This window comes from Morus notabilis, unplaced genomic scaffold, assembly GCF_000414095.1.
Source record: "Morus notabilis unplaced genomic scaffold, ASM41409v2 Scaffold886, whole genome shotgun sequence".
Taxonomy (NCBI): domain Eukaryota; kingdom Viridiplantae; phylum Streptophyta; class Magnoliopsida; order Rosales; family Moraceae; genus Morus; species Morus notabilis.
The window spans coordinates 20068-91759 of NW_010364655.1; the positions used below are offsets into that span (position 1 = coordinate 20068).

The window sequence follows — 71692 nt, forward strand, 5'->3', positions numbered from 1 at the left end:
TAAAAACGTTTTCATTTTTATTTTCATATAAAAAATAAAATCATTTTAGAATGGGGTGCAAACGCGCCAATTGTTCCTAACTGTGGTGATCATAAGACTGTATTGTTCTTTATGTTCTCTCTACAATAAGAATGTCTCGACAACCATCCAACACCTATCGCTTTTTTCAAAATTAAGTGCTAAGATTAAGAGATACCTTGCATTCAGATTGTTGCTTCACAAATTTTTTCTAGTTTAAAACTCGTTAGAGTAAACGAGTTTCCAACTTAGAAAGAATGATGTGGAACAACAAGATTCGATTTTCAATTCAAAATTGAATAGTTATCTTTTAATATATATTCTAGCTTTAATATTTAATATTTAATTTATAATTTGTATTTTTCTCTTAAGATTATTTTTAATTTAGTTAAGTCTATTTTAGTAGTTTTAGATTTCTATAAATTCTCTAGTGAATGTAATATTTTATACGAGGTTTTGAAAATAAATGAATATTAGGCTTATTTATTTTTCCTCACTTTGAGTTTTTGTTCTCTTTGGGTTTCAGTATCTTTTGGATCTATTTCTCCTCTTAAATTTCCATTTCTGTTCTCCTTTCTTTTTTCAGTCGAGTTGATTAAACAGCGAAAAAGGATAACCACCAACTTGCTTCTATTATCATCGTTATAAGATCATCTTCTCTAACCTATTGAAACATCTCATAGGCATTTTATCTTTTTAATAATATTAAATAAGTACTTTCGATCTTACAAAACGTCTTGTGGTATTCTAAGACTTTTTTTCTATATAAAATATCTTTTCTACCCTTCTATTTAATTAATTAGAGAATATTTTGATAAAACTAAAGAAAACATTTAAAAATTAAAAAAAAATTAAAATGTTTTAAAATATGAATTTCAAGAAAAAAAAATTTGTAAACTTTGCAATTAATTAATGGGAAATAGTAGAAAATAAGCCAATATGAAAAGCTTAAGAAAGTATATAAGCCAATTTTTAGTTATAGAAATTAATAGGTCATAATTTGTCAAATTATGGTTCATAACTAGATAAGTTATGGACAAACTTGTCAAGTTATGGTTCATAGCCAGACAAGTTATGGACAATTATAGACAATAACTTGTCAAGTTATGGTTCATAACCAGATAAGTTATGGACGCAAACAGTAATTTAGCTTATTTATTAACTTATGTAAACTATTGACCTATTAATTTTAATTCATCTCAAATCTTGACATATTTTCCTCTTCCTACCTTAATTAATTAGATGGACAAAATGATTTTTATGTGTCAAAAAATAGTCTCGGGTGTTTTCGAATGGGTAAGATGTAACGATCCGGCTACCCGAGCCATTATTGTCCATGACTTACAGTGGAATACAAATTTAACTTCTTAAATTTTAACACTAAGTTACTAAAAATTTGGGATTTTTTTTAACATATCTTAAGATAAACTATTTTTCATTCACTAAAGTTGCGGAATTACTTAAGCAATTCGGAATTGCATAAGCTCGTACTAAAATATTGGCAAAGCTTAATATTCTAATTACGATCTGTTTCCAAACATACTTAGACTCAACATAAATAGGCATGTTTTAGTAAAATCTTCATGCACATGGCATAGAAACTTAATTACTTAACGCTTAATTTAAAACCATGTTAATCATAAGAGGAATCAGCAGCATGGTAGTATCCATTGCCCAATTCCTTCACCATGCACGTCCACCTCTGCAGAGTCCATCAATGAGTTGCATGCATTTTACTTACAACATGAATAAACTAGTGAGTTAAAACTCAACGAGCGCAAATATTTCTCACAAATTTTTTTTTCAAACATAGTATCATAAAGGAGAATGTATGACCATTTATGCTTTATTATGATAGTCAAATTATTCTTCTTTGGGCTTTGTGCTCGTATCCATATGCGCGCGACTAATGAAGATTGGAAAAGCGACCCAAATATTTAGTCCAATAATTACACCCAAAGTCATAAATAATTCTTGTTAAACCTCTCATCCTCATGAGCTAGAGGAAATTCCTCTTATCCTCATAGGAAGGGAGTGGTACGGCACTTAACTTATCTTTATTATCTCAGTCTCTTATTTTGGTGAACATGTGATTATGATCATATTACATAAATATTATAAAATAACTTAACTGAAGAGGCATACTTAAAAACATCATCATCATCATTCATAATATACACATGTTCATCATCATGCTCATCAATCATAGAGAATTGATGCACACAAAGCAAGCAATACAACAAGCACATCTTTTTAAAACAATTCATGTTGTAGAAGAGGTTTGTATTCGCCTAGGTACTAGCACTTAGTGCTTATAGCAACCCATTCTCGTAAAGTCATACGTTCTGTGCTCAAGCAGTACCGATAACGAGCTGTTAGTTCATTACCAAAATGATCAACTTAATTTACTTAAGTCTTAGAGGTCATGCCTTATGAAAAATTATTAAGATTAATTTATTCAATTAATTACCCTTCTCATAATTTAAATCACATTCCTGATTAGATAACGCACTTTAACTAATTAATTAGTTAATCCTCCTTAAATTTTATTAACCAACTTATATTAATTATCCTTTTTATCAGTTATCATTAATCAATTAGTTAATTAAGATAATTAATTAATTAATTATCCTATTAAGTCCTTCTAATTATTCAAGGGTCTCGAAAATTAGTTAACTTCCCGCAAGTATACCCCCAGTCTGCCACTAGATTACCCTCTAAGTCTACTTGGGTTCACCCCTTACCTTAATCACATCTCTAAGAGAAAATTACTGAACTTACCCTTAAAAGTACATGAGTCTGGATTTTTCCCTCTTATTCTTGATTAATACCCTTTTGTTAATATAGTTATTTGACTAAAAAGAGTATTAAAGGGTATTCGTCAAAATTTATCCACATCTAAGGATAGGATTGGGCCTTATGGACTTGGGTCGTGATGTGTCACCTAATCGGTTTCTCTTGGTCCACCTAAAGGTTACTTTATTTTTCTCCTTAGGCCTTTAGGGCCCATTTGAAAAATGAGAGTTACCTTTGGTCTTATGAAGGGATCTAGGTTAGACTCGGGTTTCTGACTCCGGTTGACGGTTTTAACCACGGGTACCCCTAGCGTGTTTTGACAATTCTAATATCATGAGCCTAAAAGATTTATTATTCTGCAGTTAAGGACTTTGAGCTAAAACTTGGAGTTTGGTGTCCGTTGGACAGTTTTACCCTTTTGCGATGAAAATGACTGTGTTGGCCCTAAGGGCTTTTCAAGTGACTGAAGGGTTCTAAGCTCAAATTTCTAAGTCTTTTGATGCACTAGTGGGGCTTTGAACTCTTCTATAAAGAATTACCCAAATTATCTAGAAATTACAATTTTGACCTTATTGACGGAAATTTTGACATTTTTGGCTTTCGGGGTTGGTTTAGATTTTTCCTTACTCTATAGGTTCATTTTCCTACAACTAACAAAATACCAAACGGGGCCAAAAGCTAATTCTAATTGGTTGAATCATTTTGACATCAGTCAAAGTTGGGTTAACAGATCTCTCAGATGCGACAAGTCTCTATCAGAACAAAATCTGAAAAAACTCAAAAAACCATATATTAATAGCTTAAAGCTCAAATTTTCATGCCATAACAACTACTACTCATTGCCAAATCTTAGGTCTCACATTAAACTAGTTAAAATTTGCATTTTTCATAAGGCAATTGCTAGTCTACCATAAATTAAATTATTTACCTTATTTAAAACCCTAAAAGACAGCCTTCACATGAGCATGGTATCAACTCACAAAAATCACAACGCTAGAGGCAAAAATAACTTAGAAAATGTATTGTGAATGACAACTTAACAAAACAAATCTTCCAACTTGATCTCCTACTCTTTGCTTAAGGAGTGAGTGCTTTCTTCTTGAGATTGGTAAGGAAAAATTTTGAGAGAAATAGGAGAAGGCCGATTTTGTTGGGAGAAAGGGAGGATTTTTGAGCTTTTTGTAGCGTCGGGTGAAGAGTAGAAAATGACTACCCGCTCAGTTCGCTGATTCGAGTTTTTAATTTGAGTTGAGATGTGATTTTATGTGAGCTTTTTACTGTAGCAAAAAAGTTAGATATAATTGTTTCTGAGAACTTTTTACTGTAGCAAAACTCGAATTCTAAATTCGAATTGGTGAAATAAACGGAGATTTCCACTCCCATTTATTTATAGACCAAGCTTATAGAGGATTAAATAAAACAAAAAAATAATAATAAATTGCTATCCAGACCCTAGAGAAACCGGCCATGTGAGGGAGGGGGAGAAAACAATTTGAAACTTGCTTTACCTCCTATTAACCATTGGTTTTGAGGTGAAATGATGACTATTTACTTTACGTTGTTTTAGCCACCATACATAATCCTATTCTCCTATTTACGCCTATTCCTTAAGTGCTCACCCTTAATCCAAGATTCTTCCACATCTCCTTTGCTAATATTAGTATTATTCTTAGTGCATGGTCCGTTTACTTCGCTGATTTGAGTTTGTAATTCGAGTTGAGATGTGATTTTATGTGAAAGCTTTTACTGTAGCAAAAAAGTTAGATGTGACTGTTTCTGAGAACTTTTTACTGTAGCAAAACTCGAATTGATGAAGTAAACGGGACCACGTCCCATTTATTTTACCGATTCGAGTTTAGAATTCAACTTTTATTATAGTAAAAAGCTCTAAAAAATAACCACATTTAATTTTTTTACTATAGTAAAAAGTTCTCACATAAAGTCACATCTCAACTCGAATTAAAAACTCAAATCAACGAACTAAACAGACCCCTAAATATGACTAATTGCTTCATGGAGAGAACAAACTTCTCTCTCTTCCTCCTTGGTGGCGCCAATTAAGACTCCTTTTTTTATTTTTGAATCCTAGCCTTCAAACTCTCATCAAATCTCCACCATTGAATTAACATCATTGCTCATGTCACCTATTGATTTGATGAAATTAAATCAGTACAATTTCATTTGTGCTTACTAATCTCAATATATATTTATACTTATAGTATAATTTATGACAAGTTTATTTTGTAACTTCGAATCACAATTCAATTTTTTACTATAGTATTTTCTCTTATAAAAATTCAAATTCAATCTTTTTTACTACAGTGTTTTCTCTCACATGAACTCAAATTTTTAACTCAATTTTTTGACTCGAATAAACGAAATGAACGAGGATAAATGACATGAGTTGATATGACTAGATCTATAGTCAGTGATATTGTTGCAACAGAGAATCATCGGTCTTTGTTACAACACAGAATTAATTTTCTACTATTGTTTCTAATTTGCACCGTAGTTAATCACAATTTTTTTAGATTAATTTAGCTAATCTCTAAACTAATTATTGATTTTAACAGTTCACTTTTTAACTCAAATTTTTAACTCGAATAAACGAAATGAACGAGGATAAATGACATGAGTTGATATGACTCGATCTATAGTCAGTGATATTGTTGCAACAGAGAATCATTGGTCTTTGTTACAACACAGAATTAATTTTCTACTATTGTTTCTAATTTGCACCGTAGTTAATCACAAATTTTTTAGATTAATTTAGCTAATCTCTAAACTAATTATTGATTTTAACAGGAATTGTAACTCCGGTTATTAGCGTGTAATCTTCTCTTTATGTCTATCATTCATCCGTGAAATTTACCGAGATTGTCTTATTCCAAAAATTTCGTCACATAAAATCATAGACTCGTATACCATAAAAATTTGGCAACAAAATAAATTCTTTAACTTCCATCACAAAGTCACGTTGACATAGTTCAACAATTTAACCGGATAATTCGTTGTTTAAATCCAGATAATTTTTTAAATTTATACTAATGAAATTTTCAGACATTAAATAAGAATAATTTTTTAAATTTACGCTAACATACCAGTAAGTCAGGTTTTTTGTTCGTCGGATCTGTATAAAATCACGTAAAAGTTAAAAAGTACACATATCTAACTGTTAGAAAAATTTAACTTATTTGTACACCAGACATATCAAATTTTTTTTTCAGCCCAAACTGTGGCCTCGTTCATTTCACCGATTCGAGTTTGTTACAGTAAAGAACTCACAAAAATAATAATATCTAACTTTTTTACTATAATAAAAAACTTATAGAAATAGTCATATCTAATTTTTTTTATTACAGTAAAAAACTCACATAAAATTATAGGCAAGGTCTCTGGTCAGGCACTTGAAAAGTGCCTGACCAGAACGGCACTTGGAAAGTGCCTGACCAGAACGGCACTTGTACATTTTTGTACGAAGTGTGTATATTTACAGTAAGTTGTGTATATTTACAGGCAAGTTGTATATATTTACATGACACTTGTATAATTGTGCAATCGTGTATATTTACATGTAAATTGTGTATATTTACATATAAATCGTGTATGTTAAGTTATAAGAAACGACAATGTATATTAATTCTCAAAACATATTTTTTTTATAACAATTAGTGAACACATAGCATGAAAATATGTATATTGACTGATTTGTTGTATTTCATGTTAAATATACACGACTTTACATGTAAATATACATTATTTACATATAAATATATACAATTTATACACAATTATACATTGATTAAATATTTTTTAAATGACTGACCAAAGACAATTTTAAAATTATATTTTAATTTAAATTAAAAACTCAGAATTATAACTAAACGAGACTTCGTACATATTTTGCCCAAGCAAAACAAAAGGGGTCAACAAAACCCCACTTATCGTCACTACACAACCCTCTCTCGACTGTCCCTCCCACTCTCACTTGACTCTGAACACCAAACCCCAAACGGAGGGAGGCAGCAGAAGAGCCGTAAACCCCTAACCAGAACACAAAGTCCAAATGGCTCTCCTCCAACTCCAAACCCACACAGTTTCTCCAACAATGACTCTCTTCTCGCCCCTTATCCCTTCTTCTCTTACTTCTCCCCAAAAGACTTGCTTCTCTGTTATTCCTCAATCCTCCCTAAAAAAAACCCATCAACTCTTTTCTACCAACAACAACAACAACAACAACTCAGCCGTTTCACTTTCACCACTCCGACGAAAGTCGCTTTGTGAACCCCCTCGCGGAAAATATGTCAAAGATGATTACCTCGTGGTTTGCTCATTTGCCCATTACCATCATCTTATCACAGTCTCCGAATTGATTTATTATGTTTTTGTTTTGTGTTAAAATGATTGTTACTACTTTGTAGTGTTCTGGGTTTCGCATTGAATCTTGAAGTTCAGATAAAATCTTTTTATTTTTTATTTTTTTTATTTTTTTATTTTTTTGGGGTTTGCAGAAGAAGTTGTCCGCTCAGGAGATACAGGAACTTGTAAAGGGGAAAAGAACTGTTCCCCTTATTATTGATTTTTATGCTACTTGGTGTGGACCCTGTATTCTAATGGCTCAAGAACTTGAAATGGTATTCATCACTCTTATCTATTTAGCTTTTTCTCTGCTGCTATGCTAAATCCGTCACTGGTTGTAGAACACGAGATTATCCTATAGTCTTATTCGGAAAAACTAAGGCATAGTTCGCTTCGCGGATTTGATTTTTCAATTTGAGCTTAGATGTGACATTTTTTATAATCTTTTAACTATAAAAATTTAGAACTGAAAACTCAAATCATTAAAATGAACTAGGTGTAAGGTACTAAGTATGTTTATAGATTTTTTTTACAGCAACTCATATTAGCTTTAGCTCACATGAGGCTTCCAGTTTAATGAAATTAGAGAAGTTGTTTTTGTTACCAAAAGTGGTTTTTTTTCCTCTTTAAAATTTGATTGCTTGCTTTGTTAGATTTCTTGTTTGAAGCATATAGTGGTATGAAATCTTAATTTGGGTTCTCATGACAGCTTGCTGTGGAGTATGAAGACAATGCAATGATTGTTAAAGTTGATACCGATGATGCGTATGAATTTGCTCGTGACATGCAGGTAACTCGTGAACCAATCAGACTTTTGTGATATCGTACTCAATCATGAGGTACCTCTTTATTACACAATAAACTTTGATAGCTCAGCCCTATATGCATACATGTGTCACAAATCGAAGATTGTCTGTTTGTCATTCTCAGAATGAATCTGTGAAAAGGTTTTAATTTTCCATTGACACTATGTTAGGTGCGGGGGTTGCCAACACTGTTCTTTGTCAGTCCTGACCCGAATAAAGATGCCATTCGAACTGAAGGTCTCATTCCGATACAGATGATGCGGGATATCATCAATAACGAGATGTAGATTGAGTTTAGCAGCAAGAGAGTGGTGTGGCTTGTCAATTTTTTGGGAGCCTCTGATATGCTGTTCAATGATCACAAGTCATTATCTCAGCCAAGAGAAAAAGGAAAAAGAGGGATCACGAGCCTTTCAATTTCTAATTTGAGGTCTTTTCTGTCCTATTTATTTGCTGGAACAAGTGTTTTGAGGTTGAAATCATGATAACTCCGTGGTATCAAATAGGAAGGATGTTAGGCATATTCTTTATTTGATACAAGGAACACAAATTGTACGCCAATATGAACATATCATTTGGAGATTGAAATCAGCGGTCAATTGTGCGTGAAACCTGATTTTGTAGAAGAATTCATCTATGGCTAATGCTTATTTATTTCTTCAATTGGTCTAATTTATTCTCCTTAATATTTCAACTGTACAATAGTTGTTGTTTTTCTTTTCCTTAGGTAAAATTAATCTTGTAATCGTATTTAGCCTACTATAGTACTAATATTCAATAAATTAATTGTATATGTTGTAATCAGAATAAAGTGAAATACTATAATTTCATACCATTTTTCGCAGTTTTTCAATTTTCCCCTAGTAGCAAACGAGTTAACCCCCTTATGAGTAAAATGGGGAGGGGGCGACCCCAACCGCCCCGTTGCAATCCCTTAATTCGGGGAGAGGTGAGCATCTTCTTCCTTCCTAGTTCAAAATCTATAGAAATATAAGATGTTTATTAATTATTCAGATGTAAGAAATGTATTGTCTAACTATCCGCTTTTGTCACAACACAATATTAAGAAAAATGAAGTCAAAAGAAAATTCTCAACAATTACACTTTGGTTTGGAAACCAAGCTCAATACTTTGGCATAACAGACACATTCTGACTAAGAAAAACCCATTTACATGATATAATCTACAACCATGGAGAATTTTAACTTTTAGTAAAGATGAAATAAATGGCACAAAACAAGTCGGGATTTGTATCAAACACATTGTAGGCACTAACACAACAAGGTCCCAATTCCCAACAAGAACACAGAACAAACAAAACCCAGATGAAAAAAAGAGAAACCTCCTCAAGCAAGTCTGTTGGCGATTCTGATGGAGATCAAGATGGTGATGACAATGAGAGAGAAGGCAAAGCAAAGGCGAGGAAGTAGCCATTGGTACTGAGAAGGACACATTTGCAGGTGCACACTTTCCAATTTTATTCGTTATTTGCTTTTTCTTAGGTTTATCTCTATCTTGCTTTTTTCTTTTTTATTTTTTATTTTTGGAAAAACTAGTGGCAACTTTAGTTCATATTATGGGATTTTCCCATTTTTACTAAGGAATTGAACTCTTGTTTCTTTTAGGCTATGGGTTTTCATTAAAGTGGTTTGAGTTGGACCAGGAATATAAGCCTTTTTTATGTTTTTGAACATATATCTTTATGTATGTATACACTATCCATCATATAGACAAAAATATTTAAATTCTTAAGTGTGCAAAGGGTTATGATTTTTGCCCATAATATACGTGATTCAATTTGTCTCATAATTTGGTCCTTACTCGGGATTTTATTCATTAATTGTTTATTTGATTGATAAAGGCTTTTAAGTAACAATCTTTCCATTTGAATGCTTGGAGGACATCAAGGCTGTAGGAAGCTCACAATATAAGAAGAAGTAATCAGATTTATTATTTTGGACACTTTTCTTAAAAATAAAAAAATAAATTAAAGAACATTTTTAATATGTTTTTTTTTAATGAAAAGTAACCATATTTATTTATTTCTTTCCATTTAGACTGAATTTGTAATAAATTGTCTTAAGTTGCTAAATACTTTTCAATTCAGGATGACCAAATATATATACTGTATTCAGTAATCAGATTTATTTATTTTTGACACTTTTCTAATGATTATTTTATTTTTCCTACTTGATTCTCCTTTTATTTACTTTTCTTGGAATTTTATTTCGTCACGCACAACTGTGATTACTATGTCTTCGAAACCAGATCTTTACCATTTCTTCTTCAGAGAAGATTCCTGAAGTCCAAAGGGAATGGCCAACGATAAAACCAAACTCTTAGGATTTTACTTCAGGGTATATATTTGTTGTTTAGATGAGTAATATGTTGGAAGACATCTCTCAAAAATGGGAATTTCAGTCATACTTTTCTTCCTTGTTTGGTTAAAGGAGCTTTTAGAACATGACTACAATGGTACTAAGTGACCACAACTATGCTTAATTGTTAATTGACAAAGTTTCCATTGTAAGCTCGTTCATAATTGACATGAAAAACTGACTCTTAAGCATGAAGAATGAAACTTTTCCATGCCAAACAATTACAAGCCTGATGTTCGGTTAGGTTCTTACTGCTAAATTAACTGCTATCTTTTCTAGACCATCTATGTGAGAAGTGCATAACATTTCTGTGCAGCATTTGGCTTTGCCTTTGAAGTACTTATATTAAATTTGAGAAGATGTACATGGGCACTACACGTAGTTTGTATCCGAATTTATTGTGCTTTTCTTTGCATTTGGTTAATTTCTATAAAACACAAGAAACATATACCTCCTGAACATTTTCCTCCTGTTTTAAGCGGGGAATGTTGACAGCCAAACTCAAAAAGGAACTTCGAGCGTATCGCTTCGCATAGGTTGTAATCATCTATAATAGGTAAGAAATTAATGGCACAGGATCTCGACCTTATCGTCCAAAGAGGGAGGAAAATTGAAACGCACGGTGCGACAAGTACCAGGCATTTGCTTCTATTTTCTTTCTCGTAAATGTCGCTCTTCTAATCACCAATCACCGACCACTTGTTTCAATGCATGAAGGCTGAAATTGCCAGGTTGACAAAAGCATGATGGTTGTTAGCTTTATAAGTTTCCAAGTCCTCTTTTTCACCCATTCAAGGAATTATTTCCAAGCTCTCTCTCAAGGCCGGCAAGGTTCATTGCTCAGTGACTGTGAGTGAGTCCTTCTGTTCTCTCTCTCTCTCTCTCTCTCTCTCTCTTTTAATATTGATTTTTTTTTTTGGTTGGAAAATTATTCTGAGATTGTAAATTACTAGATTTTATAATTCATCCGTTGTAATAAGACTTATTTCTCATATCTTTTTGTGATAATTCTTCTTGCTTTATGAGGGTGTTGGTTGTGCTAGCTTACTGAAAAAATTGAAATTTTAATGATCCTAAATTTCTAAAGATTTTATCGTTGATCTAATAGAAGATTTGTTTTTGTTTTTTTGTCCCCTTATAATATGCTAAACTGTTGTTTCTCATATTAAGATGAATACCACAAACCAACCAGTACAAGCTGTGAGATTGTTGATTTTATTATTAGTACATCTGTAGGAAATCTTAGCAAGTATCGTCTTTCGTTCTTTCACCTTGAATTTCCTCTGCCAGCCTTTTTCTTGGAATTTAACACCCCTGGTACAGTGATATTCTGCATTTTGTTAGCCCCTCTTCATTGGAAGGTTATATAACTTGGGGAAAATCGTTCACCTTTAAGGAGGATCTCAAGATCACCTCCTGTTTTTTGATTGGCTGCACCGTGGTTCTTGTTTCAAGTGATTTGTTTAACAGAAAACCAGTCATCCTCATTGACCGCCATAGTCCCAATATCAATTATACCTTCCAGATCCGTGCTTTCATAGGCCTAATCACCCTCCTTATGAATTATTCCCTTGACAACACCCTCCTCAGCTTGTTACCCAGATGCACGTGCGGAGCATTCTCTTCTAGTTTAAAAATGTCCAGATCAGGCATCTTTGCCTCTTCTTGTAGTAATTTGTAAAGAAAAGTTATGTTGTTTGCTTCTATTGCTGTTTCTTTGATACGATTTGTTTTCTACCTTTTTGTTCCCTTTAGCCATCTCGTTTACTTCCTCTGTGCCTTTAAGCCTTAGTCTCCTCAGCAATTTCAACATTTTTTAGATGAACGTTTATGATTTAGTTCACACCAAGTGCCAAGGCGAGACAGATTAGTGCTTTCAATACTTCACAAAGATTGTTTTCTTGGTGCAAAGGCTTCTTGGTCTATGTTCCCATATCATAAATTCATACATACACATGCACTCTTCGAATCCCTTGCCAATTATGGTGTTTACCCATATAGGGCTATTTTTTTTTTTTATTTTGTTTTCTTTTCCTTTTTCTGTTCTCTTTCCATCTATAGAATAAAAATCCCGGAGGGGACAAGCAATAGTTGTTAGTGTCATTTAAGAAGATGAATTAAGAAGTGAATTAGGGGATGATTTTTTCTGGTGTTCATGCATTGTCATTGTACATATGAATGATGTTTTCCATCTACAGCTCACAATTATTAACCATTGTTTAAACTCCACGTATGCATATCAGAATAATTAGATTAAGGATTTGTTTGGTTGTTACATTAGGGCATTCTTAAAGCTTTTTTGGTGTAAGTAAAAGTTTTACACTTTAACACACTCATGTTCTCGCTCTTGCTTCTATGTTCTTCGGACTTTGAGTATGATTGTTCTTTTGTACGTGTACAGAATTTTTGGACCCCTTATATTAAATGACTAACTGTTAACGTTACTTAATGTCTCAAGTAGTTTGTGATCACATTCTAGTTCTTTTCAGATGGAGATTGATGTTATCCTACTAATTAATACAACAACAAGCCTTAATTCCAACTTAATTGGGGTTGGCTATATGGATTTTACATTTTCACGCAGTTCTGTTTGAAATTAGACAATTATTAATTAGTTATCCTACTAATTAATAATTGGCATAAATAATCAATCCAACCTTTGTCGTATTGTTACTAGATCATCAAATTATTTTTTGAGAATTTCTAATAGGAGCTTGTTCCTCGCGGTCACACTTTGATTTACAATATTGTTAATGCATGTCTTCTTGTTTTCCCTTTTCTATTATTTGTGGTCAAGACATTTGGTAAGATAAGTGCTTTCAGAAAGTTTTGTTGGAAATGTCATTTCGGTGATCTATTGTGTTATATCGTTACTTAAACTAACATTTCTTGAAGTTTCAAGTCCTTGTTTGTAATTGTTGGTTTAGTTTTTCTCGTGATATTAGGAAATGAGGGCTAATAGGTAAATGAAACAGATATAATAATTGGTGACTTTTAGCTTAGTTAATGCAATATGTTCGCAAATTACCGTATTAGCAAACTAGAAAGAAGAATATGGGATTAATATAGTTTGTTACACTTGTTTTGCTTTCTCATCAAGATATATAAAGAACCGAACAATACATGATTCATGAACTATAAAGCTCCACATTCAGAAATAAAGAGAAAATCATCTTCTCCGTCCATTGTAGAAATCCATGCTATCCAAAACTGCGGCCGAGTAACCATAGCTAATCTAAGCAACCAGAGTGCTAGCTAACAGTGGTTTTGCTTTCTTGACCTTATTACATTCGAAAGTCTGTTAGCTGTGGCAAATCTGCTTTCAAGATCTTGGGACGTCCTAAATCATCTGCATGAGTACTGTATTGTGTTTTAGTTCCAGTATTACAATTCTTTTAGGATGTCAAAGGGATCTTGGGATGGCCTCTTATACTGTTCCTTCTTTATTGTATTCTGAAACACTGATCACGATATGTTCGTATTGCAGATAGCTTTCATTTGGAGTTTTTTCCAGTCTTGTGGTAGGAGTTTCTTTTGTGGGACGCGGTAAGAGGATATTAAAATGGATGGAACTGTTTCTAAACGTATCAGCATGAGGAAGACTACTTGGAATGAAGTAGAATCTGTAATAGACGTTCTAGCAAATATTCTCTCAAGGCTTCCTGTTAAGTGTCTCTTACACTACAAGACTGTTTCTAAACTTTGGTATACAGTGATAAAGAGTTCTAGTTTCAAGAAATTGCAGCTAAGCCAATCGAGGGAGAATCCTGTTTATATGATTTACCCTTTTATGGATGTCTTGATAAATCTGTACTTGATTGATGCCCATGGGAAAGTCATTGAAAAAGTCTCTCTTCCAGGCTGTGAGAATCTTTCTTCTCTTTGCGTGATTTGTTCCTATAATGGTTTGGTATGTTTCAGCAGTTATCCATGGCTTCCATATTCCATGGCTGAAGTCGTCATGACAGAGTTGGAAATCCGTATGTGCAATCCTGCTACTCGTGAAGTCTGGTTACTTCCGAAAGGCAGCCTATCTGGGGAGGAATTAGCCACTGGAGTGGCCTTTGGCCCAACCAGCGAGTATAAAATATATCGTTTTTTCTGTCCCAAATCTGAGTCCGAGGATGTCAATCCCAAGTGCGAGATATATTCGTCAAGTACCAGAACCTGGAACGGAATAGGTTGTGTTGAACACTGTCCCATGGGTGCTTACCATTTATATGTTGATGGAAAAGTTTACTGGTTTGTTGCTTCAGATGCCGACAATGAAATTCTGGGGGCAATCCTTTCGGTCGATATGGAGGATAGCTTTGGAATTGTCCCCCTTCCAGAGGAAGTCAGTGAGAGATCATTTTTGGTTGATTTTGAAGGCTGCTTAGCATTAGTTGCTGTTTATGAGTACGATTCACTGGTGAATATATGGGTTCTGAACAACGATGAAAGCATTGATTGGGAACTGGAATACAGTCATGATATTCCCTTTGCAAGCATGGTATCCATCGAATCTGTGGCTGTAAGGAGCGGTAAATTCTTCTTTGTAAACTGTGGATCATTATTTTTTCTACGTTCCAGAACTAATGGCGTGGTGGGAACTTCGCTTTGAGGATGAGTTTGAAAGAATTTCTCCGGTTGTTTTCACCTATGCAGAAAGCCTCCTCCCATGTAAGTGTGTTAATTTGGTCTCTGATACATATTTCTCTAATGTATTATTTAATTCAATATGAGTAGATCTTCATTTATCTAACTACTAACTCCACATTTATCAAGCAACCTTAAGCAGACTTCTTTCTTAATTTGAAACAAGTGAGCGATTGCAATTTAATGCAATATTTTCCCTTGTATTATTGGTCTTGTTGCTAAGTAGGCATGAACCAAAATTTTTTCAAGTTTCTTTGCTTCTGGTATTTCCAACATGACTTCTTAAACAGGTAATGGAAATTTGGGTTCTGAAGAAGAGGCAAAATGATATATGCAGAGCCCGAGTCTCGTTCGTGTGATCTTTGTTTACTGTCGAAAATTTCGCTGCGGGATGAGAGTTTGCTTGCTTCTCAATGCCATAGTTCCAAGTGAAATCTCTCTTGCCTGCTTTGTGTTATTTTGTTTATCGTACTTTTTGGACTGCTTTGGTAAGTTCTCTATTGTACTCTTTAGCTTTCTCTTTGCAAAAACTTTGCTGTTTGTTATGATGTAAAAGCAAATAAACGTATTCCTGAGCTTAATAGCATCAGGGAAACGCTGTGTTTATCATATTATGCAACCCCTTGGCTTATGTCTTCTGCTTGCTTTATTTTTGACCTTTGAGATCAACATCGAATATGTCCTTAAGGGATAGTTAAAATCTGAATAGCGTTATTTCAAAAAAAAAAAAATAAATAAATCTAAATAGCGTCTTATTAAAAATGTAGTATTCTTAACTCCCGTCCAATCCATAGACTCTCTCTCATACTCTAGACTCTCTCTCTCCCTCTTTCCTTAGTGCGGCTAGGGTTTTCTTTTGTTTCGCAATTAAGGTCCCGTTCACTTTACTGATTCGAGTTTAAAATTTAATTTTTACTACAGTAAAAAGTTTTCAGAAATAGTCATATCTAACTGTTTTGCTATAGTAAAAAGCTCTCACATAAAATGACATCTCAACTCAAATTACAAACACGAATCAGCGAAGTGAACGGGCCTTAAGTTATATTTCTAGATTCATACTTGTGATTAAAATCGCAATTAGTCAGTGTCCTGTAAATTATTTGGTTAACCAGGTCTATCGAGGTAACTGGACAACGGGCTTATGTCTGTACAATGTAACTGGACCGGTTAATTGGATGTAGCCCACTGGTTAACCGGAATAACTTTTAGGCCCCTTTTGTACCTTTATTTGAACCCAAGAATAACTTTTATAATTCCAGCTTTAATCAATAATCCAAGGTAGAAATTAGATGATTAAAACAATTATATACTTATAGTCTCATATCAAATAAAAATACATTAATTCAACTAGTTTATCTTTAATTAATTTACACAATTAATTCAACTAATAAATAACACTTGAATTAATTTAATCACTTTATTAATTCAACTAATTTATATTGAATTAATTTAAATAATTAATTAAATCGATTAATTACTCATGAATTAATTCCATCCAATTTATAACCAATTACAGAAATAACATAAGTTACAAATTTGTAGGAAATACACCGTATCATATCAGAAAAATATGAGCTAGCAGAGGGACCCGATGGACATATATTGATTAAGTTCCTATAATCACGACAATATTTGTTAACTCAAAAGTTCATCACATGATTATAAGTTCTAGTGCTACTCCATTAAAAGCCTAGAACCGTACTCTCGACCAATACATTATATTTAAAAAGCTCCAATTAGCTCATGTCCATGATTTTATTATATTGTGTATCATCCCTATAAGATATCCATAATCAACTTGAGGTCAAGTTCCGTTTTACCTTTCCGATTATATTTACCTCATGTTATATTATTACTCCATCAGAAAATCACTATTCATACCAACACAAATAGTAAACTATTAGATAACACAAAATAGTCTAATGGCTGAGCGTTCATGTTTTCCAATCCCTAGATAATGCCATAAGAGGATATCATTAACTCTTTTAATAGTCTAATAGTTGAGCGCTCAAGCTTTTAGCTAAGACTCTTACTCCTTTTTCTTCTTCAGCTCCTCAAGATACTTCTTGCAGTTTATCTTCCAATGACCATTTTTATTGTTGGAAAAACGGCATCGAGTGTGCAGTGAAATTTTAAAATTTTTTAATCAATGCGAAAGCCAACCAAGAACATGTTCATCACGCTATATAACATAAATACTAGAAATCTAAATCATACCTTTAGAGATTATGGAAACAGCATGTCTGACAAATCAAAGCGTTCCAAATAGCAACCGGAAGAGCCTCAACCAACTGGACTTCTTTGCTATTCTCGTTTCCATAGTTGGAGTACGAGGGGGCGCACGTCGTTCAATCTCCCTTTGGTATTCTTGAACTCCGTCCAACCACAAGAGAGTTAAAGGAAAAATCATTCTTGAGATTTAAATAATTTTTCCTCTCAAGAACCTTTACTAATAGCCACCAAAAAGTCTCTCAAGTGATCTAATGAATAATGAGACTTACTGGGCTATTTATAGAGTCCAGTAAGTCATATTCCTGCAACAATTAGATTTTCCAAAGTCAATCTTGCATACAGAGTCAGTTTTTTCATGTCAGTGGGTCTCTGCACGTTACCACCAGTCGACTGGTACGAACAGTGTACTTTTCACCAGTCGACCGGTACCTATTTTGGGAAACTTGTTTCTCAAGTTATTTAATATGAGAAACTTGCACAGAGCTTCAGTTTTGATTCAAATAACCCAATATAGAAGTTATCTGATTAAAACAATCATATAATAGTCTTCCCATATTAAATAAAACTCAAAATAATAATTCAACCAACTTAGCTAGAATTAATTTATCAATTAATTCACCCAATAAATTACTCATAAATTAACAACCGATCTCACATTAACTTTGCACCTTTAGCAGAAATAACATAAGTTACCAATATGTAGGAAATACGCCATATCATATGAGGAAATTATATGAGCTAGCAAACGGACCTGATGGAGATATATAGATCAAACTCCTATAATCACGGCAGTACTTGTTAACCTACAAGTTCATCACATGATTATAAACTCTAGCGCTACTCCACTACAAGCCTAGAGCTGCACTATCGATCCATATAGTATATTTATAAAGCACCGAATAGCTTTCATCCACGACTCAATACATTAGTGTGTCATCCCCATAGGATATCCATAATCAACTTAAGGTTAAGTTCCGTTTTATCTTCCCGATTATATTTATCTTCTGTTCCATTACCACTTTATCAGAAAAACCACTATTCATACAAATACAAATAGTAAATCATTAGATAACATAAAGTAGTCTAATGGCTGAGCGTACGTATTTTCCAATCCCCGGATAATGTCATAAGTAGATATCATTGACTCTTTATAGGAGTTATGGATTCTCTATCTATGAATAATAAATCTACGCACACAAGAGTTGTACCTCCAATGTACTGGTAAGCGTACCTTTACATAATGTCATAATGTCTCCCTTTGGTACATCAAATGATACAAGTCAAGCATACGTGTTCATTATTCATCTCCGATTTAGATGACCACATATAATTTGTCAAAAGTGAATTGTTTTATTCAAACAGAATTATTAATTAAAACAATGGTAAATTTCAATAATAGCACTCCTGAATAAATTATTATAAATTTTAGCACCACTTTTGTATACTTTCACAGTTAGCATCGCCATGTCAGCAGTGTGAGGGTAAAATGACTTCTATACCACTTAGGTCAAAATTATCCATTAAAAGTACCTAAAAGAGACTCCCAACTCTCTCCCGCCCATTCTCTCTCTCTCTCTCTCTCTCTACACCCCATTTTCAGCTCTTTCCTTCTCTCTCTCTATCTCTCTCTCTCTCTCTCGAGTTTGGTCTCTCTTTCTACTCGGTCTCTCTCTTCCCTATGCCATCATTCCCTCATCGCCAATACTCTAGTTGTGCACCAGATCGAGGTTGGTGCACAATTTTTTTTTGTTTTTCTTTTGTTTTTTTCTTTTTAAATTTATTTTTCGGGAGACTTAGTATATAGAACTGGAAAAAAATGACTGCGTTAAACTTAATGTGATAGGAATTGAAAATATCCTTCGTCAATTTGTGATTTTGGATGGTTTATAACTGATATATAAATTGATTGTAACAACCAACACGTTAAAGACATAGTTGACCTTGGGAGTCATAGTATTATGACGCATAGTGTTATATGTCCGGTCATAATACTATGACCAGTCAGTCATAATAATATGAGTCATTGTCTATGAGTCAAATTATAACAGTATGAGTCAAAATGTTCGGTCATAGTCTGGTCATATTATTATGACTAGCCATAAGGCAGTCATAGTGATATGATCATCCGGTCATAATATTATGTCTGAAATGACCCATAGTGTTATGACTGACACACTATGACTGCCTTATGACCGGCCATTACATAGTGTTATGATTGACCATTTCTAATGACTCGATGACGACTAGAAATAATTGCATGTTGATTAACAGTTATTATTTTGAAAATTATTTTGGAATGGTTACTGGATTGAACGTCTTCATCAAGTACAATGGACATTGGAACCGCACTTCAAGATACGTCAATTGTGAAATAAAGGGGATATTGGTCCCCACCAATACAACTTATATTGGTCTTATAGATTTGGTGAGAAATATGCTTGGAATTCGGCCACAAGAAAAAAGTTTATCCTTAACATATGTTGTTGAAGACAGGGAAGCTCCAGTGAAGATATCGTCTGACTATGATGTCACATTCTATCAACGGTATCCCTTCCTCCAAAGCCTTTCTTTTCTTCTAGGATGACAAAAAATGGTAAAAAAAAACAATAAATAAAAAAAACAAGAAAAGCAAACAAAGTTGTTAACCAAAGTACTATGAGTAGCACACTAAGAGTCTGACCATTGGGCAGCCATAGTACTATGACCGACGGTCATAATTCTATGACCGCCCATCATGCAAGCTCGCTCATAGTGTTATGACTTATAGCTGCTCATAAGGCAGTCACATAGTGCGGTCACAGTACTATGACCGACGGTCATAATGCTATGACCGCAGGCTCATAAGTCAGGCAGTCACACTATGAGCCTGCATGCCTGATGGCCGGCCCTAGAATTATGACCATCAGTCATAGTACTATGACCGCACGATGTGCCTGTCTTATGACCGATCATAACACAATTACCGACCGGTCATAATGATATGATCGCCCATCAGGCAGAGTCACAGACCAAATAAGGAGCACAATGACAATAAAAAATTTCAAATAACTAACCTTATCTACTTTTATCTCCCCCTCCAAAGCCTTTCTCTTCTTCTAAGATGACAAAAAATGGTAAAAGAAAAAAAAAATACCTAAGAAAAAAAAAACAACTAAACAAGAAAAACCAACAAAGTTTTCACTTTTGTCTCGGAATCCGCCATTGACCTCGTCTGTTTCGTGATTGATTTCTCTAAATACCTAAGAAAAAAAAAACAACTAAACAAGAAAAACCAACAAAGTTTTCACTTTTGTCTCGGAATCCGCCATTGACCTCATCTGTTTCGTGATTGATTTCTCCAGCGAAGAATGTTAGGAGGGTGAGGTTTCCTCGGTTCGTGCTTATGGGTTAGGCATTGATTTCTCTGGCGAGGTTCGTGGGTTCTCATCGTCTGATTCTGGGTTCGTGGGTTCTCGCTGCGTGGGTGTTCGCTATTATGGGTTCTCACTGTCGTGGGTTTGTCGGTGCTCAAGGTGGTAGACGGTGGTGGTTGTTGGGGTTTCTTGGTCTCTGTGCACACCCACGTTCTTTCTCCTCCTCTTCTCTACCTTGAATATTTGAATTTTATAAGGCTTCAAAATATATTCAAGGCTTCAAAAATGAAGTGGGGCACAATTGTCATTTTAACTCAAGTATAAACGGCATGGTCCCACTTTTACTGACATGGCAATGCTAATTGTGAAAGTACACCAAAATGGTGCTCAAAATAATAATAATTTATTTAGGAGTGCTATTATTGAAATTTACCCTTAAAACAATTCAACTTTGATCCGATCCAATATACATTTCACCACTAGGAACTATATCAATGTATATACTCATAGAGTCCCACCTCCAACTGCATATCATATTATTCCCTGGATTGTGGATCATATTCTTTAGACTATCATCTTTAGATTCTTGTTCTTCTCATTACATGCCCGATCTAATGACTTAGAATGACAGTCTCAGACTTCTAGTTTTCTTATCATACATTCAACTATTATGAACTTAAAGATGACAATACATAGATATATAAAATAAATAAATCTTTATTAATAATTAAAATGTCTCAAAAGCATTGTTACACTTATTCCTAAGGGCATAAATGCTAACAAACCTTGGTATCGATTTAGAATAGACACTTTCCGTAGAGAGGATGAAATGAATGCCTCCGTGAAGCGCCTTTCCGAATCTCACAGTAGTTAACTAACGGTGGAGACCAGTGGGTCGTACTTTCATACAACCCTCTCCCACTTAATATTTTGTAAATATGTATTTATTTAAAAATCATCTCATGTTTTTCAGACTCTAATAAAATAAATAATTTATTTTATCAGATATGCGAAATTCTAAAGTTTAACTTTTAAATTAAATTTCACATAATGATATTTTTTTTTTTGCAAATCAAAATTGCAACTATAATTAATTTAATCTTATTAAATTAATTTGGTGCATAAATTTTATTTTATTTTTCAAAACTCTTTTAACAAATTAAAGTAAATAATAATATGCTAGTGTATGCATGACATGTTATAAACATATGAGTAGGCACACTAAGTCTAAAATGACATGTTATATTCATGGACATATATCATATAATTATCAACATAAAATATAAATTTAGGCAATTGGCTATTGAGATGGCATTTTGACTGAGTCATATGGATATTTAAAAATTACAATCCAATCGAATAAATAATAAATTAAATTACAATAATTTTTAATTCCCATTACATTCAATAGGTTTTCAAAATTTCTTCGGTTCTTCAAATGTATTCATCATCAGGTCAGGTACCTTTCATTTCTTCCTGGAACAATTCTGGAAAAAAAAAATTGAACGAACAATAAGGGAGCACGGGGCATGCGGGGTGAGCAGGTCGAAGGGGTGCATAGTGGGAGGCGTGCGCAAGGTGTGCGGTTGTGCTTGTTCGCAGGGGCGCAAGGCTTTGAGACTCTCAGATGGTGCAGGGAAATAGGGGCACATGGGTGCATGGACGTAGGGATGTAGGGACGCGCGGATGTTGGGAGAAAAATAATATCCCTAATTCTAGAGTTATAATAATTCCTATACTTGAAGGTTTAAAAATTTGCTAATTGAATTAAAAAAATTAAAAAAAATGTAACCGATCTATAGAGCCATATAATTAAAGACCAAAAGCATTCATCTATACATTCATGCATTCATTCCATTTATCACATGAACAAAAAAAATAAATAAAACATGCATAATGCAAAGTACATACCCGTCACATACATGTATAATTAAATATCACATATTTAATATAAATATAGATTATCGCATAATCAGAGTATAAATTAATATAGTCTATAAACTTGGCTCTGATAGCAATTGTTTGTTTCCAAAAGGATTTCAGGTGTGGAAACTATCAGTATGGATTGTGTATAACAAAAGATTTTGTAAAATTTTTTAAACACTCTGTAGAATATATTAATTTATACATGAACAAATTAATGTATTTAATTTATTAATTTACTTACCGAATGATTAGACTGATAACTTGAATTCTTAATAATTAATTAACTAATTATATTAATTATAAAAGTGACTCCACTATAAACTTGGAATTGCACTCTCGAAAACATAGATATAATTTACTTTTAAGAACTTGAAGTGTCTATTTAATATAGTCACTACATATATATCAATCCTCGCTAAATAATTCATAATTAGAGTTAGGTGAAATCGTTAACCTCTCTAATTACGTCTTTTTCCTTGAGTACCATTTATTCTCTAATGAATAGTATACTTATAAAACACATCAAAGAATATGAGTTCATTACTTACAAGTACTGAATCAACCCTAAAGGAAATTATTTCTCTACTTCTTCAATTAGAAGGAATAGATTCAATCTCGTATATTAACATTTTCGTCTACCTATTTCATCATGCTCCAAGATACAAGAAATAGGATTTCTAATTTCAAAATCCATACCGAATAAGTTAGAAGACACAAATCTATAAATGTAAGTATGCTAATAACTCAGGACTAAGATCATTCTCTACATGACCATCAGTAGACTTGATTTGAATTTCTATACTTAATGGAAATTATCAGAAACTCAAATCACGTTTATGTCCTAATTCTACATAATCTTAATATGCATAATACACTCATTCAATATCTCTCCATATTAACAATGTGGATAACATCGTTCCATTCTTAATGGGAATGACATGTATTAATAATGTTTTAATTAAAAATTGTTAAACTTTAATTAAATTCATTACACACATATTCTAATTATTATCTTTAAATATTATCCTCTCACATATAATACTTCTATATAATATTTAAGGTTACATAAATAATCACGAAATTTTTAATGATATTCATAAAGTATTCAATAAGATATGCACATAAAATAATAAAAAAATCTCTTTTATTAATTAAATAATAAATATCCAACATACATTTCATGTTTTTAAAACTCCATTCACAACAAGATAAAAGTTAAAGCTCAGATTCAAGGGTTTAAGAGGTTTGGAATAAGCATAATATGAAGGTTAGAGGTAGTAGTGGGGTTAACTATTCATAGTTTTTTGTTTTAAAATTTTTACAGGTAGCCCATTTGGCAGTGTTTTCAAAATAGTTTTGTTTCGACTCAACGATGGTTTGGTTTGGACTGTTTAAGGTTAAGAATAAAAGTGTTTACAATATTTTGAGATGGGAATGGGAGAGGGAAGATAATAAGCGGAGGTTAGGGTTTTATTAATGGGGTATTTTTTAGATTTACCCTCGAACTTGTACGATTTTAGCAATTTACTTTATGAACTTTTAATTTTGTCAAGTTTCCCCCTCAACTTATAAAATGTGCAATTTGTACAACTTTGGAGGTGATTGTATTAATTTAGTGTTCAAAAAGCACGTTTGACGAAAAATTCTAACATCCCAATTTAAATGAAACACAAATTTTTAAATTCTCAAGTTTTAATGCCTTAAAACTAATAAAAAAATCTGAACAAATTTAGTGGAAATATAGCACATTACAATAAATTTACAAGTTTGAGGGTTGCTTGTCAAAATTAAAAGTTTGAAGGGTAATTTGCTAAACACAATAAGAGTTAAGGGAATAATTGTGCTAAAAACCTTTTATTACATATTGTTAATACTAATCGACAAAAGGATAATATTAAGCTTTTTTTGAACAAAAAATATCATTAATAAATTAACAAATTATACAAATAGTTATAAATGACCACAACTTACAAGGGAATTGGACCCTAAACATTAACTGGATCCACAGTGAAGACGGATGAAGCACAAGGGTGAACACAAGTGTTAAGACCCAATGGGGAAAGACCTACTCAACACGAACAAAGTGCGACCAAGGCTCATTAACAAGAACCACTACAGTCGATGAATAAAACTAGTCAACCGAGACCAAATCCCTAATACTAGAGACATAAGCGACAGAGACTAGAAACAAATCTAGATATAAACAAACACACACACTGTTGATAACCAACTGAGACAGGTGGGACACATAAATAATCTCGGTATGTGGAAAACCCACCTCCATGATTACAATACATAAACTTAGCAAAAACATCGCCTTTATTAGATCCAAACAAAAACTAAAAATAAAAGGGTCTCAAAACACATGACGAAGCCTTCAATAACAGGATGCCTCCTAAGTCCAAGTAGACCAAAAAAGGCAGCACTGCGAGAAAAGGAGAGGGTCACGGACGAAAATCAAATCTATCGATGAGTGGAAGGCACGCAGCATTATCGCGGATACCCTAACGAACCTTGCACTGGACTAGAGGCGACATGGTGCCTAGAGGACCAAATCCTCCAAATTGTAGTCCCATCCTGACGTCCATGCTCCCCCAAATAGTGGCTGAAGGCGCGACCTCTGTCGTTCCCAATAACACCGAAACCCACCCCAGTAGGGATTTGACTTCCATTACCCATCATCCTCAACCAAGCATCCGTGCGCCCTAAGACCCATCTCCAAGGCCGGGAATCTCACGGCCCACCCCAAGGTGGGGGCCGGATTTCGACCCTCCCACTCAAACTAGTTGTAACGCACAAAAGAAACGATGAAAACCCTAGGGGAAAGTCGAGAATAAATAGCACTTCTTGTTAGTTTCCAAAACTTTTTCGAATGCGGAAGTGTATATGTGCGGGCCATGTATGACAAAAATTTTAATAAAACTTTTGAATACTCTATAGAATATATTAATTTATGCAATAATAAATAGATACTTAGCGAACAATTAGGCGGATAACTTGAGGTCTTTGACCACGAACAGTCCTTGCTCCAAGCATTCTCAGAAAAATCCTAATCTTTCTCGTCTAGTCCTTGAAATATGCAAGACGTAAAATGTTGGCTCTAATATCGAACTATCAGATTTGATCACTTGCTAATTTGTAATACTTCACTATCAACGCATGCACGGGAAGTAACTAGGAATTAGAAGAACTTTTCTTCTCTTAAAATTCGGCCACCTATGGAATTTTTTAGAGCAAACATTTTGTTCTCTAATTTTCTATTGTCTCATATTTATAAAACACTAGGAAGACCCATTTACTTTAACTTGAAGACAAAGCAATAGAAAATTGGCTATTTTAAATCACATTTAAAATACAATTTTCCATTTAATTTTAGAAACAAAATTCTCCCTTCCCATATATTATACCGCCAGTCACACCACAGGGAGACCTCCCTCAGGTTGGCGCAAATAACAGACAGGATAGAGAAAAAATTCCTCCTTAATCCAGTTTCTAATTTTAGCTCAAATTCAAATTTAAATAAAGTCAAACTTTACTTTCCTTTTTGAATTTGATTGTAAAACTTGGCAAACAAGTACATCGGATACCTTGGAGAACAAGCAACTGAATCCCGGTAGGATTCACCCTATGCCAAGCGCCAACACCTCCCTATGCTCGAGCATGTAGCCTTCTGTGGTCCCACCACAATGTGTTCTAAAATTAATTTAATTAAATAATCTCATTATTTATTTTGAGTGATATTAAATCCCAATAATTCACCTTGTCTTACAAATATTACAAAGACGACGCAGTGACTCATGAACCTATAATTCTGAGCTCCAATAAAATTAATAATTAATTAAACTCTTTAATTAATTAGTTAATTCTATTAATTCTAAAAGTTACTCGACTAAAAGCTTGGAATTGCACTCTTGAAATTATAGACATAAGTGACTTCAGAAACTTGAAGTGTCTATTTGATATAATCACTACATATAGATCAATCCTCCGTAAATAATTCATAATTAGAACTAGGTAAAATCTGTTAACGTCTCTAATTACATTTTATCATTGAGTACCTTTAATACTCTAATGAATAGTATATTCATAAAACACATTCATGAATAAGAGGTCATTACTTATTCAAGTACCGAATCAATTCTCAAGAGAATTATTTAACAACTTCTTTAAAGAAGAAGGAATGGATTCCACCTCATATATTATCATTCCCGACTATTCATTTAATCATGTTTCCTATATACAAGGAATAGAATTTAGGATCTCGAAATCCATACCGAGTAAGTAAAAAAAAAACACGAATCCATAAATAGGAGTTTACTAATAACTCAGGATTAAGATCATTCCATATATGACCATCGGTGGACTCAAAATTTGATTTTCTATAATTAATGAAAATTATCATAAAATCAAATTGTGTCTGTGTCCCAGTTCTACATAATCTTATAATGCATAATACACTCATTCAACAACCATGTATATTAATGATGTGGATAACACCATTTCATTCTTATGAGAATGAAGTGTATTAGTAATATTTTAATTAAAGATTTCGTAACTTTAATTAAATTCATTACGAACATATTTCGATTATCATCCTTAAATACTATCATCTCGTATATAACACTTATATATAATATTTAAGGTCAAATAAATAATCACGGAATTTTTAATGATATTCATAAAATATTCAATAATACATGCACATAAATAATGAATAAACTATTTTATTAATTAAATAATAAATATTTTTATTACATCTCATACTTTAAGGACATTATTCTTAACAAACAATTCCGTTTTGTTGTGATTTAAATTAGATTCTTTTGCCGATTTGAACACCCATAAATTTCTCCCTTTTTGCTCATGACTAGTCAAACGCGTGCTTTGCGTGGGTAACTTATTTAGAATAACGGTTATGCAAATCACTGAGGGAAAAAAGGGAGAGAGAAAAAAAGATAAAAGAAATAGAGACAAAAGCGCGAAAAAATATATGAAGTAAAGACAAAAAAAAAGTAAGAGAGATAAACTGTAGATATATTTTGCAACTGAACCTGTAATTTATGAGGATCACAGATAAAATATGTTAATGTAAGAATATATTTGAGAATAAATTAATTTAACAGAGTAATTAAATAAAATTATATTTTAAATAATTATAAAAAAATATTTTAAAATAAAATATTTTAAAATATATAAAAATTAAAGGTTAGATGATGCAATAACAAAATAAAGGAGGAAAAAAAAAGAAAAAAAAAAGAAAAACATGAAAAAAGAAGGAAAAAAAGCTATAAAAAAAAGAAAAGAAAAGCTCTAAAAAACGAGCTTATTCTCTCTTTTTAAGAAGAGAGAAGAGATTCATGCGTTAATACTTTTAGTAATGATGATAAATAAATAAAAATTCTTTAAAATAAAAAATTACTGTTTAAACAAAATAAAGAAAAAAAAAATCTGATATTTAGGACGAGGATAAATTAGATGATTATGTAATACAGAGTACAGACAAGCATTATGTACAAAGCTCGAGAAGAGGAGTCCATGGGAACAAACAGTCGAATAAGAGCGACTGCAAACACTTCTTAGTTCTCTTTTCTGCTCCTTCTACCCAAAAAAATAAATAAATAAATAAAAGCGGAATTTGGAAAATACCACCGATGTACATAAACACTGGAACACCTTCTTCTTCTTCATCTTGCTGCTGTTGGGGCCAATGGGACAAGGCAAATACGCCGCCGTTCCAATCTCTGTTCGTATCTCCAATATTATCGCGGCGAAAGCCACCGCCTCCTGTGTTTGTGTGCGCGGCTTCTCTTCCGAAAGATGACGACGGCGAGAGGTCTGCAATGGCGAAAGGCTCTGGAACGACGGCGAGGGGGCGGAGGCTGCTCAAGCTTCGCGAAGAGAAGAGGAAAAGGGAATACGATCGCCTCCACAACTATCCCACTTGGGCAAAGTCTCACTTTTTCCTTCTTTATCTTTTTTTTTTTTTTAAATGATATTTTTTGATATTTTTGAGAAAAAATTTTGTTTTTTGTTTTTTGTTTCTTTTTCTTTACAGAGTGTTGGAAGACGCGTGCAAAGATGATGATGAGCTCAGAGCCGTTCTTGGGGATAGCATTGGAAATCCTGAGCTTATGAGGAAGAAGGTATGTGTTGTTTGGTTTTCTTTCTATCCTCTTTTCCGTTTTTTTTTTTTTTTTTTTGTTTTCCTAATTTGTCATTTATTTTATTTTGATTAGTTTGTTGGTTATTCCATCTACAATACAATGCTATAATTAATGTATAAATTATAAATTTAATATTTGAGTATAAAAAATACTATTTATTGTGTTAAATTTACCCGCAAGTCCAGCACATGACAAATTTTGGCATTTTATTTGTATTAGTTGAAATGTTTATTTTTTCGTGTAATTATTGTACATTTCGCATTTTCTAATTATTTTTAAATTAAAAGTATACTTTTACAACTTTTAAAGTTTAATGATTATGAGAAAAAAAAAATTAGCATTTTAAAAAACATTATGTATTAGTGCACAAATAAAAATAACATATCATATTATACTTTTTAATATCAAATATACAATTGGCATTAGGATTTGCATTTGATATGGTGTTATATTTTTATATATTGAGTTCTCCATTCAAGGTCAACAATGAAAAAAAAAGGAGGGGAAATATTTGCAAGAATATAACGACCCCTAACATACGCGTCTATTTTTTTTTTTTTTTTTTTTTTGGCTATACATTTACATAGTTATGGTTACTTTTGCCTCTATTTCTACATTTTACTCCATGAAGGCTTGTCTGTATATATGAATACATATATGCGACTTTGTTTCTGGTTTGTGCCTTTGAGTTACTTTTCTTTTCATCTTACAACTTCACCATTCAACGATGAACTTGGTTTGTTAATGACTTTAGCTACTTACAGGTCTCAGTCAGAATGTTTCCACTGAAATACAAAGATATATTCTTTTGGGGTTGAATGAAGTTGTTAGATCATCGTAAAATAGCCAAATGCAATGCTAGAGTCAATCCCTAAACAATTGTAACTAATTTGTAGAAATCTGAAGTATAATCCTTTAAATATGCGATTACTATCAGCAGGTCATTTGGTGGGTTGGTGAAGTTGCTCCTTATCCTTAACAAGGTCTTAGATTCGAGTCAATCCCAATGTAGTGGATGGGGCATATATTGTGGAATTACTCTTGAGGACCTCAATTTTGGGCTTTTTGTTTTGTTTTTTTTTTTTTACTATTTTTCCACAGATATGTCATTTTTAATGAGGTTGGTTTGCTACTAAATTGATCGAAGGAATCTGAAATTAGAATAACTTTTCTATGAGATGACGTTGTGATGCTTTAGAAGATATGCTGCAGGTTGAAGAAAGGGTTCGGAAAAAGGGTAGAGACTTCCGAAAATCAAAAACTGGTTCGGTTCTTTCTTTCAAAGTCAGCTTTAGAGAGTAATTTTCCTCCTCTCTACAACATACTCATTTGATTCTTCTCTTATCTATTTAAGCCTTTGTCTCAATTCGTCGAGTGCAAGGTAATGAATTATAGTTCTGATTCTATCACCTTTTTCTTTTTGGTGCTGACAGCTTCAACCCTGTTGATTCCTATATATGGTTTGAACTATATGGATCACCATCTGATCGAGATGTTGATCTCATTGGTAGTGTAAGTGAAACCTTTCCTGCTAAGTTTCAGTTCATGCTACAATGAGCGTCTTAGATGGTAAATATTAAAGAAGACGACGAAGAAACGTGGTTTCTAATTGTGTTTAGATTTATGGCTAGAGCTTTTCTTCGGATTATTCGTTCTGTAGGACATGTTCATTTACTGTAGGAAAACTTGCAGGTGATTCAGTCGTGGTATGTTATGGGCCGCTTGGGTTCCTTCAACTCTACTAACCTTCAGGTTTGGCCTTTCTTCTTGTCTTCTTTTACATCAAACTTTTTCCTGCTTCTGTTTTTGAAAAAGTTATGCAGCAATATTCTATGATATCAACACTAATTTGTTTCTATCATTATGTCCGTTCATACTATGACATAATATGCTACACGTGCCTGTAAACCTGTGATGACTAAGTTTAGGTCATGATATTAATTTGCATGTTGGGAAAGAAATTGCCTTCTTAGGAATAACTTGAGTTGCTCCTTGTTAAGATAGTCGCAACAACAAGATGGCTTTCATGGTTTACTTGGCCAATCGGTGATTTGTTATGGGATATAATTTGCAATTTTCATGAAAAAGACACTTGAAAGCTAGTGATGGCTAAGTAGCAATAAATTTCATCTACTTAGCATGATGCACATGGTTAAAAGTAACGAGCATGTAATGACGATGTTTTCTCAAGTTTCAATGGCAGAACTTGTAGCCTGCCGGTTTCTTTCCTTTTTTCCTAGAAGCATGAATTATATCAGTACAAACATATGTTGACTGATCTATGTGCTATCTTACTTGGCATCTTAATTGCTAAACTTGTGATTAGATTATCGACGAAATTATTAGAGTTCTTAATCGTTGGGAAATTTTGTATTAGCTTTCACTAAGTAACTATCTTAAATGGAGAAAGAGAACTTGATTTGTAAAGTTTGTTAGAAAGTTGCTTTTCCTTGGGCATTTTACTAGAAAGCTTTAGCACCACAAAAGTAGTCAATGCCTAAGTTGTTACCGTACACATTAGACGGATTGTTCTCGTTATTTGGAGCTCTTTTTTTTTCCCTGATATTCCTGTTACAGTGATGCTCATATTTATAATGCTCAAAGATGGTAATAGAAAGTATTGGCAGCTGGCAAATTCGTCTATGGACTACGACCCCTTGTACGATGCAGAGAAGGGTTTCAAAGTGATGCCTTCGTCATTCCATGATATCGGCGACGTTGAATTTCAGGACAACTGGGGCCGTGTTTGGTATTGCCTGATGGACTCTCTGCATTTTGGTTTAAAATCATGTTAAAAATTCTTCTACTTATCCTTCTTCACAGAAGAGTTTTCAAAATCCTGTTACTATTGTTTTGCAGGGTTGACCTCGGAACATCAGATTATTTTGCCATTGATGTGCTCCTCAACTGCTTGACAGTCTTAAGTTCAGAGTGAGTTACCGTAGTTTTGTCAGTTAAGTGCACTTTGATATTTCTTTTAAAGGTCTGCAAATCTTGACTAGTAATTGCTATATATTGTATTGTCATACTCATTGGTAGGTATTTAGGAATCCAACAGATAGTCTTTGGCGGTCGTGGCATGGGTGATTGGGAAGAAGGGATGACAAACCCCGAGTATGGATACAAGTACTTCAAGATCTGACCTATTTTTCGGGATCATAGTTTTCTTTTTCTTCTTTTTTTTTTTTTTTTTTTTTTTTTTTGGGGTTTTTTCTTTTTTTTTTTTTTTTTTTTTTTTTTTTTTTTTTTTTTTTTGGGGTACTGTCCATTTCAATTTAGAATTTTTTCAGAGCTCGTGTACGCGTATGTCATGTATCTATCCTATGTTTTGGAAGGCAGAGTAGGGGTGCATGTGAAAAAATTTGTTTTAAGTCAACTTGTCTCAGACTATTGAATTTTTGTTTTGTATCAACTTTAGTGCAAGGTGACACAAAAGCAATAATTAAAGGACCATTTGTGAAATTACATTACTTTAGAATATGTTTTGACTAATTTCATATATTTAAGAGGTGAATGATTCATTTTCAAAATTCGACAGCTATCTTAAACTAGGGTACACAAGTTATTTGGACGTGTTTGGAATTCGTTTCAAAATGATTTTATTTTTTGTATGAAAATGAAAATGAAAACGTTTTCAATCTCAGATAGAAATTATTTTTGAAAATACGTTTGGTAGTTTTATCAAGAGATTGATTTCAATGTAAAAAAATTCATTAATATCTCTCTTTCTCTCTCTTTGCTTGAGAGATGAGAAAATAAAAATAAAAAATGAAAAATGACTAAAAGTCGTTTTTCATTTCTCTCTCATTTTACACTAAACTAAAAAATCGTTTTCATTTCTGTTTTTTGTCTTTATTGCGTCAAACATCGTTTTAGAAACGTTATCATTTTTTTTATCAAAAAACGTGAAAAACGAAAGCAAAATCAATTCCAAACACGACCATTATTTTTTAGTACGTAGATATATTCATTAAGCTAGTACTGTTTCTTATAAACTCTTCATACAAAAGAATTATAAACTTAGCTAGTTACCAACAAAAAGGGGGTAAGATTAAAAATACAAATATGACAGAAAGATGTGTAGTGATAACCATAGCCCCACTTTTTGTTTCCTCAAGGTTCAGCTTTTTAACACCCATTCAAAAACAATTTCAAACTTATATTATTTATTCAAACGTACACTTTAATTGCATATCCAAACGCTAGTTAGAACTGCAAGTTTAAACCACACTTTTCAGGCTTTACAGTTCAAATCGAAAAGCAAAATGTGTTCAGCTGCTATACTTCTTATCATCTTCCTTACATTTTAATTTTTTTCTTGGATTAATTAACAAAAGTCAGGGCAGCATGTAAAACCAAATATCACCTAGATATTGAAAAAGCTTTTAAGGCATAAAAGAGTAAATGATAAGAAGGATAACACTAGAGCACATTTTGCATTATATAATTAAAACTTGATTCAATCACTGTGTGAACTTCTGAACCTTCCATGCAAAAATTAAATGATAATAATAATAATAATGCATCATTCCACAAAGCTCTTTACATTCACTTCAATCCATAGTCAAGCTAAAAGGTGTTCAACAGTAACAAGAGAGCACAATGAACACAACTTGTTAGAGGATCAATGAAATGAAAAATAGTTCCTTTATACAAATTCTAAAGAGGGATTTTGTTCAAATATCGCCATCAAGAGAGCAAGTGAAATATTTGAAAACACGGTACTTAAATTGGGTGCAGGAATTCATGCCTCAACAATATTTAGGCTTTCGTTCAGTTCGCGAATTCGAGTTTTCAATTCGAGTTGATATGTGATTTTATGTGAAAGCGTTTTACTGTAGTAGAAAAATTAAATGTGACTTTTTATAAGAACTTTTAGCTATAACAAAATTGGAAGTGAAAACTTAAATTGGTAAAATGAACGATGATACAAATCCAGAATACTTGGCACCCATGTGAGCACATACAGTGATTGATTTAAGTACAGCTCAGTGGGGGCCCCCCGCTCAAATTTTTTTGAAAAAAATATTACTTTTAAAAATTTTACACTTAAGCATCCACTGAAATAATATATGTCACCACTAAAATAAATATATTTTTTTATATGTCCCTACTAAAATAATTTATTAAAAAAAATTTAGTGTACGTCTCCACTGAAGTGAAATGCAGACTGCGCCATGAAGCACATGCATTATTTCGAATGTAAGTAACAAGTTGATATGATCATATAACCAAAGCGATAAAAAAGAGACGTGCAATGAAAAGAGAACATCAATGCAAATTCCTGCCACGCTCAATTAACAGAGACGGTAAATCTGAGAAGACGCTATTTTCGCAAAGAGTAAAACGTAGAGAAATTGTTGTTTTAAACCAAATCCTAGAGCACACAAGACCATGAAAATCTTAGCAGCCCTCCAATAAGAAAACGTAAATCAAACTTAGCCGAGCTGTCCAAGAATTCATGGTGTTTGTTACTCCTTTACCTTAAAAAGTTCAGAAACGTTTGATTCATAGATTAAAATCATGTTATTAGAATCATTTTTTATTTACATATATTTTTTGTGAGAGAAAATATATAACAAATTACAAATTATAATTCAAATCAAAAAATAAATCTCCTAATCAAATAACCTCGAAGTGTTGTTACGAACTACTAAAGAGTTGGAAAGAAAGGTGCACCCATTCGACTAGATTTACATTCCAATGCTTCACATGCCACTCTAGGAGTGAACTTGGGCAGCATATTTTGCTACGTCATGTTGGGTTTTCGGCTTTAAATTAAGCCCAATTTTGTTTTGTCTTTTGCTTGGGCCCAAGGTCCATGACTTTGTCTCTAATTCGATTAAGCTAGCTATTCTCATTGATACACAGTTTTTTCTCTTTTATTTTTGTGTAGGAATATTTGATCATAGAATTATTTTTTGACAGTTAGAATTCTTACTTTTTGGGTTGAGAGATTTTAGGTGTATTCAGAATTTAGATGGTGGGAGATATTTGACATGCTTTTATAGTCTCCTTTGGTTATAGTAAAATTTCTTTGTTGTTTATGTTCGTGGATGTAGGTCAAAAGCCAAACTACGTTAAATCCTCGTGTCTCTTGGATTTTTTTTATTTTTCATATTTTTTTTCTCAAATCTATTTAATTTGACGTTTGACACAACAACTGGTATCAAAGCGTTGGTTTATTCGTCAAATTACTGACGAGACTTGTAGCTTTGTATATGACTAAGTCTCTCACCAATTAGCTCTATCTAAAACATCGTTTGTACACTCTTCGCATGTCAAAAGGTACATCTATTTAAAGTCATCTTGATGAATTTAATAAAATTATTCTGGATTTAAAAAATATTGATGTGGAAATTGATGATAAGGACCAAACCCTAATTTTGTTATGTTCTTTACCTGGTTCGTATGAACACTTTATTGATACTATGCTATATGGTAGAGACACTATTTCTTTGAAACATGTTAAGGTGTCTTTGAATTCTAAAGAACTGAAGAAAAATGCATTTTTAAATTACAGTGATTAGTAACTTGCAATTTTTATGAACATGCATCATTAGTAATGTTGGAAAAACATGGTTTATGAACCATGTTAAGAGGACATTTTGAGACTAGATTTTGAGTGGGGTCCACTTAGTTTTATGGAAGATCGAAGTGGGTTCCAGTTCTCCTTTGTGAGTGTTGAGTAAAAATATTTATTAATATTAAAATAATATTTCACACACAACATAATTTCACCTATACTAGAATTTAATTAGCATATGAGTTTATTATTTTTAGTTCGACCCATTCAAGATTATAAGAATAACCTCTTAATTACAATCCCTTGGTACAAGGGAAAACTTTTTTATTCCAATTAAAATAGTAAATTCTATTTTTTTTTTTTTGTGAATTTGATAAGTTAGGGCTGATTTAAATAAGAATAACCTCTTAATTACAATCTCTTGGTACAAGGGAAAACTTTTTTATTCCAATTAAAATAGTAAATTCTATTTTTTTTGTGAATTTGATAAGTTAGGGCTGATTTAAATAAGAATAACCTCTTAATTTCAATCCCTTGGTACAAGGGAAAACTTTTTTATTCCAATTAAAATAGTAAATTCTATTTTTTTTGTGAATTTGATAAGTTAGGGTTGATTTAAAATTGCGGCTGAACTCGGTTAATCTAGCCGAGTTGCCTACATACCCCGTTGAGGGATCAAGCCACTTGTAGTTCGAATTTAGAATTGTGATTTGTGTTTAAATAATTTGGTTTTAAATTTAGAATTTGTATTTGGATAATTCCTAGGTGTATGACCGCCTGAGGAATTAAAAGAACTTTAAAAATTTAACTTGAAATTTGAAATTTGGATAATTCCTCGATATATGACCGTGTGAGGAATTAAAAGGCCTTTTTGAAATTTGATTTAAGATTTAAATTTGGATAATTTCTATGTTGAATTTAGTTTGGAATTTGTTGTAATTTCAAATTTGGATTTGAATAATTCCTCCGTATGAGAAATTAAAAGGATTTTAGAATTTTGACTTGAGATTTAAGTTTAGGTAATTCCAATGTCGAATTTAATTTGAATTTGAAAATTATAATTGCACATAGATTTTGTATTCAAAATGGAATCAAGTCTTCGTAGTTCTTGATTTGAAATTTAAAATTTAATAATTTGTGAATTTTAATATGAGATGAATGACCTCTTTGAATTTTTGGGGCAAATTATAATTTCATATTTTTCTTTTCCGTGATTTTTGAAACTAATCTCATCCTAATAGATATGTGATACACACATATTTTTTTAAATCTGTTTGGATTTCAACGGAAGATACTTAGGCCTCGTTCATTTCACCGATTCGAGTTTTCAATTTTAGGTTTCTACAATAAAAAAACTCTCAGAAAATATCACATCTAACTTTTTCTAATTAATTCCAACAAAGCTTTGGTCGGCAACAGGCTGACATTGAAGTCAACATCACTTTTTTTTTTAATTTTTTATATCCTCTATTTTTATTCTGATTAATTCCTTTTTATAATGTTTGAACATGATTGCCACCTCTATTTCTCAAAAATTGCCTCCACTCACACTCACATGGATTATAACAGTTTTGTAAACTTTCTCATGATGCTTTTCACCAGACTTTCAACTAACACATTTTTATTTTTGCTCATGCATCCACTTCCTCCATGAAATTATCCAACTTCCCACGTGACTATTTTTTTTTTTACTATTTTTTGTTTCAACAGTGAGATCTTCAAAACGGTATATTATACGTTCAAAATGGTACTTAGGTAAATGAGAAATTAATGTTTAAAGTGCACCCAATGAGTTGAAATCTTAAGGGAAATAAGGAGAAAAATCCTTATCCCATATCGAAACGGAATTAAAGGTCCATGGTGCTTATATAGGATTGCACATTTATTGATGTGTAATTTGGTAAGCAAAATGGCTCGTGTGTGACTGCGTCTTACGGGTACGAATGTTGCTAAAAAAAACCAGCCTCTGCTTGTTTTAATTTTTTCTAGCTCATATTTACTGGCAGTGTGATTGGGGTTTAATACCGAAATTAACCTACCATTAAGGCCTCAGATTAAAACGTTTTGTAACAGCCAAAACGTTTGGATTAATTGGAGAATTAATTGGAGATTAATACTAGTTTCTAATCCGTTTTGGCTTAATTGGAGAATTAATCGGGGATTAATACTAGTTTCGAATCCGGAATTGAAAGCTGAGAGCACCAACAGCCACCCTGAATGACTACAAATTGACATCTCTTCTCCATGTTTTGGACCCTACTTCATAAAACGCCTCTGATAGTCCTCTTGCCCTAGTCTAGGCTATTCTAAGGTCCCGTTCACTTTACCAATTTGAGTTTTTTTTATGGTAAAAAGCTCTCAGAAACAGTCACATCTAACTTTTTTACTACAGTAAAAAACTCTCACATAAAGTCACATCTCAACTCGAATCAGCGAACTAAACGGACCCTAAGTGTGATAAAGTTTGGGTACTTTTCAAGTTTGTCGGATACGCTTTGTTGTGCACTGAAGTTACCATTGTATCTTAAGAGATAGACGCCAGTTATCTTCAAGCAACGACGGTGAGCGGTACATCTGTATAAAGGATAGTCAGTTCCATTATGTTCTTTGTGGTTTAATATTATGTTCTTGTAATTTGTAATTGCATTTGTTTATTGTGATTGTCAATTCTAATTTACCTGTTCGTTTCGATTTCTTTGGTCCTATTTTTCTAACAAGTAATCCATGAAGATAATAATAATAATAAAAACAAAAGAGTTATTGAGCTACTTTGTACGTAAAATTAGAAAAGAACAAAAAGAAAATTTCGAATCATATTGGATGATTTTTTGCTCATATAAAATAAAGACTAATAACTGTTCTCATTTAATCTGTACATGACAATTGCATATGATTGATGGGCAACCATATATATGCGTCTTATAGTACAGTACAGTGGGTTCATGTTAGAACTTGTTCGTCTAATTAAAAACTATCAAGTAAAACTTGTTTCTTAACCTAACAAGGGGAAAAAAAAAATTAAAGGCTATGGTGAAGATGGACATGATCATCAGAATCTTCTACGAGAGATGAAGAAATTGAAATCATGATGGTTGAAATCAAGAAGCTTCAACCAGGAACTTGCAGCATCTAGATATGAGGCAATCTTCTCCTGATCCGATGTCGCCGGATTCATCCAAAGCTCGCCGTTCATCTTATAGGTTAAAGCTGCAAAAGGCGGAACCGCAATTTCACTTTTCTCTTCATGGTCCCTGCAAACTCCCCCAGTATGCTCCTTTTCCACACAGTTTATAAATGGAAACATCTTGCTTTGTTCCTCTAGTATGTTATATAAAACTTGTTAGTACCAATGTTGAGAGGAAACAGACAAAGCACTAAACTCATAGTAGTGTTTTCTCAATTGAAGTCACTGCGGATGTTGGATTTATTGGGCGTGTTTAGAACCGTTTTTGAAAACGGTTTTCACGTATTTTAAGAAGCAAAAAATGAAAATGAAAACAAAACGATGTTTGTTTAGCAAATGTTTTGAAAACGAAAATAAGAACAGTGAGAATAGTTTTTGTAAAGAAATTATAAAACAGTTAAAACTTGTTTTCACTTTTTTGTTTTCACTTTTTAGTACTTATTAACAATATTATAATATATTAATTAATAAACATGTTTTTCTTTTTTAATTATACTCAAAACAATCTCTTAAAAAACTAACCATACGCAATTTTAAAATCGGTCCCAGAATAATTCTCAAAACAATCTCATTTTTACTTTTTATTGAAAAAAAATCATTTTGAAACCAATTCCAAGCGCACCCATTATGTCGCTACCTCAGTTTTTCTTTTGGGTTAATTTTTTTGAAAACTAATAAAAAAAAGTTGAAAAAAATAACACTATTTTAATTGTTTTCTTTCATCACTGTCATGTTAAAATTTTCTAGTAATTACATTAAGTACCAATAGACATGATAGTGTATTTTATAATCATCTGTTATTTTAAAATTACTCGTGATGAATACTGATGTAGCAGTGACATAAAAGAAAATAATTAAAACTAATATTGTCTTTTAGAAATTATGATTTTTTATTAGTGCTTTAAAAAAAAAAATAGCCCTTTTCTTTTTCCTGTTTGAAGCTTGAAACTAGAATTCACTGAAGAAAAAATGATTTTACAATAATATTGATGAAATTTAATAAACACAAGAAAAATTATGATTTTTTATTAGTGCTTTAAAAAAAAAAATAGCCCTTTTCTTTTTCCTGTTTGAAGCTTGAAACTAGAATTCACTGAAGAAAAAATGATTTTACAATAATATTGATGAAATTTAATAAACACAAGAAATATTGCTGCGCTGATATATCCCACGTCTATAAATTTTGTTTACCTCTTGAAGTACTATATAGTTATGTGGTATATTTGTATCCAATACCAATATTATGAAATAGAGTAGTTTTGTGAGGGAATCTTATTCATGAAGAAGATATCTATAGAAAAATGGAGAAAGGACTGACCTTTGAAGGAGGACAAATGGTGAAATGTAAGAAAACATGCTGATAATTCCTTCACATTCTTGGTTAATGGAATCTGATAAATGGGATACCTAGTGAGCAAATGAAGACCAATCTGTAACTAACATTAATAATACAAGGAAATACAAATTACTAAATAATTAGGCCCTTATCTAATCATATATTTACTTATAAAATTAGTAATGACATTATAGAAAAAAAATGAAAAAGAGGAATATAAATTAAGGCATCCCCTTTGATATTGAAATTCCCTAAATAGAAATTTATGTGAATTTTACTTAGTTACCGTTAAAGTTCACATGTTATAAACTATAATCTAATGATTGTAATTAAAGGATGTTTTAGTAATTGCATTGGTAAGATCACCATTAATAAGTTTAGTAAACACTAAAAAGGGAATTGGATTGGATTAATTGTTTTCGATCACACTAGATAATAGATAAGTGAATACTAGAAAGTGAATTAAACGATTCTCATTATTTTACTCCAATTTCTAACTCTATTACCTATCTTATTACATTCCTTTACGGCTAAGACAAGAAGAAAATTGATGACGCCAGATGGGAATAGATATGTTGAATAATGAATAAGAAAAACGAATATTACAGCAGCCTAACGGGCACAGAAGATACTTAGGTCTTGTTCAGTTCGCGGATTCGAGTTTTTAATTCGAATTAAAATGTGATTTATGTGAGAGCTTTTCATTGTAGCAAAAAAAAGTTAGATGCGACTTTTTGTATGAGCTTTTAATTGTAGCAAAACTGAAATTGAAAACTCGAATCGATGAAATGAACGATACCTTAATTTCTACTGACGGGAACAATATCAATTTTCCAATTAATTTTAAGAATACTTAAAAAAATTACATATACCAAGCAATGGCTATCCAACTATAAGGAGAGAGATCTGTGCTTTGAAACTTCATCAAACCAGGATATTCATTGGCCAATTCCTTGATCTGAACAAGAATCAAAACCTCATATATGGTCAACACAATTCAATAAGTATTGTGAAAACTGTAGTTAAAAATAGATGACTATCTGGTCAATCTTACCTTTTCAGTTAAAGGGATTCTGTCATAAGGACTAATTGTCTCATTGTACTGGCAATACAGGTCCCCAAATGGATCACCATGGTCAGTTTCGCCGGTTTCATCCGAAGTGATGTCGGAGCTTTTACTCGAATTGTCGCTAAAGGATATCGACAGCTCGCTTTCATCGCTCGAAGACCCTCTCTCCTGATTTTCTGCGCCGCCTTTTCCCTCCATCCTTCCGAAAAGAAAATGCGTGTAGAATAGTCATCAGCAAGCAGTAATTCTAATTTTTCAAGTAAAGAAGATAAAAGGAAGTAAATGACATAAAGTACCTGGGTGAAACAGTGGGATTTTTTATATATATTTGGAGAGCTGATAAGGATGGACAATAGTATTGTAGGCAACTGTCACCATTGTTCAGAAGAATTGGGACACCAGCACCAAAGATACTTCTTTCAGTGTAGAATTTCCAAAGGCTACTCAAGGAGAAACACCCCACAATGTCTTTGCCAAGGGAATGAAGAATATTCTGCAGAAACAATCGAAAGGAAATGGATGCAGTGAGAAGGAGGCTTCTAATTAGCTTCTCAGTTCTTAAGAGTAGTATATAAATTTCTAAGATTTAATGAACCGAAAGTCAAAATAGAAATTGATAAAGTTTTTTAAAGTTTTGCGTGGGAAAATTCCCTCTGTATCAAAACAAAAGCTTGGATTTGAGGCTTTTAACCAAGCTACTGAAGTTTCAAAATGTTAGCTTCCTTATGTGCGTGTCTACAAGTGTTAAGGCCATTTAATTGTTTCACATAATTTTGGATAACCATTAGGATCAATATTGGCATTCTATTTACACATTGTCTTTGGTTAGTCTAATTTTTTATAAGGATAATCAGATCATTTTCATCATTTATAGAACCAAAGTATGCCACAAACATCTTTGTCTCCAGCACAACTTCTGTTTGGATTATCACTTTTGTCATTTACTTAAAAAAATAAGGGTAATTTGCAGCCCGTTGACCGAGTTCGGTATCGGTATAAAAAAAAAAAATGAAATAGTTCCTAAATTCCAGTCCAGGGTTTGAAATTAGATGATAGCTGTCAAATCGAGTTAGTGATAAATTAAATTTTTAAAGCCTGAGTTAAGCCCTTGTAAATAAAAATAAAAAAATCACTAAAACAAACTAGTTTTAGAAATTAGTCTTGGGTACTAATTACTACACATAACGCCTTACCTGCAAAATAATACGCCTCACGCCTTACATATCGACTAATACACGTCACGCATTACATATAAACTAATACACATCACAGCTTACGTACCTATTAAAAGTTTCCTTACACGTTGGTTATTATGGGCTCGTTTAGTTCGCGAGTTAATATATGATTTTATGTGAGAGTTTTTTACTGTAGTAAAAAAGTTAGATGTGACTGTTTTTTAGAGTTTTTTACTGTAACAAAACTCAATCGGTGAAATAAACAGAGTCTAAGGAACAAATCCAAACCCTAGTCCGAAATTGAATCCAAATCCGAATAATTTACTCTCAAATCTAACCCAAGAAAAAAAAAATCTACATATACATATTAGGAAAAAGAGGAAAAGTGGGTCATCAAACACATTCACAATTCACCCATTTCTCTATATATACATATATATATACCTTTGGATATATAAATGCCATCGAGATAAACCCTAGTTTCATCAGAGACCAAGCAAGAGAAGAAAAATGCAAAAGAGACAAGGTTTTACCTTGGGAAGCCGCTTGGAAGGGACAGTAGGAGTGACAGATTTAAGAAAGCACTGCAAATTGGAATATTTGTTTGCATCAGAAAGAAGGGGAAAATCCCAAGGTGAGAATGTCATGATTTTGACAGTTTTTCTTTCTCTGATTCTACTTTCCCAGTTACAGATGAGCCTCAGTTTTTAAGAAAATCTCCAAACTTGGATATTAGAGAGTTCTAATCGAGACTTCAGAAAGATCTGATTTTCAGTAAGTTTACTAGTCCTGTATGAAAGAAATAATGAAGTACTAGATTATATATATATATATATATATATATATGCATATATATTGTATTGGGTTTTTCCTTTTTCGACTGAGAGTTCTCAGCGTGAAAGAGAGATGAAAAAAGAAGATCCAAAACGATGGATTTTTCAGAATCCCATTTGCAATTAATTAAAGTCTCCAATAATCAAATCCAAGCTTTGATATTCATTCATGGCATGAAATAACAACCTACATTCATATTTTCCTCTTTCCAAATCTTTCCCTCTCCTGCGCAAAAAAACTACACCTTTACCTATAATAAAACCTATTTACTTTTGGTCAATCTTTAAAACCAAACCTTTATTTTTCTTTTTTCTTCTTTTTTTTAACGAAAATATTTATTTAAAACTTTTTTTTCCAGGTGTTCATCACTATTTGGTAAGGCTTTGATAATGACACCTCTTTCTTCATCAATATTACTCAGGAAGGATTAGAAAATAGAATCTGCCCATGTAAGGTCAAGGTGTAAAGACTAGAAAAAGAAAAGGAAAAAGTTCATTTGGTTATTCTGAATTTATTAACTTTCCATACTTGGTTCCTCGAAAACCAGTACTTTGGCTTTTGTTCTATATTTTCCATCTTCGTTATCATCTTTTTTTTGCGTCCATTGGATCGTAGTCTCGTTCATTTCACCGATTTAAGTTTTCAATTTTAGGTCTTTACAGTAAAAAAACTCTCAAAAAATATTACATTTAACTTTTTCTGCTACAGTGAAAAGCTCTCAGAAAATGTCACATCTCAGCTCGAATTGAAAACTCGAATCCGCAAAATGAACGAGGCCTAAGAATCTGAAGCCTGTTTATTGCGAAAAATTCATTTATGCGGACTGAACTGCAATAAATCTAAGAAATAATGTAGAGGTAAAACATGGGATTTGTCGCTCATTATTTGCATTAATAGTAAACGAAGGTCCAAATCAAAGATATAAATATTCCTAAAAAAAAAAAACAAACAAGCATATGATAGAGGGCATAATTCCAAGGCTATAACGTCCGAGATAACACAGTCAATTGGATTTTTTCTTCTTCTGTCTTTTTTTTTTTTTTAATAACAGTCAATTTGATATTTCTTTCCTTTTTTTTTAAGTAACAGTCAATTGGATTTAGTGTAACTTAGAAATTTTAATGTTGAACTTCAAAGAGGCATTACTAAGTTAAAAAAAACAAAAAAACAAAAAAACAAAAAAACAAAAAAGTAAACAAGGCATTACTCGGAAGTACTCGTAATATTTAAAACACAAGTACAAAACTGACATACCTAAGAAAAAAAATCTAAAACTTTTGTCTGGTGCAGTTCGGTTAATATGATCTTTATGGAACTCATAACAATGTTCGGTAGGATGAAAGTTAACTTGGTCTAAATTAATTCCTCCCGGACGCTCTATCCAAGATGTTGGACTTTGAGGCGCACATAAAGATGCATAACCCTAAAGTCAACACCCCGATTTTATTTAGAATATAAGTCATGAGACATGAAAAGGAAAAGTATCTTATTGAAAATATTTTGGAATATTTTCAATATCACGACAGAATAAGTAATCGGATAACTTACTTTTCGATAAATAATAAGAGTGATACATTTTATATTTTGTGATTGCTCCATTTATGATAGGTGTGGCTATAAGTAACTAGATAGCAACACACAAACTGAAAAAGTGTGACCGAAATATGTCGAAACTCTGTCAGTTCTCTCTCTCCTAGTCATCCACAGGTTCTTGAGTTGTGGATTATTGTGGTTGTAATAACTACGTACACCAGGAGCAATCAAGGACGTGATGATGATCATGATCGTGTAGGATCGTAATTTAGAGCATGAAGATCATGTTTGTGACTGGAGGATTGCGAGGCTATACCGGGGCGAATCTTGTACCGAAGTCGAGTTGGAGATTCGACCTGGAACCACCTTAGACGTTGCTGGACATGTACCCGGTAGTATATTTTCCTTTATTCATTTCAGAGTAGGCAGCGGTAGTCTCCATATTCGATGTAAACAAGGAGAGAAGTAAACGAAAATCGAACACCGAAAATTGTCATTTTTTCGATATTTTCTTGTGATTTTCGTTTCTAACTTTCTGCTTTCTGTTTGAAGCTGATTTTTGATATATTGTAGATTATTTAATGGTTAATCTCCTATCAAAATTTCAGATTTTTTGGATTAACTATTTGAGAGAAAATCAGAGTCAAACTTTAAAATATCGTAAATTTAACTGCCCATATTTATGGTATCATTGCCCAAACTTATGGGCCAGACCTATGCGCACCTAAACCTGAGCGCCCAGGCACCTGCGCCCAAGGGTTGTTCCAACCCGAACCTGCTAAAAAAATTCCCATTTTTTTAAACGCATATTTTTATCTAGATTGTTATTATTTGAAATTGCATCTTTTTTTTTTAATATGTATTTCTCATATGCAATTATTTATTTCTTAGAAATATTTTTTAATCATGTGCAATATGTGTTTTTGATATATATATATATAGGAATTTTCTCTGTCAAGTACTTAGAATTGTGCCTGACCAGAACGGCAATTATATAATTTTACATAAATTGTGTATATTTATATGTAAAGTCGTGTATATTTACATATAAAATCGTGTATATTTAACATGAAATACAACAAATCAGCCAATATACATATTTGTATGCTATGTGTTCACTTAATTGCTATAAAAAATACATGTTTCGAGGATTAATATACATTGTCGTTTCTTATAACTTAACATATGCATCTTTACATGTAAATATACACGACTTTATATGTAAATATACACGATTTTTACAGAATTATACAACTGTAACTTAACATATACATCTTTACATGTAAATATACATGACTTTATATGTATAACTGTCATTTTAGTCCGGCAAACAGTAAGTGCCAGTTTAAAGACCTTACCTATATAAATATATATATATATGCCATTTTTATTTGTGATGCTTGTTTTATTTTTTGAGCCCTAATTAAATTTTTCTAGATGAGCATGCTTAGATTATTTGCAATAAATTGAAATTATACTTGATTTATTTATTTGTGATGCATGCTTAATTGCACATAATTATATTTTTGTGATATGTATGTTAGAAACATGCCAGGATTAACAATTAGTAAGCCATAGTAGATCGCAGAGATTAATATTATCTCCTCGTATGAAGATTTTGCGCATAGGATAAATTAGAGTTGTAATGTAGCGTTCATTACCAGGAAATGATTCCGAATATAAAAAAGTTTTGATCTTGCAATTAGCGTGAAATTTCAATATCTCATTTAGTTTTATGCAGCAAAATATAGGATTTTGTATGTTTATATGTACAAGGATGTAGATTATAGTTTTATTGACCTTGATATGATGTACTTTATGTTATAATGCATGGAATTAAGTGTCTTAGGAAATTTCTAAGTTTTTCTTGATTTTTCTTTTTAGACAAAAGAATCATTTCCATGACGTTAATTTTCAACTCTATTTTGGACCTTTAAAAATATGGAATTATTCCTTAGAGTCTTTTATAAGCTTTCCAAGGCCTTCTCATTTGTGAAAATCGGAGATCGGAGGAAGAAGATGTGGCCAGTATAGCATCTGGATACCCAGCAATCTCCGACCAGGTTACTACACGTGAACAAGAATGGAAATTCTAGAAGTTGACCTAACTCTTTTATTTGTCTTCCACACGATTTTACACCCTAATGACGGTCATTCCCCAAACTGTTAAGGGGTCATTTAATCATAGAATTAATCCCCAATTAATGTCAAATTAATCCCTTTTAATTTTATATGATTTATGAGCCAATAAGTATTTTCTACCTCTCTCTCTCTCTCTCTCTCTCTCTCTCTCTCTCTCTCTCTCTCTCTCTCTCTCTCTCTCTCTCTCTCCCTTCCCAAGGAGTCATGTACTCATATAAGCACAATCGTGCACAGGATTTAAACAAGAATAATGCGTTGACAGTAGTAAAAATCTAAAACACTTAAATACCCCTATTATTCTAGCGTACCTATATTTGTCTTCTTATTAGTGGTTCACAACAACCAAGAAGATATAAAAATTAAAAAAAAATTAAAAAAACAACACAATCACAATATTAATCACATGTTTCTATTTAACGTGATCATAATACATAAATACTTTAAATCAACAGTCTTACCATGTCGTATCATACTCTCATATTCATAACATAACCTCATATCATACACTATCATGAACTAATCATTCTATAATAACTCACAATACAATATTATTAGGTCATAACTATGTGCATAGTTTGTCACATACTCAATGGACTAGATTCCTAACGTGCACGTACTAATGGTCCCAACCTTATGTTGTTTGATGCTAAATCGTGTGGCTATCCTAGACTCCAGGCCAATGGGTCTAAGGAATTGCATATACGGACTTCACATACCATTTAACAAATCGAACTCGGTTTCTAAGAGTGTACCACTAGTTGGCTTGCCTATCACACTAGAGTCGCAATCCATTTGGCACTCACATAAGTGGTAACATGGGTATTCATGAGGTTTTATCCATTCTTGCTCGGCCAAGGCTCAAGGAATTCAACACAGTGACTAAATCACAGATCCAACGACCACTAGAGTCGTCGTATCTATAACCCGGGACTATAGAGCATAAAATTGAATCATCCCTCTAACGGATCGACAATAGCCACTACTATGCAAAACTAATCATATCATATTATATGTCAATGTTCATACTTAAATACAATGCCAACAAAATCATGCTCTATCTTTTATCACGTATGTTGCTTAGATGCTTACATAATCTATTAAGCATAGTAGCATTTTATAATACCATGTCATTTGTATTCTTGTAGTCAACATAAAACATGCTTCCATTATTAATACTCATATCCACACATATATTTTCATTAAGACATTACCAACATATTCGTTGTAGCTTAATGAGCATAAAACATTCTCAAAGAATTTGAATATTTCCAATATCATGTTCATTGATCATGAAAATTCATAAGTGGCATGATAAACAATAAAAATAGTCCATAAGGCATGATTATATTCACATTTCATACTGTCATAAATAATCATGGTATCCATACATAATAATGACAAACATAGGTCACAAGTAAATTGCAAGCATCACTTGTGTTGTAGTGGGACAGACCCTTGAAGAAACAATCCCAGATTGGTCTAATAAACCTGGTCAATCGACTTAAATATTTGGTTTAGACCATCTAATGACACGGGGTATGAAATAATCGATACCCTTTTCTCCCTCTCTTTTTTTTTCTCTTTTTTTTTTAACTAAGTTAAATCTCATTGGGTGTTGTGGGTGGTGACTCCCAATCAACCAAATTACATTTTGATTCCGTATTTTGGCAAAATTACAAATTTGGCCCTGAAATAGAATCTTTATAAAAACTCCATACTAATTTCGACGCTCTGATTAAGAATTTGATATTAAAAATTTCATCTAGAATTTAATTTACTAAGTTTTGCTTCAATTAATGTTTTCAGAAAAAATTATCCTCAAACGACAATTTCATCAAGTGACTCGTGTGTTCAGGATATCTAAATCCTCTAAATTACCATTAGAAAATTTATAAAATACATAATAATCATAAAACTCACTATAAAATTTCATAAGAATCCAAGATAGATAGAGCTAAAGAGTGTTACAAAATGACCGAGTAGCTTTTGTGACTAAAATGATGGACCAGAAATCGTGTCGTTCTAGATATGTGGATCTGCCTTCAAACCCAAAAAAATTAAATGGTGATAAAATATTTGTTAATACATAAATGAGGCCGTTGATCACCATCAATTCTTTAATTGATAATTAAAGGATTTTAAAACAAAACTTGAAAAAGCTAAAAAAACAAAAAAGCCTAACTAACTTGAAAACAGCCATATGCCTTGCTTACCAAGAAAGAAATTCAAAACCTTTTAAACAAGCAAACGAGGTGTGTTCCGGTTAATTAGGGATTTGAGGAAATCCATAATTTTTGAAAGGTTCATTCCAATACAGATATAAATAAAGTACTATAAGAGAATAAGAACGATCTTGTAATACAAGGCACAACTCTCAATAGAAACCAATGCCGCCAATACAATCTGATAAGAAAACATGAAGCACCTCAGCATGCTAAGAACAAGCTTATATAACACTTTTTGATAAGGCCTCAAAAATCGAAGAAATCCGTAGCAGATGACAAAGGTCCTTGAAAAGCCTACTTGCAGTGAAGCAATTTTGCATCTTAAAAAAAAATTTCTAAAAAGAGGAAGAAGAAGAATAAAAAGGATGGTGCCTCAGAAGGATTTTCATATTAGAATAGCCATTACTCACAGGAAGGAGTTGAAAGACACCTATTAATCAACGCCAAACTATTACAGAAGGAATATAAGATATTTCAAGAATAATTGAATCAACATGAATGTAGCCAAAGGTTACAATATGATCGAAGTTGTCACATACTGACTGATATTGGGTTAGAGTGAAATGGAGTGGTAGACTTGCCTCCTCCAAGCCAAAACCGATCAAACAGCAGGTAGAGAGCCATAGGTCCATCAAGTCTCAGTTTCAGTAAATTTAGTAGAATTAGCTTGTAGTTAATGCCTCCACTTGGCACAAATGTACAGACAGAGCGGAGACCGAGTCAGGACCAGACGCAGCCGAGAAGAGTCTGAACCATCGGGGGGTGCTGCATAAAGTGGGCGTTTATAACTTAAAATGCATAAACTCCGCCAAAGCAACAAAACTTCTTCTAGGCCAGAAAAACTTGAACTTCAGTTTTCCAGTATTTTTTTGTCATGAAACCTCTTGAAGAGCTAAATTTAACTCTTGCGCAGACTTTGCTAGTGATCCCCCTCTTCTATGAATAAAATTTGAGAGAAGGAAATCAGCATCAAACATAACGAGTTAAATTGAAGAGAAAGAGAGAAGCAACTAAGATAGAGCTAAGCGACACCTGGTAAGGACGGGAAAGCAGCGTTTGACTTTTTCAAGTTCCACAAAGCAGATGTTGCAGCGCTCCAATCTGTGGAACACGAATAAAGGTAGTGAGCGGTCACGGTTGGTGAATACCTAATCTAAGAATCACAACTAAGGGAATGGGTAGATCAAGTCAATCGACCTTTGCTCTGCCTCAATATCCACACCAACAGATGAAGATGCGGATACTGCAGAATAGATCATTGAACCAAATATTCTGACAAGCTTGAGCAGCATTTCCAAGGAGATCCCTATATGCCTACATATGATCGGTGGTTATATACTTGATCATTCCCAAAAGTGCATGCAAATATGACTTATCACTGTCAATGGGCACACACACACACACACGCACTCATGGAAATAGACACTATTATCAACTAATGCCAAAAAAAACAAAACAAAAAAACAAAAAACAAAAAAAAACAGAGAGAGAGTAGCCTTGAGAACCCTATTAACAACCGGTAAGCTGCCATTTCTTATAAGTGTTCAAGCTGGTGGGGAATTGCTTCGACAATGTTTATTAAAGGAGTGTTCTTTAATATACATTAAAGGAAACTGCTTCTCTTAGTATTAGGCTTTTAGAAGTGCATTATGAACCTTGTGATATTAGGATTTGATCATTACTTAGTCATTTTTACACCTCCAGTAGTGAAATAGACTTCTCGTTGTGTGGATGTTTAGTTAAATTTCTTGTTTTTAATGATTGTTAGGTATGGCTTTACTTTTTGTTACTATTTTTTTTTTCTAAATTTTTTTATAGGCATTTTTGGAGGCTTACGCCTTGCTTCGTAAAGGCAAAACGCCTCAAGACCCAATTCCGCCTTTTAAAACCTTGGTTCTTTTCATATGTTTGAATGAAAAACTTGAGCTCAAATTCAAATTTTTGTGAGAGAAAACTATAGTAAAAAGGTTGAATTGTGATTTGAACCTACGAAGAGAACAAGGCCTAAGTTAGTCATTTCATATTGTCCTAGAAAATGCAGAGCCCCACTCCCATCAACATTTGGACCCATAGACAACGCCAAACATGGATACGGAAAAAACCCAAGAGATTGTCCTAAAAGCATATTTTGATAGGAACAAGCTTCGCAGCAATGCATTTCAACCTTTGAGATAACAAATAACTGCGAAGGCAACAAATGTGTGCAATTTTTACCTATCCATGTCACTTTCCAAAAGGCCAGAAAGAAGAGGCAGAAGACAAGTGCATATATCCAGAGTGACAATGTCAATTTTCTCCGTCATAATGCTAACTACATCAGCAGCGACCTAAAATCAACAACATCAGCATCAGAAGTCAAAGAGTATACTTGTTTTAACACGCAAAAATACTGAGAAAACTGAGACTATGATAATAATAATAATAATAATAATAGAACTCGGGCAATCCAACACAAGATACTGACAGCATGATCGGCCATCTTCTCCATTGCACTAATGACCCCCTTAACATCATTCCTTTCCCAATATCTATAGACTCCCTGCAAAATTATCGCACAGTACAGCAATTCGTTAATGATAATTTTAGACATCTTAATGATCTAAAGCATTACCGTTATTAGTTACTGGAAAGTGTTTTCAGAGCTAGGCTTAACAATGGCATTATACTACCAAAGGTCGGGAACAACAACTAGTAAAAATTTTGTAAAGGATGGAAAGATATAACAATGACGCAAAAGAATTATCCAGTGTCAGTTATAACTTAAAACTTCGACAAAAATTACCTGTAACTTCGCTGAGCGAGACTGCATAGAACTCAAGAATTGGTTATGTTGTTCCATGACATCTGCAATCGCATCCTCATCACTAGCAGACACTGACTCTTTTTCAACAGGTGGAGGATATCCTCTCTGCTTAGACTTCAGGTAGCACAATGAAATGTATAAGCAAGAAAAGTATATACAAAATGCACCCGCGGAAAACATAATAAAATTCACCCAGAGTCTAAATATTAGGAATATAAGATAACTTGCCTGTGAGTAGTTAACATAGCCTTCTGTCATTAGTTTGAAAGTACTTGGAATTAATTTTAGCATTGTTTCATGTGCATTAGCATGGAAAAGAGAATTTCCAAAAAGCAGCACCATGTTAAATTATTTAGTGTCACACAAGGAGACAAGTCTCACTTTCTTTACATGTACCCTTCCCAACGCTCTCAAAACTTGGGATGTTGACCCTAGAGATCTTTAAATTAGATGTGAAGTCACTTTGTTTATAACTCGGCTAGCTATCACCTTAGCACCATACTCATCATTACTAGATCGAAGACATTGATTTTGATTTGTCAACAGAATGATTAATAGTTGCAAGCCACCAAAATTACTGTCACTTGAATCGAAGTACAATGCACGCCAAATGTAAAAAAAGATTTAACAACAAATTCATAGCAGAAAGTATCATACCATGTTCAAAGGGAGCATGTTTGCTGCAGATACTGCTCCAGAGTAAACACTAGAAGTAGGTCCCTCAAAATTTGAATATCTCTCCCTTCTCTCCCAATTGACAGCAATTGACCGCGCCCTTCCTGAAATATATATGATATGTCCCTCATAATTCGCTTTTTTTTTAAATAAGATTTCCTGTTTCTTTAAATTACTAACAGATGTTGAGAATAATTAATAGTATACTTATGTATACCTGCTCTTAGACCTCCAATAGTGCATGCATCTCTATTCATCTTGTGCCCCCGAGTTTCATCTGAAACAAAAATAGATGCATCTCCTAATACAAATTCGTCCAGGCTCTTTTTTTCTTTTTCTTAAAGTATACAAGAAACGAAAATGTATTAACACAAATGAGGAAAGAAAAAGGACATCCTAACTTATGGGCATAAGGACAATGACTGCTAGGTCAAACAGCACAGTGAAAGGTGTGGTGGGGCTTGGGTTTTGAGAGAACATGGTCGATCCCGTATTGTACTTCATAAAAATAAAAATAAATCACTTGTCGGGATAAGAAAATCAAATAGTCACCAGAGCTTGACCACATTGAAAATTAAATTGATCCCTTTTTATGTTCAAAGCCAAATTTCTTCTCATAGCAAAGTTTCCATTGTATATGTGAGAGTAAATTTTTCCCAAAGCAATTGGTATCTCCTGATATATTTCATGCGTCGAGGGTTACATCCAGATTTTTTTTTTTACCTTATTTACAATCACTTAGCTGACTTCCCTAAGATCAAAACTAGATGCTATTTGAGAAGGGGTAGGGGTAGGGATTTATGGTTGTTGAATCAATGAGAAGAAATTTTATGATTATTGAATTAGGATTCTTATTTGCATTATGTATAGGGATAAAAAAAGGTTCAGACAGAAAATATACTTCTAAAAGTTAAATACTTACAACTGTCAGGTTGACAGCTGGCAGTTGACTCTGTCATTGAATTCATTTCAAGCCTTCCAGATCCAATACCTCTGTCTTCCTTTGTATTCTTTTCCGAGGATATTCCTTGGATTGAGCTTGCAACTCTGGGGAAAAAACTCCTCTCGGGAACACTGAATTCAGCACCCTTTGGAGCAGTGGATTCAGTTTGTAGAGAAATAGTCGGCTTATCCACTTCTTCTCTAACAGTAGGGAACCTTCGGAAGTCTGTTGCCTTCGACTGCAAAGCCAAGGGCATTGTTCTTCCAGCCAAGCCAGCCTCTTTTTTGGACTCAGCCGCCATATCTTGCCCTATACTAGTTCTAGGCACGATAACAGGTATGACTTCAGATTTGTTAAAAGTTGGAGTGTTAGCCGTTGGATGGGCCTTTGCTGTGTTCCTCTTAGTGACTGCTGCACTGGGAACAGGCGTTGAACTGGGCGGAATTTTCTTTGGACTGGAGCTTAAACTTGACCTTTGGGGTGTATTGGGTACATTTCCTGAGGCTTCACTCCAAATGAATAGTGGCAAACCAGACAATGAAAATATTAGGAAAGCTAAAAGCCAAAGTAAAGATATAAGGCCAAGAAAAAACAATACTTTGAACTTTGGAGTTAAGAATAACAAAACACTGCCGGGAAAAGAACAAGAAAAAGAGGTGATGAAGGAGTCTTAAAAGTTACATACATGCCAAAACTTTCGGTTCCCTGACAACATCAGAATTTTGAGAAACTGACAATCTCCCAAGTGATTTTGTTTCCTTCACTAAAGGATCTGAACTTTGGGAAACAGGCAACCTTCCCAAACTTGCCTTTGAACTATTCTCATTCAGTACACAGATATTTCCACCAGCTGTTGTCTTAGATTCTGAATGACCATTCAGTCTCCTAGCATTACCAACTGCATATGGCTCTATCCGCTGTTCAAGAGGAACAGCTTGCAAGTCAATAGCAGCTCAACTTCGTGACCAAACACAACTAAGGTAGAAAAGTAGGGAATAAAAGCATGGAAAAAAAAAAGTCAGTAGAAACAAAGATAAAGTAAAGAATACCGTGATATCTACAACCCATACTCCTACACAACTTTGATTATATGAGCAGCCGAGAAGTTTTCCCTCGTGAACATTAAGATCTGATAATTTAGACCATCCCACATCCACGCCATCATGGCATCTAATCGGCTCCCATGAGAAAACCTATAAATTTGAAACAATACAAGTGAGCATAGACTCAATGTACCCAAAATTATAAACTAGCACCACAAATCCTCACCTTCAAACTCTCATGCAATCCACAAAGTAGGGTCCGTCCATCAGGGTTAAAAGTCAAACAACGCACTCCAGTGGTCTGATATAGGTATAAGCAAATCAGATAAATTGACTTTCATGAAAGCAGTATAACATAACTCGGCCAGAGATCCAACACTACACTTTATTATTTTACAGTCAAAATAGATTTATCCTGGGATCTAAAAAGCACCTCAGGTCCAGCTGAACCAATTAGCTCAAAGGTTTCAAGGTCCCAGAATTTAACTGTCCTATCTGCTGAGCCTGGGCAACAACAAACAGAAAAAGAAAAACATATATCAGCAATAACAAATAGGGGACACGCACAGCTTCAAGAATCACAAACATGCATCTCCTAATACTAGATTTTACTACTGTTTACTGAGTCAATATTTTCTTTTTCACTGAAAATATGGTCACCCAATTTGGTTATCTATTACTCTCCACCATTATTGAGCATAGGATAGCATATTTCCAAGCCTTACCAAATTGCTGAGTTGTAGATTGAACGATTTCCTATTTCCTATCACAGCTTCTTTTAGGATTAGGAAGAAAGAATACCTCAAAAAGGGAAGTAGCATCCCCCTTAATGAAAGCATTTTTTCTAGCCTGCCTAACTACTTCACTATCCTCATTTAGATATTTTCTTTTTCGTGCTTTAAAACCTGATTTCTTAAACAATATTATGTTTCCATCCATGTGATGGAGGGAAGGATAGAGCATGAAGGGAGATCAGGAACAAGATGGCTATAATCTTGAGGCATTACAGGGTAGATGGTTACGGACTTTATCCATGTGATGGAGGGGTAGAGCATTCAGGGAGATCGGGGACAAGATGGTTATAATCTTGAGGCATTACAGGGTAGATGGTTACAGACTTTTAAGAAAAGAGAGGTAAGACATGAATAAGGATAATGATGCAACAGTTGGGTATGATAGGTGGGATTGGTGCCTGAGGAAGGTGCCTTCACAGCTTTTAGGTTGGAACTTGGAAGTAGGGAATAACTAAGGACAAGTAGAATGTAAATATGTAATCTCCAAGGTTGTCAATTTCTTTTATAAGTAGAGCATTCAGGGAGATCGGGGACAAGATGGTTATAATCTTGAGGCATTACAGGGTAGATGGTTACGGACTTTTAAGAAAAGAGAGGTAAGACATGAATAAGGATAATGATGCAACAGTTGGGTATGATAGGTGGGATTGGTGCCTGAGGAAGGTGCCTTCACAGCTTTTAGGTTGGAACTTGGAAGTAGGGAATAACTAAGGACAAGTAGAATGTAAATATGTAATCTCCAAGGTTGTCAATTTCTTTTATAAGAAATGAGAGAATTGTAGTAAATTGAAGGAAAAAGGTACATCAGGGGACAAGGAGTCCACCAAAAGTGACAAAAATAACAAAACCGAAAACCAATAGCACAAAATTAATGAAGGACTAGATCCCGTCCACTTAACAAATCCGAAAAGAGAAAAGGTAGGCTAGTCAAATTTTGGGCTAAAATTGGTGCAGAAATAAGCCTACTTTACTTCCCAAACATTTTTTTAGGTAGCTTCTGACAAACAAGGTTTGCTAGTTGGGCGTCCTATGTGAGAAAACTTGAGAAAATGAAAATTTTACAGGTGAATACTACTTGAAATGTCAGTTGACCGCTTTCTTTTGCACTATGAAATGGCTACTAAAATTGAGTGTGAGTTTACTATTTTACCATGATTTGGATTATATTGGCCCCACCGGTGGACAAAACAATCAATGCATGAAGAGAGCACAGAGTTCACAGGAGGGTTTGGGATGTAAAGCGGAAGGGATTTGGAAAGAGAGGAGCAGATTTTTTTTCTTTCTTTAATGTGGAAATCTCCTGGTCATGTGAGCGAAATTCTTTTGGTAAGATTAGCCTCAAGTTTTGTTACTCGTGTTTGGGAATAAAGTTGATTTAGTAAGAACTGATAATGCAACAAATGAAAGTAATCAATAAATTGCTATCTAATATTTTTATCAATTGAAAATCAGCATCTATGGGTTCCATCGACCCATGAACCACAACACATTGCTAATAGCTCCAAAGCAAAAGCATAACTAACCAGTTGCAAGCAGAAACTCGTGGGGATGAAAATCTATGCATTGAACCTGGCCCTCATGATACTTGAAATCATGCAAGACACCCACCCACCACCACCACACCCAAATAAATTCAAATTATTTAAATGAATTAACTTTTCTTATGAAATTTTACATAAATAACTTACAGTAAACATCACAACACACATCTATGAATATATCTTTTGTTACAAATTTTTACAAGCTTCAAGATAAATCTGATCCCCATATGGATAACAGAAATCGCCCCTTATTTTAATTTATTTATAAGGAAGAAGCACTTTAGACCTTCACAGTATTGTCCTCTCCGCCAGATACAACCCAACGGCCATCTGGTGTAAATCTGATGGCATTGACTCCTCGAGTGTGGCCCTTGTATGTGTGGATACACCCCTTCTTTCTGATGTCCCATATCTTCAGATTTGTGTCCAGAGAGCCAGATGCAAAAAACTCTCCAAAGGGATGGAAGTCAACAGATATACAATTGGATCTGTGACCAGTAAGTGTCCGAACGACTGTACAGAAAATTTTTTACAATCAAATTCACACTACAACACAAATATCAAATACTTGACATAATTTCAACGAGTTCACTACTTTTTTCTCATGCAATCAAAGGAACATAAAGCAGAACCAAAGCATACTCTTTGCCTCCTCTAAATCCCATAGCTTGATTGTACCACTTGCAGCTCCTGCCGCTACTAACACCTCTGAGGAGTCAAAGCTAACCGAATCAATGCCACTGGTATGTCCAGACAAACTCTGGGAACAAAATCACATATTAAAAATTTGAAACAAATGTGTGAGAAATACAAATTTTATCTAAGGAAAGAGAACCGCATTGCCAATTGCCATTAAATATAACCTATTTGAACACTAAGAAACCTTGACCTGGATAAGACCTCACCTTAAGCAGCCTAACTTCAACAAAATCTCAAATGGCTTAGCTAGTCATATTGGACTCTATTTTCATCACCATTACTAGAAGCTAGTACAGGACTTTCATGCATTTTTTTCTATTTCTAAATTTTTTTTTCTATCTCTAAATTTTTTTTTCTATCTTCATAACAAATGGGGGCTTTCAAAATCTCAAAAGGCTTGGCTTCAAAATACTAATAGTCAAGTACTAGACTAGTCATATTGGACCCTATCTGCATCACCAAGACTAAAAGCTGGTTCAGGACATTAAGAACTCATGCTTTTCTTCTTTTTTCTAATTTTATTTCCCTTTTCATAAGAGAATTGTGGCTTTCAAACTACAAATTACAACTCCAAAATTACAAGTCAAATGTGTTCCCATCCAAACTATGACCTGACTTGAAGCTGTCTTAAATGCAAAATCCCACATAGTTTTCAACAGAAGAAAAAGACAGAAAACAAAATGAAAATGAGAAAAATAGAAGAAATACCAGAATGGCATTGGGTTTGCCAATGGCCCAAAGATTGACCTTGTGATCCTCCCCACCGGTGACAAGAAGCCTGGAAGACTTTCTTCCAATCTTAAGACAATTGACTGCGGCGGAATGCGCCACAAATTCCTCTGAAGTCAAACACTCTGGTTAAGGCTTTTAAACAAAATCCCCATCTCAAAAGCTGCCAAATGTATCGGATCAAGCAAAAAAGAAAAAAAAAAAAAGCAAACGAATTTTCATGACCACAAAATAAAAACTCCAAAAACAAAGCTTTCAACGAGAAAACAGGACAAAGGATACGGAGCTTGTAAGCGCGCTTGGTAGTCATCGCAAATACTTCAAAAAAAAAAAAATTCAAACCCTAGCTGGCCAAAATGCGAACAAAACCCTAGAGAAGATCACCGCAAAAATGTCGCATTCCCGAAATTTCAAACTGAATCTGGCAATGGCCGTCTCGTCCTTTCTCCCTCCAGATCTCGAAGAACTCGCTAGAAATCTCCGTTCCTTTTTCCCCAAAACAACAACAAATTTTCAACAGTGTCAGCGTAGATCAGAGAGAGAGAGAGAGAGAGAGAGTGTGAAAAGAGGAAGAAGCGAAACTTAAAGGCACATTACTGTTTGCTTGCACTTTTTTTCCTCTTTGGAAAAACGAGAGAGATTTGGGCGAGTAGTAGCTTCAGCTTCAACCTCGTTTTTTTTTCCTTTCTTTTCTTTTCTTTTCTCTCTCTTTCTCGCTTGCCAAACTCCTTGTTCTTCTCTCACACTCAAAATAAAACTTTCATCTTTTTTTTCTTCTCTGTGTTTGAAATGGTAACAATAAATTTAAATTCAAATGTGGGAATAAATGAAGGAGAGAGAGACAGTGATAGAATAGTAGTGGAGTAAGCTATAAGCATCCAAACCTGTAAATACAATAAAACAAAAACCAAAAATTTCACAACTAAGAAGAAGAAGAAGAAGATTGAAACATTTTTTCTTCTTTTTTTGTCAAAAACAAAACAAAACAAAAAAAGAGAAATTTATATATTTTCTTTTTGTTTTCTTTCTCTGTCGGTTTTTACTTTGAGAGATTAGAGGTTAAAATTGGAGTTTAAAATTAAGGAAATGGGTTTTGAAATAGAGGAAATGGGAAAGAGAAGGAAACGATTTTCAGATTATTAAATGTGAATGGAACATTACACTGCTTCTACTGTAGAAGTAGGAGAGAGAAAGAGTGGGAAGGAGGGAGGCGCTTTCACAATTTGTGTCCCTCTCTCATTATGACTCTTTTGCCCTTCTTTCTTCTTTCATCTTTCTTTTTTATTTTTTATTTTTCATTTTTTAACTTTTTATTTTTTTTATTTTCATTTCTTATTTTGTTTAACTTGTTCTTTTCTCTGATAAAAAATATTTTTTTTAAAATTGTAATTTAGATCTCGTTCATTTTATTATTTTTAATTTTTAATTTTAATTTTATTACAGTTAAAAATTTTTATAAAAAATTACATTTAATTTTTTTTATTATAATAAAAAATTAACATAAAATTACATTTTAATTTAAATTAAAAATTTAACGAGTTATTAAAGAACATTGAGACGAAGAGAAGAGATTTGAAATGGGAATGGCTTTTTTCGGATTGTGCGTGGGTTTCTTTCTTTTCTTTTCTTTTTGTTTTGCTTGATAGAAGAATGAGTTCCGCATATAAAAGAAGATAAGTTAGGGAAATTATTGTAAATAAGTCAATTACTAAAACATTTAAGAAAATAACCTTATTTGTCAAGGTAACAAAATTAGGTCCCTTCATTTTATTAATTTAAATTTTATTATAATAAAAAAATTTTAAAAATAATCACATTTTACCTCTCACATAAAGTTATATTTCAATTTTAAAGATTTTAGGCTTGTTCTTTTGAGTAAAAAACTCAAAAAAAGGCAACTCGAGTTACAATTTTATTCGAGTTCATGTTCTGTTAAGTTTAAACTCGAGTTTAGGACTAAAACTCGAGTTCAAGTTTCCCCTTCAACTCGAGTTCAGAAACTCGAACTCAAATTAATTAACAGTATTTTTTCTATTCTTAAAAATGCTATAACTTTTTCGTTTTAATTCTGATTGAGATGATTTTTTTATGCGTTGACAACAAAGAGACGAATAAAACCCGACCCATATACCCTATTAAAATTTTTCATCAGCATTGAATTTTTATTAAAATACTATTTAAATACAAATTCAAGTTTTGATTCACTCAAACACAAACTCAAAAAGATTCTTATCTCAAACCATAACTTAAATGTACACAACTAAACACAAACTCAAGTTACAAGTTTAACTCAAGTAATAACTCAAATTCAACTCAAAAATTATACTCAAATTAAACTCCAAAAGAACAAGCCTTTTGTTTCCGGTTTTACCCTTTATCATAAGAGTTCTATTTTTTTCACTTTTTCTCTCAATTCCTCTCTCTCTATCGTCTCTCTCCTTCCTCACTCAGTTGCTCAGTTGCTCAGTTACTCTTTATCTTATCGAGATGGTCGCCGGCCGTGAGCCCCCGCGAACGTCATTGTGCTATCTCACAATCTCATTGGAGACGTCGGGATTGGTTTTCTTCGCATCCTATCCTTATTATTTCTTCGTCACCTCGCAAGGTTTGCCTTGCGACGGCGATCTCTCGGCGGAGGCGACAGATGGTGATCTCTCAACAAAATCGCTCAGAGGAGAGGGCGTCGAAGTCGAGAGGTTGACTGATCTCTGTCGCGGCTGCTCCGTTGCGAGGCTGAGGAGATCGACAGCGCAGAGTGACGACGATGGCGGAAGCTTCGATGGTCTTCTCATTCTCGAGACGTTGCCAATGTTGCAGAGTTCGCGATGGATCGGATTTGCAAATTCCGTACAAAAGATGGTACCAGAGAGATAGATTGAAGAGGGAGGGAGAGAGAATCAGAAAGTATTATTGCTTTTTTTTTTTTTTTTGAAAAGTTTGATTATTTATTTCACTGGAGAATTTTAGTTTTAATATATATATATATATATATATTGATCATATTCAAAATATCAATTAAATGAGAGCCCGTTTAGTTGGAAGATTCATTTTCTAATTCGAATTATGGTTCATAGTTTATTACAGTATTTTTTCTCATAAAAAACACACATAAATTAAAATAATTCTAATTCATAAACTAAACGGGCTCGAAATAATAAACCGAAAAGCATGAGAAAAAACAACCCATGGCCTCCCAAAAGAGGGGGCACGCTCATCAGAGCTAATTTTTATAGGTAGGGATACTTTCGGAATTTTCATTAGTTGTAAATCGTTATTTATACTAAATTGGTCAATTTATTAAGTGGATATTTAGTTCATAAATTTAGATTTATGATTTAGAATTATTCTCATTTTACGTATATTGTTTGTGAGTGAAAAATACTGTAAAGAATTATGAATCATGATTCAAAATCAGTGACGAATACAGATAACGAACGTCTCCTAACTCTTTTCAAACTTAGGCTTATTAATTTTAATTGCTTTGTCAAGTTGGCATATTTTTCTCAATCTTCCTAAAAGATAATCTATTAGGGTTTATTATGAAAGGTTTTTGTTTAAAATTATTAGATAAATTAAATTCTTTTTGTTTTGCATATTTCTTATTTAAAGTATGATTTTGGTAGGATAATTTTAAGAAACGTGGAAATTATGAATAAATAAATGAGAATATTCATCGAAGAGTTATTTTTTAGATAAATCTCATTAGGGTTCTTCGAATGATGTAATAGATAAATGGGATAAAAAAAATCTTTACTATCAAGAAAATATGAACTATTAAAAGAATTATTTTTCTAGTTATTAAAAAATATTTTATCAATACTAAATTAATAAAGTTAAATCAAATGATAATGACATTATAATTAAAAGTATATAAGAATTTAGCAAATTTAACTAGTCTAAAATTGTGAATTAATTTCTTTTACCCTACAATAAAATTCTCTCAACTCACCCTTAAATTGTATAAGTCTATATTTTTACTCCTTAGTCTTGATTAATGCCTTTTGATTAATATAGTTATCCAACTAAAAATGATATTAATTAAGAGTAAAAAATAAAAATTTAAATTTATTTATTCTAAAGGGTATTTGTCTTCTTTTCTCTTAACTAATATGCACGAGAACTTATATAGAGAGTAGCATGGGACTAATGAATAGTTATTTTTACGAAAAATCTTCTTAATAAATAGAATGTTTTCTTTTTTGTTTGTGTCAAAACTTAAGTGACTAGAAATACTAGCATCACTCTTTCTGTCACCATCTATATTTACTGTTTGACACGTATATTATTACTTAAACAAAAAATGATATAGTAGAATTGACGTGTCAAATAGTTAATACAGAGAGTAATAAAGTGAGTGACAAAAAGAGCAACGCTAGCATTTCTCCCTAAATGTCACGTCTTGACAATTTGCAGATTTTAGATAAATTTTCTTAAATTAACCAAGAGTTGTCTCTGATCTTGCAAAAGCATATTTGATTTCAATTTTCCCTAAAAAGAGAGCTACTATCTTTTTAACTTAGACGTATTAAATTTGAACTCAAGGCCTTACTTCGATACGAGTTTATTGCTAGCCGAGCTTGTAACGAGTTACTAATAAGGCCATACTAAAATATTTCAAACTCAAAAGGATATGTATGACAAAAATATTCTCAAAATAATGGAAAATACTTAGTATTAGAATAGTTAGTGTTTAAGAGCTTATACTCAAACTCAAATTATTGATTCTACTACAGTGTAAAGTTCTCACATAAAATTTAAATTTTAAACATCAAAATTAAGAATCGTGAGTTTAAATATACCTCCCAAACAGACCATAAGGACGCGTTTGGAACTCATTCAAAAATGATTTTATTTTTTGTATGAAAATGAAAACGTTTGTAATCTCAGACATAAATCATTTTTGAAAAAGTATTTGGTAGTTTTATCAAGAGATTATTTTCAGTATAAAAAAAACCCATTAATGTGTGTGTGTGTCTCTCTCTCTGCTCGATAAATGAAAAAACAAAAACAAAAAATGAAAAACGACTAAAAGTCGTTTTTCATTTCTCTATCATTTTACACTAAACTAAAAAATCGTTTTCATTTTTGTTTTTTATCTTTATTGCGTTAAACGCCGTTTTAGAAACTTTTTTTTTTCGAAAAATATGTAAAATAAAAACGGAATTAATTCTAAACACGGCTAAGTCTTCTTTAAGTTAGGAAAAAGAATTAAAAAATAAAAGAAGAAAAGAAAAAAAGAGAGAGACAAAATTAAGGAATGACGAAAGGGCATGTAATCCCTATTTTTCTATATATATATATATATATATATATATATATTTTATGTATTTTGGCTGAAGGAGCAGGTGGTGAGGGCTGGGTCTCCCCCCCTCCCTCTTCTACAAATCAAAAATTGAATGGACAACAACCCAACATAACCCCCCACCCACACAACATCTAACTCACCATTTCCCCCACCCTCTTCACCTTTTACTTTTCTTTTTATTTATTTATTTTTCCTCTTAAAGAAAACTTTGTTTGCTTCTCAGAAATTCAGAATATTTGTAATATATTTAACAGCTTGTTCTCTAATAGTTTCTCCAATCGCTTTCAATTATATGTAGGATCCACCGTACCATTCAATAATTCAACCAAAAAAAAAAATAAGAAGAGGGCCCGTTCGGTTCGCTAATTCGAGTTGAGATGTGATGTTGTGTGAGAATTTTTTACTATAATAAAAAAATTAGATATAATTATATCTTAAAATTTTTTACTGTAACAAAACTTGAATTTTAAACTCAAATTGATAAAAAGAACGGGCCGAACTTCATCTTAACTACAATCTTTTGAATATCCAAAAAAAAAAAAAAAAAAAACATCATATTTAGTCCAAAAAAACAAAAAGGAGAAGAAGCGTGAAAACGAAAGAAAGAAGCACCACGTTGACTCTGCTAATGATTGCTAGTTTCCTTCTTTCTTTATTTCTTTCCACAACTTTCCACTAGTGCTGAATGATGTGTCCATTCTTTATTCAATTACTTTTTTTTTCCCGCTCTTTTTATCATTATTATTATTATTTTTGTGTGTGTTAAATGCTTATAAGCACATATTCTCATTAAGGTGACAATTTGTATTGATGAGTCGTATTTGTATCGTGTTAATATTCTCAGTTAATATGAATAGGTTTAATATGAACATGATCCGTTTATTAATCGTGTCAAAATATAAAATTTAAACACGACATGTATATTAGCGGGTTGACACGATACGACACGAATAATTTGTTTATTAAACAGGTCATAAACGTGTCATGTCAACCCGTTGATTACCTATCAACTCGTTTATAAAATGAGTGATAAATGGATCGTGTTAATCTATTTATAAACCTATTTTTGAACATGTTTATAAAGAGGTGATAAATGGGTCGTGTTAATCTATTTCTAAACCTATTTTTAAACTTGTTTATAAAATGGGTAATAAACGGGTTGTGTATTCATGTTACTCAAATATGGCACGTTTAATAAACGGGTTATAATTAGTCAATTGCGGGTTGACGGGTTAACTTAAAAATAACACGTTATTTAATCGTGTTTTACATATTCGACTTGATTTTAATCCGGATCTATTTATGATAAACTCAAACCCGTTAATTTTGTGCAGATTTTGAGTCGTGTCACTACCCGAATTGACAACCCTAATTCTCATCCATTTCAAGTTTCAACCGTCTTACGAAAATATCATATAATGTACATACACATGTAGACATCTATCAGTATATCCTTATTGAGGAAAAGGACATAATTACTTCCACCTGGACTTCAGGTTCTTATTTTCTTGCTTGGAAAACACATGGTATTTGGGTTAATTGTGAGATTATTATATGAACTTGTTTATTTCCTTTTAAGTAGGAACACCTGAAAAGCTCCAATTAGCATATAATTAAAGCTCCGTTTATTTCACTGATTCGAGTTTTGTTATAGTAAAAAGTTTTCAGAAACAGTTACATCTAACTTTTTTGTTACAGTAAAAATTACTCACATAAAATCATATTTCAACTCGAATTAAAAAGTCGAATTAGCGAACTAAACGGGCCAGTTTCAAACAAAATTTCCAACTCACTATGTTTGGCACCACGTGCATTGAATATGCATGTCATATTTTTAACTCACATCCTATGATTCGAAGTTTTTCTTCCATACTACCATTGTTGCTGAACTAACTTAGGCGGGTTAGGGGTTGCTGTTTTCGCTCCTAAAGAAAACAGGATGAGCGGCGCCTAACGTCACTTTTCAGAATCAACTTTGAAACTACGGGAAGTCTGCAACCACACTATTTTAAATAACCAGATACAAACGCAAAAAAAAAAAAAAAAAAAAAAAAAAAAAAAAAAAAAAAAAAACCCCTCTAACGCCTTATCACTATTTCACCACCACCTAAGCTCTTAGAGAATGTTTTTTGTAGTGTTTGGAATTGTTTTTGATTTTACGTTTTTTTAGAACGAAAAAATAAAAACGATTGTAAAACAGCGTTTAGTACAATTAAAAACAAAAAAAAGAAATAAAAATAATTTTTTAGTTTAGTGTAAAATGGAAGAAAAATAAAAAATGACTTTTAATCGTTTTTTATTTTTTATTTTTGTTTTCTTCTCTCTTGAGCAGAGAGAGAGACATTAATAAGTTTTTTTATATTTAAAATAATATCTTGATAAAACTACTAAACGCATTTTCAAAAATAATTTCTGTTTAAGATTGAAAACATTTTCATTTCTATTTTCATATAAAAAATAAAATTATTTTAAAATGAGTTTCAAACACACTCATTTATTTTTCACTTCGCTTCTCCCAATATTTTGGTCTCCATATGAACGTAAGGTGAACCTCGCCATAGGATAAACAGGGTTAATGGTAATAATACATTGGTCAATAGAAGGCTTTTTTTTTAAAAAAAATTTAAGAACAATTAAAGGCCTTATTGATGAGTTGAAAATGTTTGTTTACTTTCGTAGTAAGTAGTCGTTCTTGTCACTATGTTATGAGGACATATATAAAGGAGTCAATTCATTTACTAAGTTTGCTTTTCTTATTTAAGACATAACTTTTTACTTTGTAATCACATTTTACTTTAAAAAGATTTTCGTAGATCTTATAACATGTATGTTAAAAGGAAATATTTGTCCCATTTCTATACAATAATAAGAGGAAATGTTGCAAATAAGTGCATTTTTTTCCAAAGGAGTTAAAAAAAAGGACACTTGTTTCACCAGATATGTATCAGTCGTAATCTACCATTTTGACAATCCTACCAATCAGCGTCGCCAAACAAAGGGCAAAAAAGATCTTAAAAATATATCCAAACTTTCAAACATTTGAGTAGCTTTTTGAATTTGACAACACTAGCCAGTAGCCCCAAGGAAATAAATAATTCTTTTGTTTTGTTTTTTTTTTTTCTTTTGCTGGATATTTCATTCAGATTTCAGAAGATCTAAATCAATGTTTGAAACAGTTCTACATAGCTACTTAACTATTTTTCAACATGCCAGGAAAATCTGGTTATCTGAGCATATTTGACATTTAGTTCATATAATCAGAATCATGATTCAGAATTATTCTTGTTTTATGTGTGTTTTTTATGAGAAAAAAATACTGTAAAAAATCATGAATCATGATTCAGAATCAGAGACGGATACATGAAACAAACATTAATCATTTTCCATGGACTCAAATCATTGGCATGATTGTTATGCTATGAAATCTGTGTCATTTATCGATTAAACACAAAATCAATGACATGTTCTTATTTTCCCCCTACTTGGTATGTACTATGTAAATATTACTTTAGAAAAAAACCCCAATTTTTACACATCTACCCTGTAATTTGTTACACCAGTTGAAAGCATAGATGTGTTTATTGGTATTAAGAACTTGGTGACCATTGCAAGTTTGGTAGGTAAGTTGGTTTTCTTTTCATATCGGATTTGAAGTTTGGAAGGGAGACTTCAGAGGCCCACAGAGGAAAACTACCAGACACCTATCACCTAATAAGCTCAGAACCATTCAAAAATAAAAAAATAAAAAAAAATGAAAGAAAACGAAAAGATCTATAAATTTAAAATGAAAAAAAAAAGAAAGAACACCCAAAATTGTTCACAAAGGGTCTGACGTTGAAAATTTGAGCTTTGCCAATTTCAACAATGGTTTTCCATTTTTCTTCTTTCTTTCTAACTCCCCTTCTTTTCTTACAAGTTTCATTTCTTTCTTGTTCTTGCTAAAACCAACCAACGGTCCCACTTTCAGGCTCAAACTCTTATCTCTAGTCTCCAACAATCAACAAAAATTTAGATCTCGTTCGCTTCGCAAATTCGAGTTTTCAGGTTTTCAATTCAAGTTTAGATGTAACATTTTTTGAGAGCTTTTAACTGTAAAAATTTAAAACTAAAAACTTAAATTAGTGAAATGAACAAGACTTATTACATAAATCACCAGCTAAGAGTTTCACCAACCTTAAGATGCAATAAACTTGTTTCAATACACTAATATAAGTGAAGGGAGTTGGCATTTGATCAAATTTACATGAAACAGTACTAGTCATATCAGTAAAGTTAAAAACTTAGAATGAGAAAATTATAGAATTTCTTATAACTATATGACATCTTGTTCCCAACAGTCTGTCAACAAATTTTTAGAATTTATATTGCAACTTTTACTGACCTCAAGGAATCTAAAAAAAAATATTAATATCTTCTTCTATAATCTATACAAGTGCAATCCACAATATAATCATGAAAGTAACCTGCAACTCTATTTTCCCAAATGCACAATTTTTCCATCTCCAAGGAAAAATTATTCATCCATCTCTGCCTAATGAAATTGAGCAGCACAGAAGGTATCGTATTCTTATACGAAAGCAATATCTAGCGTCGACATGACCCTTGAACGGCTTGCAAACACACTCATGATCCGTACTCGATCATTTAAACACAATGCAAAATGCAGCAAAGTAGCATTAGTCGTCATTTGTCAAACGCGTCGACTTATAACTACAAACTAAAACGCAGCCTCAACAAAGTCTAAATTGGCTTTACTCACATTATGGCAACAAAACAACTTAGCCCTACCGCCTCTTGGCTTTGTCTCTTTTGTCACCTCATGCTCCTTAAAACTTAAAAGTGAATCACTCACCTTTCCTCTCATTCATCTTCACATCTTCCTTTCTCTTACAGCTTCGACAAGCAAACTATTTTCTGTTAATATGTTATAGTATAATTGAGGTCACGTTCATTTCACCGATTTGAGTTTTACTACAGTAAAAAGTTCTCAGAAACAGTTACATCTAACTTTTTTACTACAGTAAAAAACTTTCACATAAAGTCACATCTCAGCTCGAATCCGCGAACTAAACGGGCCCGTAAATTTTTCAGAAAACATCAAGCCAACAAATTCAGTGCAATTCAAGTTCCTTTAATATGCACTTGTGATAGTTCCCACTTTGAAGTGAGGTGTCTGCAATGGAAAAAGGTCAAAAGTCTAATTTGAGGAGGAAATAATCCCCTCGGTTAGAGTTGTATGAGACACCAATAAACCATCTTCCACAGCTTATACTTAATAGAATTCGATTGTAAGTCCCATAGTTTTTGCCTGCAATTAAATTACAGTGGCCCGCTTTTTTGCTTTTAATCTGTTCTCTGGATAAGACAAATGGCGGAGAAAAACAAGGAGACAATTGACAACAGCCAATACAATAAGAAAAAAATGGAAAGACGAGTAAAAATTTCCAAAATTTTTCAACCAAGAAAAGAAACCAATCTAGTGTACAGTTTATAAAAACAGTCGCAAAAAATCCTGCTCAGGTTCTATACCTATACAACTTCAAACAAAATACGACTTAAAGCTGATTCCTTTGCTATTTTTCCTTTTAAATTAACGTTTATCATAGTGCGTACTGATGAACATTCACAGATGCATGCCTTGACACAGAGGCTAAATCTTGCCATGGAGAGAATGAAGACAGAAAATAAAGCTTGAGATAATGAGTACATGGAACTTGGAAGGACTCGTCGAATTCCAATTTTGTGGTTGTATAGTTGAAACATCGAGGCAAAACTTATCACCAGTAAGCACGTTGATTGTATTAAAGTATATTGAATCTCTAAAAACCTATAGAGCTAACTAAGAGCTAACCAGTGCAAAACTGCTACCCGCGGAAGCTGAGGGTAAAACATCAAATATAAACACTTGGCCGAAGTAAAAGATAAGGATTCGCCAAACAGGAGACAATAGAAGATGACAACCTATACATCTCCACAAACAACCACTCAGTATCAACAAACATTAGCTGAAAATTTCCCACAGATCTCATTGAGCCAACTAGTCAAGCTTTCTTATCTTATATTTTCTTCTCTTTTTGATTTTTCTGTCTTCTCCGGCTACGCAACAAGAAATACTCCTTAGTCCTCCTCCATCCCATAACTTCCCAAAAGTTCTGAATGCGTGGTTCAACCCAAGTCTCTTGTATGATGTCAAAAGACTTTTACTAACTGAATTAACTAATAACATTGAATGAACTGATCCACCCTTACCATCGCCAAGGTAACAAGCAAATGATAAAGCAGCAGTCACCAAAGCTTCTGACATTTCATATTTGTTAGTTAACACCATAATAGTAATAATCCAGTACAGTTTACCTTACTAAAGGAGACCACTCGTAGTTGAAGTCGTTTTAGCACACAACAACAAGCCCTTTTTTCCCTAGGTAGACTTAAATCTCTAGACTACTTTAGCATAGTAAGGGATATAACTTTAAGCTCAGTGAAGTCCAAAATAAAGAGAATTGAGGACTGTATACAAACCAGTAGGAAAACAATCAAAAGGATTTTAAGTTTAGGAAAACAAAATCAAATCAGATGATTCAGATTAACCCCTAAACTACAAAATAGAACATATAATTGAAGGTTTTCTACTTACTACACCAGTGATTTGAACAAGTTCTTATAAAACCAATAACAATTTACAAGAGAGTTTCCTTAAACGCCTTATTCAATCCCAGAGAATAGAGGAGAAAAAGACATCCCTGGGATGAAGAAGTCCCATAATAGACCATAAAAAGCAAAATTTGTCCATTAAAATGACCAAATATCAGAGTAGAAAATAGTAGATTACTCTCTGAACACAAAAATCAATTCTTGTCGACGCTAGTTCTAATTTCAATGTTCATTTTTATCACAATAATAATCATCAGAAACTCAGAATAATAATTCTCAAATTCAATTACACCAGTAATAACACAAGAATCCAAGTAAATTACATACAATACTATGCCGAGCAGTCGCTCTTTAAGCTACAGTTTCTCCGGATTTTATTTACTGTTCAGAAGAGAGAGATAGAGAGAGAGAATTGCCTGGAAAGAAACTTAAACGTACTCGAACTCATCTTCCTTGAGATGAGCGAAGAACTTGACCTTTCCGCGACCTTCGACCTCCGTCAAGAACTGAACCTTGTACGGAAGATTCGCCGAAATCCTCTTCCCCTTCCATACTCCAACGTACTGCTTGAGCTCGCCTTCCATTCCCAAGATATCGATCTCCGGAACCTTCGGTACGTGGTAGACCTTCAGCGGCACTTTCACCCTAACCCTGGCCCCAATCCTCGCTCCCCCGGTCTCGTCGTCGGCGGTTCCCGGAGACGAAGACGGCGATTCCGAAAACTCCGACGACGAAGGAGAAGTCGCAGAGTCGGACTTGATCGCAACCTCGCAGCTAATCCTTCTCCTCCTCGTAGCTGTGGCGAAAGGAGAGATTTTGCAAGGCGAGAGCGAAACTGATAAACAAGAACAAGAAGATGATGAAGAAATGAAGGAAGGTTTCATGGCGGCGAGAATCATAGCGTGATCTGTGGAACTCAACAATCCAACCGTCGCCGTACTCATTTCTTCGGTATGGTCTTTTCGTCCGCCGATGAGATTTTTATTTTTATTTTTTATTTTGTTTTTAGATGTTAAACAAATAATATGATATTATATTGTTATTTTATTAATCCCATTTCTGAGGTGCCCTTCACTCTACTATTTTTTTGATCAAGTTTCTGTCTTATCGCGGCGAGAATCATAGCGTGATCTGGGGAACTCAACAATCCAACCGTCGCCGTACTCATTTCTTCGGTATGGTCTTTTCGTCCGCCGATGAGATTTTTATTTTTATTTTTTATTTTGTTTTTAGATGTTAAACAAATAATATGATATTATATTGTTATTATATTTATTAATCCCATTTCTGAGGTGCCCTTCACTCTACTATTTTTTTGATCAAGTTTCTGTCTTATCTCTCACCAAAATAAATAAATAAATAAATCTGTTCATATTATCTCAAAAACCTTGCTGCCACGTTCGCAGGAACACATTTCTAGGCCTTTCATTTTTTTTTTTTTTTCTTTTCCCTTTCCCATCCAAGGGGAAAAATGATAAATCTTCATCCCCAAAACAAAATTCTTGATGATATGTGACCGTCTGATTTTGACAAGTGTCTGATTTTGACAAGTATCTTTTTGTCTTAGTTATGTCATTTGTGTGTCTACGTTAATTTGGGATTTAAACAAAGAAAATAGTAGAAAATAGGTAAATATGAAAAGTTTAAGAAAGTATATAGGTTAATTTTTAGTTATAAAAATTAATAGGTCATAACTTGTTAAGTTATGGTTTATAATTAGATAAGTTATGAATAAACTTGTTAAGTTATAGTTCATAGCCAGACAAGTTATGGACAATTATGGACAATAACTTGTCAAGTTATGGTTCATAACCA

The 71692-nt window shown here is 33.0% G+C and overlaps 6 protein-coding genes across 7 annotated transcripts; 3 read left to right on the top strand and 3 right to left on the bottom strand.

Moving 5' to 3' along the window:
- The first annotated feature begins 6748 nt into the window (after positions 1 to 6748).
- LOC21394295 (thioredoxin-like protein CITRX2, chloroplastic) lies at positions 6749 to 8621 on the top strand. The gene is made up of 4 exons (XM_010106885.2): positions 6749 to 7138; positions 7326 to 7448; positions 7883 to 7963; positions 8150 to 8621. Exons 1-4 carry the CDS (start codon positions 6881 to 6883, stop codon positions 8264 to 8266), a joined length of 579 nt encoding a protein of 192 aa, XP_010105187.1. The 5' UTR covers positions 6749 to 6880; the 3' UTR covers positions 8267 to 8621.
- Positions 8622 to 13919: 5298 nt separating this feature from the next.
- Positions 13920 to 15323, top strand: LOC21394296 (F-box protein At5g65850). Its single transcript, XM_010106886.2, has 3 exons — positions 13920 to 14880; positions 14930 to 15019; positions 15286 to 15323. The coding sequence occupies exons 1-3, from the start codon at positions 13920 to 13922 to the stop codon at positions 15321 to 15323; spliced, it is 1089 nt and encodes a 362-aa protein (XP_010105188.2).
- Positions 15324 to 28012: 12689 nt separating this feature from the next.
- On the top strand, positions 28013 to 31870 carry LOC21394298. The gene is made up of 8 exons (XM_010106888.2): positions 28013 to 28456; positions 28562 to 28649; positions 29883 to 29968; positions 30104 to 30182; positions 30363 to 30422; positions 31298 to 31419; positions 31530 to 31601; positions 31710 to 31870. Exons 1-8 carry the CDS (start codon positions 28158 to 28160, stop codon positions 31810 to 31812), a joined length of 909 nt encoding a protein of 302 aa, XP_010105190.1. The 5' UTR covers positions 28013 to 28157; the 3' UTR covers positions 31813 to 31870.
- A 6375-nt stretch (positions 31871 to 38245) lies between these two features.
- Positions 38246 to 40983, bottom strand: LOC21394299. Its single transcript, XM_024171328.1, has 4 exons — positions 40771 to 40983; positions 40589 to 40674; positions 39699 to 39787; positions 38246 to 38514 (listed from the first exon to the last, which is right to left on the bottom strand). Exons 1-4 carry the CDS (start codon positions 40981 to 40983, stop codon positions 38246 to 38248), a joined length of 657 nt encoding a protein of 218 aa, XP_024027096.1.
- Positions 40984 to 48865: 7882 nt separating this feature from the next.
- LOC21394300 (katanin p80 WD40 repeat-containing subunit B1 homolog) lies at positions 48866 to 58838 on the bottom strand. The gene is made up of 19 exons (XM_024171327.1): positions 58519 to 58838; positions 58204 to 58407; positions 57901 to 58031; positions 57136 to 57253; positions 56781 to 57006; positions 56476 to 56576; positions 54592 to 54662; positions 54385 to 54459; positions 54165 to 54308; positions 53801 to 54032; positions 53095 to 53619; positions 52390 to 52449; positions 52155 to 52276; positions 51477 to 51611; positions 51159 to 51233; positions 50909 to 51021; positions 49892 to 50008; positions 49727 to 49795; positions 48866 to 49630 (listed from the first exon to the last, which is right to left on the bottom strand). The coding sequence occupies exons 2-19, from the start codon at positions 58229 to 58231 to the stop codon at positions 49567 to 49569; spliced, it is 2406 nt and encodes an 801-aa protein (XP_024027095.1). The 5' UTR covers positions 58232 to 58407; positions 58519 to 58838; the 3' UTR covers positions 48866 to 49566.
- Positions 58839 to 70094: 11256 nt separating this feature from the next.
- On the bottom strand, positions 70095 to 71208 carry LOC21394301 (ferredoxin-thioredoxin reductase, variable chain). Of its 2 annotated transcripts, XM_024171344.1 has the most exons (2): positions 71017 to 71208; positions 70095 to 70792 (listed from the first exon to the last, which is right to left on the bottom strand). In XM_024171344.1, the coding sequence occupies exons 1-2, from the start codon at positions 71043 to 71045 to the stop codon at positions 70306 to 70308; spliced, it is 516 nt and encodes a 171-aa protein (XP_024027112.1). In that variant the 5' UTR covers positions 71046 to 71208; the 3' UTR covers positions 70095 to 70305. The 2 variants fall into 2 exon arrangements, with proteins under 2 accessions (XP_024027112.1, XP_010105193.1); XM_010106891.2 differs by lacking the exon at positions 71017 to 71208 and having other exon boundaries at positions 70095 to 70901.
- Between the last annotated feature and the right edge of the window lie 484 nt (positions 71209 to 71692).

What these genes read in the sequence shown, in the direction of transcription:
- LOC21394298 (XM_010106888.2), top strand. Translation starts at nt 28,158, where the DNA reads ATGTACATAAACACTGGAACACCTTCTTCTTCTTCATCTTGCTGCTGT. An exon ending in ATGTTGATCTCATTGGTAGT is followed by an intron (nt 30,183 to 30,362) that starts GTAAGTGAAACC and finishes GAAAACTTGCAG; the next exon opens with GTGATTCAGTCGTGGTATGT. An exon ending in TTGACAGTCTTAAGTTCAGA is followed by an intron (nt 31,602 to 31,709) that starts GTGAGTTACCGT and finishes ACTCATTGGTAG; the next exon opens with GTATTTAGGAATCCAACAGA.
- LOC21394300 (XM_024171327.1), bottom strand. Translation starts at nt 58,231, where the DNA reads ATGACTACCAAGCGCGCTTACAAGCTCC. An exon ending in GATTGCATGAGAGTTTGAAG is followed by an intron (nt 54,309 to 54,384) that starts GTGAGGATTTGT and finishes TCAAATTTATAG; the next exon opens with GTTTTCTCATGGGAGCCGAT. An exon ending in TGCTTTCCCGTCCTTACCAG is followed by an intron (nt 49,631 to 49,726) that starts GTGTCGCTTAGC and finishes TTTTATTCATAG; the next exon opens with AAGAGGGGGATCACTAGCAA.
- LOC21394301 (XM_024171344.1), bottom strand. Translation starts at nt 71,045, where the DNA reads ATGAGTACGGCGACGGTTGGATTGTTGAG. An exon ending in GCGACGGTTGGATTGTTGAG is followed by an intron (nt 70,793 to 71,016) that starts TTCCCCAGATCA and finishes TGGATTGTTGAG; the next exon opens with TTCCACAGATCACGCTATGA.
- LOC21394295 (XM_010106885.2), top strand. Translation starts at nt 6,881, where the DNA reads ATGGCTCTCCTCCAACTCCAAACCCACACAGTTTCTCCAACAATGACT. An exon ending in TCAAAGATGATTACCTCGTG is followed by an intron (nt 7,139 to 7,325) that starts GTTTGCTCATTT and finishes TGGGGTTTGCAG; the next exon opens with AAGAAGTTGTCCGCTCAGGA. An exon ending in TGGCTCAAGAACTTGAAATG is followed by an intron (nt 7,449 to 7,882) that starts GTATTCATCACT and finishes TTCTCATGACAG; the next exon opens with CTTGCTGTGGAGTATGAAGA.
- LOC21394296 (XM_010106886.2), top strand. Translation starts at nt 13,920, where the DNA reads ATGGATGGAACTGTTTCTAAACGTATCAGCATGAGGAAGACTACTTGG. An exon ending in ATCTGTGGCTGTAAGGAGCG is followed by an intron (nt 14,881 to 14,929) that starts GTAAATTCTTCT and finishes TCTACGTTCCAG; the next exon opens with AACTAATGGCGTGGTGGGAA. An exon ending in TGCAGAAAGCCTCCTCCCAT is followed by an intron (nt 15,020 to 15,285) that starts GTAAGTGTGTTA and finishes CTTCTTAAACAG; the next exon opens with GTAATGGAAATTTGGGTTCT.
- LOC21394299 (XM_024171328.1), bottom strand. Translation starts at nt 40,983, where the DNA reads ATGGAGGGAAAAGGCGGCGCAGAAAATCAGGAGAGAGGGTCTTCGAGC. An exon ending in GAATCCCTTTAACTGAAAAG is followed by an intron (nt 40,675 to 40,770) that starts GTAAGATTGACC and finishes ATTCTTGTTCAG; the next exon opens with ATCAAGGAATTGGCCAATGA. An exon ending in CCATTTGTCCTCCTTCAAAG is followed by an intron (nt 38,515 to 39,698) that starts GTCAGTCCTTTC and finishes ATAACATACTAG; the next exon opens with AGGAACAAAGCAAGATGTTT.